The sequence below is a fragment of the Aquarana catesbeiana genome, linkage group LG09, assembly GCF_042186555.1.
Source record: "Aquarana catesbeiana isolate 2022-GZ linkage group LG09, ASM4218655v1, whole genome shotgun sequence".
Lineage (NCBI taxonomy): Eukaryota > Metazoa > Chordata > Amphibia > Anura > Ranidae > Aquarana > Aquarana catesbeiana.
In genome coordinates, this window is record NC_133332.1 from 70,569,907 (window position 1) to 70,637,983 (window position 68,077).

Sequence of the window (68,077 nt, forward strand, 5' to 3'; positions counted from 1 at the left end):
CTACTCTATCCAAAACAAAATAAAGGACTTGACATACTCTGTGAAGTCTACTTCAGCCTTTTTTTTTTTTAAAGTGTTACCATCTCTGTCAAGTTTTTATTTCTGTCTGTGACCCCATTGGAGAATTTTTCCCCACTCCCTACTCCTGCAATGCCCTTACAAGAAATTAGGACAGCAGTTGTCCTTTGGACAGAAGGGTACAGACATCTATGCAAACATCATGAGAAGTTCTAACTCATTGTCAGTCTACTAAAAATTCGTTTTTGTGTTTGTGTGTGTACCCATTGGTGAGATTTCCCATCAATTTCTGTCCCAATAGGAAGTAAGGGGACATCTCTTTAATAATAATAATAAATAATAATTGTTGGAATTTAACAAACAAAAAACTCACACTCACCCTCACCCATTTTCCTGGGTCTTATTTGCCCAATTACCCCAATCAACTCCTATTTTGAACTTTTACCTTACTCATAGACAGAGACAATTCTGAATTTTCAGAGGATTTATTCGAAGATTCAAAGGATGGTTATCATTATACAAAAGGCAGCTGAATGGTGGACCTTCATGCCATCTTAGGGGCTCCTCTTGTCCCAGAAGGTTCTGTAGACTTCCTCTGTTCTCTCAGTTACATTTGCAATAATAGGAAGAGATGGAGTCATTCCAGTTCCCAAGGAGCCCTTTCTTGACCTCTTCTAGCCGTGGATAAGACCCATTGTTGAACTTCTTAGTAACACCATCTTTTGGCTTTTTGGACCAGACAGTCAGCTCACATCGGGTAGCCACGACCAATGAGGAGATGCGATTGTTGAACCACGGGGCAATATAAGGCACATCCTCGCCAGGCTTGACATCCAGGTAATCCCCGGCACAGCAGTCTTCATAGTAGGCACTGCTGTCTGTGTACAGGCGGGCACACAGCTTGTTACCTTCATCATCTTTGACTTCAGCAGGCAGGGGGCAAGCTGCCAACGACAGGGCCACCAGCACGGGCAGGATGTAGACACTCAGGCACTTCATGGCTGATTACTAACAGGAGGAATGTGGGGCAGAATTTATGTGCAGTGGCATTGTTGGTACACGTCAATCTTGGCACCTTAAGAGCCCTCCGGCTGCACATTTCCCACAGGCAAATGCAGGTGTAGTGAAGGTTAACTGAGAAACAATGCCACCTGGTGCAGATCACTTGGCAGAAAATGAAGCTGTAAATGATGACAGAAGATAAATTGCCAATATCTTGCAGAACTTTGCAAAAGACTAGACACAGGAGTAATGCTCTGCACTTATTGTCAGAACTGCTGTGGCCCTCATAATTGCACTTAGCTATTTATTTTCACATGCTCAAACTCAGGGGCCACCTTATTAGCCACATCTACACTTTATAGCCAAACATATGCAACGACCCCTTAAACTATTGAGTTCAACTGTTTCCAGTGAAGAATAATAATTTATGCAGCATACATTTTGGACAATTGTGCATATTTCAAACTTGTGGCATCACTTTAGGGTTTTTTTTCTGTTCCAGCATGACTGTGCCCGTGTACACAAAGGCTGGGTTTGATGGGTTTGGTGTGAAGGAACCCGAATGGCCTACACAGAGCTCTGACCTCAACCCTACTGAACATAATTTAGATGATTTGAAATTACAACTGTGCCTAATAGTCAATTGGGCAGAACCACTGGGGGTGGGGAGTAGACCAAGCATTACTGGTTAACTGCAGCAGACGAAAGTCAGGTCACCAGCCTGACTGTATCTTAGGACTGGATGGACAGAAATTCAAATAATTTTGCATGTGAACTAGCTGTTGTGTACTAATTACAGCTATGTATTGAGCTGTTTGCCTGGACTTAGCTTTAAAGTGCACCTTTGCCTAGACCAATGTTTCTTCGGTCAAGGCACCCTTTAAAAATTATGGACAGTCTCAAGGCATCCCATTCTAAAATGTAAAAGCTATTCCAGCAGTTTTACAAAATGCAGCAACATCCACAAGTCCAAGTAGGACACTCAACGCTGAAGGTGATTTATTCTTCCAAAACAAATACACTTTTGCAAATTGGTTCTGACTAGTATTCCAATGTTTCTCTTCTCCCTCAGTTATTCTCCATCCCTAAGCTAATGTTATCCCAACACTGATGGAGAGGGGCAGGGGTGGGTCAAACAAGGATGCCATGCAGGCGACTGACATCCTTCTTATCAACTGATGATGCCATTGGTTGTTAGAACACCGGCAGCTAGAAGATTGTAATGGTGCACAATGAAAACCTGTGACTTGGTGTAACTAAAAGACAGCCTTCATCCACACACCGGCTTGAATACAATTTTTGGGCAATTTTTAAGCATTTTGCTGAGGCACCCCTGAAGAAAAGAAGAAACCTCAAGGCACCCTGGTTGAAAAAGTCTGGCCTAGACTATGGACATCAAACTATTTACATATTCTTAAGGGTCAAAGGCTAAGTTTAGCTTAAAAAAATTAATAAATGCACGTATATTTGTAGGTAAAAATCGTGAATTTATAAAAAAAAATTCTGGAGCCTGCATAGTATTTGCACCCACAGTCAGCAGATCGTGGGTGCAATGTCAGGCTCCTGTTGAATCTCAGTATAGCTCTCTGTCCTTACCTCCCATACAAACAGAGATTTACTGGAAAGCAGGAAGATCAATGAACTGTGAGAGTGTTCACCAGTGCCCTCATAGTTCATTGAGAACTAAAAGCCATCTGTCATAGTGGAAGATGGTAGTTATATCACAGATCAATATGAATGAATCATAAAAAAGGAGCTGCGCTAATAGATTAATACGTATAAGTGAATATTATAAAAATATTGAAGTGCATATAAACTCAAAATAAATTGTGCGTAACCAGTCTATTAACACAGATGCATATAAATGATGGTTGAATTGATGGACAACAATCCCAAAAACACCACAACAGACGTGTGCACCTCCACCACACAGAGTGCGTGCTTATCAGAAGGCAAGCTATTCGTGCTTGTGGCTATCAACCCAGCCAGGCCCTTTATAATGAGGATATTAGGATACCATCTCACAGGAGGGTTCTATGGGTGATGGGACAGGATATACACCAGGAACCAAGGCAACGCGATGTTCCAATGTTTATCATTTACCAGATGAGTATACCCAGAAATGAGAGAAGCTCACCATAGTGTAAATCAGATAAACATTCAATTTATTCACTATAAAAGTTGCACTTACATAAGAAGCATAAGTGAAAGCATTATGTAACAAAGCTGGCCGGCTAACAAACACCCGTTCTCTCGGGACCGCTACGCGATGACGTCAGCACGCCACTCCTTTTTGGGATTGTCCATCAATTCAACCATCAAGTTAAATGCATTCGTGTTAATGGACTGGTTATGCACAATTTATTTTGAGATTATATGCACTTCAGTATTTTTAATATTATTCACTTATACGTATTAATCTATTAGCGCAGCTCCTTTTTTATGATTTTGCTATTTTTGTAGAAAAAAAGCTGAGATTTCTGTGATTCCTTTGTGAACTTTAAAGATTGATTCTCCACAATGCCAATAGCTGCAGAGGTAAATCAAGACGTGTTTTAAAGTACTTTTGCTGTTTGTTCAGAATATGTAAATACTTTAGTATGCATAATTTTGGACCTGGTTTAAGTATTTGTAGTCAATACCTATCTTTGACACCATAAAAGTGTATGCTTTTTGTAAAAAAAAAAAAAAAAAAAAAAAAAAAAGGAGGATGTATTTGTGTGGTTATGCTGTATTTCTACGTGGAAATAGAAAACAGGTATTTCTGGATTTTCCATTTATGTGTATTGAATGCATATACACACAGAAATACAAAGTATATATGTATATGTATAGCAGAGTGTAATTCAGTGGGCTTTTGCTGTTAACAAACTAAAATGATCAATAGAAGAAAAATATATATTTAAATATTTTAATCAATATAACAAAACAACTGAACATTTAGTAAAAAAAACATTTTTCGTATCACATTTTATACTATAAAATATATTATTTTAAATATATAATAATAATAATTTATAATAATATATAATACAACTACATAATAAACTTGCACAAGTTTTTTTGGCACTGCCATAAAATTACAATTATAATAATTATCAAATATACACCATAAATATATTACAATATAAAAACATATTGCATGTAAATATAACACAATGAGTGAAATATACTAAGACTGGAAAAGACAGAATCTGGAGCAGCTGTGAATGGCAACCATTTAGCTTCTATTTTCAGATAACTTTCAGCTTTGAAAATGAAAGCTGGAAGCTGATTGGTTGCCATGCACAACTGTTCCAGTCTTAGTAAATTCCCCTCTATATCACAGTAGATAATGTAAAATTTCAAGTCATGTAAGTCTTTAAGAAGGAACCAGGTTCATTGCCATGCTCGCTTCAGTGGCAGCTTATTGGGTCTCCTTAGAAGGCACCGCTAGGTGTTATTTATTTTTATTGTTTGTGGTTATATGTTTTGTTTTGCAGCTGGTTTTGCTGACTTTGCTTTGTTCTTTTTGCCTTTGTGTTTTCCTTTTCCTTTTCCTTTATGTTTTTTTGACGATTGGACATTGGGGCCGATTGGAAGACTTCCTTTCTGCACACCTCTGTGATGATCCTCAGGAAGGACAAAGCCCACATCTTCATGCAGAGTCCAGATAAGGTTGAACAGAACATTGCTCTGTAGACACTCTGCAGAAACCTAGCGGGATACATAGTAACAGACTGGTATTAGAAAAGTACTTTGTCTAGCAATAAATCAAAGCCAGAGCATTGTCCATTCATGCTGCCATATGCACCGCTTATGGTGCAGCCCCTCCAGTCCTGTTGCCCCCATTACCCCAGTGCTAATCTCTGCTCATTACTAGTGCTGCACTCAGTAGGAGAAATATTGCAATCATACTCCACTTCCCCAATAATTTTAGAAATGTGCAGACTGGAAAGGTAGCTGCAGACCTGTGGTTGAAATTCACTTTAATACTGGCACCATCAGTAGCACATTTTATCTTTGCTTGGCTCCTTGGTCACTCCATTTGGCTGCTGGGAGTGAAGAAAAATACTGGTATTTCTGGATTTGGGGTAGCATGTGACTCTCTTAAGAGACAGTGTTGGTACTTGATGGGCCACCAGGCAACCAGCACCGTCACAGTTAGGCATGGAAGTAGCCCTGAGATCTGTATACATAAGGACTCGTTCTCTTTACTTCCAATGTTGCAAATGTAAAGAAGCTACAGTGCCTAGTGTGTTTAACTTTAAAGGTCAATATTACAGTGAACCTGTGCAGAGACTATGCACATTAAGTAATTTACATATTATGACAATCAATTAAATCACTTTAAAACAAGCCCTCGATTATTTCTGTAGCTATAGACATTGGGGGGAAATTCATCTTCAAAGTTCACAATGGAGGCACTGAGATCTTATCTCTTTTCCTATTACAATACAGCGGAAACTTGGCAGCCTGCCAGCCTTCTAATGTACACCAATCAGCCATTACTTTATTATCACTCACAGGTAAAGTGAATACCATTGATTTTCTCGTCACAATGGTACCTCACACTAGGTGGGATATATTAAGCAGCAAGTGAGCATAATGTTCCTTAAGTTGTGTTGAAAGCAGAAAAAAATAGGCAAATGTAAAGAGTTTAGGACTTGACAAGGCCAAATTGTAATTGCTAGACGACTGGATCAGAGCAATTCCAAAACTACAGCTCTTATGGGATGTTCCTGTTCTGCAGTGGTCAGGACCTACCAAAAGTGGTCCAAGGAAGGGAAACCAGGGAACCAGCGGCAGGGTCATTGATGCACGTGGGGAGCGAAGGCTGGCCGCCTATAATCCAATCCAATAGAACAGCTTCTGTAGCTCAAATTGCTACAAAAAGGTAATGCTGGTTCCAATAGATAGGAGTCAGAATACACAGTGCATCACAGTTTGTTGTCTATGGGGCTGTGGAGCTGCAGACCGGTCAGAGTGCCCATGCTGCTCCGTGTCCACAGCCAAAAGTGCCTGCAATGGGCATGTGAACATTAAAACTGGACCATATAGCAATAGAAGAAAGTAACCTGTTTGTTTAACCGCCAGCCGCCGCAGTTACACTGTCGCAACATGGCTCGCCTGCGCGAATCGCTGTCATGTTACGTCATGTTGCTGGCCCCAGGAGCCGATGCGAGACCACCGGGCTCCAGCGATCGCTCGTAACACTGCGAGAACCGAGATCGAGATCTCTGTGTGAAAACACAGAGATCCCAGTTCTCTGAGGGGAAAAGTGACAGATCGTCTGTTCATACAAAGTATGAACAGCGATCTGTCATCTCCCCTACACAGTCTCCTCCCCCCCTTCAGTTAGATCACACACTAGGGAACACAGTAACCCCTTGAGTGCCCCCCTAGTGTTAACCCCTTCCCTGCCAGTGACATTTTTACAGTACTTAATGCATTTTTAATCGCACTGATCGCTGTATTAATGCCAATGGTCCCAAAAATGTGTCAAAATTGTCCGATGTGTCCACCATAATGTCACAGTCATGATAAAAATCGCAGATCACCGCCATTACTAGTAAAAAAATAATAATAATAAAAATGCTATAAATCTATCCCCTATTTTGTAGACGCTATAACTTTTGCACAAACCAATCAATATACACTTATTGCAATTTTTTTTACCAAAAATATGTAGAAGAATACATATCGGCCTAAACTGAGAATTTTTTTTTTTTTAATGGGGATATTTATTATAGCAAAAGTACAAAATATTGTGTTTTTTTCAAAATTGTCGCTCTTTTTTTGTTTATAGCGCAAACAATAAAAACCGCAGAGATGCTCAAATACCACCAAAAGAAACCTCTATTTGTGGGAAAAAAAGGACGTCAATTTTGTTTGGGTACAATGTCGCACGAATGCGCAATTGTCAGTTAAAGCGATGCAGTGCCGAATTGCAAAAAGTGCTCTGGTCAGGAAGGGGGTAAAATCTTCTGGGGCTGAAGCAGTTAATCATGTTTTCTTTTACCTCTTGTGGATGCCAAGTACGCGTGGGTCACTTACCTGGGAAAGAGATGGCACCAGGATGCACTATGGGAAGAAGGCACGCCAGCGGCAAAAGATGGACCTTTTGAATACTACGTGAGTTTGATTATGTTATGGTGGGAGGACATAATGATATGGCTGATTGGTGTAAACACACGGTAGGTCTGAAACCAATTTAGGTCTCATTCACATGAGCGCCACTCTCCACCACCTCTTTCAGAAGGGGGGTATTTTGTATTGAAATAGCGTGTCACAGTGGCGGAAGTATAGGGGTCGCTGAGGTCGCCACAGCGACCGGGCCCCATGCTGCAGGGGCACTTGAGGGCCCCCTGTATACCTCGATAAGGAGCGGCAAGGGCGGCTGAGACCGAGCTCCCCGATCCTCAGCTGAACTTTAATCAGCACTGCAGGGAGCTCGTCACATTGATTTGACCTAAAGTGAAAGCACAGTGTGTGCTGTGCTCTTTGTCCCCCCCTATGGTGCAGTACCCGTCAGGAAGAGGTAAAGTAAAATACTGCTGATTTTTAAAAGGCTTTATGTGTGTGTGTGCATGTATGTATGCATGCATGTGTTTATTTGTGTGTGCATATGTGCATTTTTATATATATATATATATATATATATATATATATGTGTGTGTGTGTGTGTACATACAGTATATGTGTGTGTGCGTTTATATATGTATATGTGTGTGTGTTTACATGTATGTATGCACATTTTATGTATGCACGTTTAATCCTGACCCCCTATATGTGTACAATCAGAACTGATTTTTATTTCTTGCTTGTTCATAGTACCAGCAAAAAAAAAAAAAATGCTGTTCCCATTTTTGCCACAATAATAAAATGGCTGTGAATGAAAGGAAATCCCAAACTGTTATTGACCCTTGATGTTGCAATCTACAACCTCAGAGCAAAAAATGTATTAATGGTTACTTGCGATTTGTTCCTGACATACCTTCTCAGTGTCCTTCATCAGACGTCGCTGACAGACTTCTCCTTTTCTGGATTTTGTTGCCTCCTGCAAAAATTCCGAATGTTAGCCAAGCCACTTTTAAATGCAGCAGTTTTCACAATTATCAACACAAATTTGAATAAAATGTTTTATTCATAATCCATAAGTTCAGCTATTCTGTTTTGGAAAGGGTGTGCAAAGTTACCCAGCAGATGATAGCTTACATGTGCCGAACGGAAGGAAATACAGTGGAAGCTTGGATTACGAGCATAATCCGTTCCAGGAGAATGCTTGTAATCCAAAGCACTCGCATGTCAAAACAAGTTTCCTCATAGAAGTCAATGGAATTTGTTCCGCATTGACTTCTATTGCATGCAATACCGCATGTGGCCAGAGGTGTGTGTGTGTGTGTGTTGGGGGGGGGGGCGCCGGAGAGCCTCGGAAATACTCAGGGAAATCTCGGCTGAACTCGGAAACCCTCGGAAAGGCTCGGCAACACTTGGGTATTTCCGAGTGTTTCCGAGTATTTCCGAACGGCTCCAAACCATTCTGAGTGTCACCGGCGCCCCCGCACCTCTGGCCAAATGCGGTACTGCACACCCCATTAGCTTGAATTCTGCTGGTTTTGCGAGACAACACTCGCAAACCGAGTAAGAATTTTTTTTTAAAAAGTTGCTCGTCTTTCAAAACGCTTGTTAACCGCATTACTCGTTAACCTCCCTGGCGGTATGATTCTTTCGGATTTTAGGTGCTGAAAGCGGTACAATTATTTTGCATGGAAATTTGGCGTTTTATATTGTAGGTCTGTAAATCTTAACAATAACACACTTAAATCTGTCCAAACCAGAGTCTAGTAGATATCCCGGGTATGATAAAGTTTGAAACACAAAAACATAAATTATAATATAATAAATAAAAATAAATAATTTAAAAAAATTTAAAAAAATAGTAATAAAATAAATTTCCCCACAATTCACTATCACTCAATTCTGCAAGTGTTCTAATTTACTATCGCTGTTTTCTAGCTGGTCTAAAGCCACTTTTGACGTAAAGGGACACTTTTTGGTTGCTATGGACAATCTCCAGTTTCCAGGCAGAAAGAACAGTGTATATCATGTAAAACTGCATGCAGGGCATGGGCCAAAGCACTGGGGACAAAAGGGATGTGAAATCATTTCATACAGTACTGTAATCTGTAAGATTACAGTACTGTATGTGTTATGATTTTGACATTTTTTTGAATTTGCCGCCAGGCTCCGCCCCCGTGCGTCGCGCCGCTCGCAGGGAACGGAGCCTGGCACGGAGAGGCTTCGGAGGAGGACGGAGCCCGCAGACACAGCAGGGGGACATCGCAGGATCCCGGGGACAAGGTAAGTAAAGCCGCCCCAGGATCCTGCAATGCGATCCCGAGTGTGGCTCGGGGTTACCGCTAATGGTACTGAATTTTAACCCCCGAGCCACACTCGGGAATACCGCCAGGGAGGCTACCCAAGGTTCCACTGTAGTTGAAAGATTTTTGATACAACTTACACATTTGGACAGCTCAGTCTGGATTATATCGAATGTTTCCAAATTGTTTTTCACCAGTGAGTCCGGCGCCATATTTTCCAGGACTTTCACAACCAGTGACAACCTGTATAATGTCAGAGGAAGTCTCTCCACCCCCTGAAAAAAAATTAAGTAGTAGAGCAATGATGAGTACAGTACACAGAGGTGACAAGACTCTTCTTCATGCCTTTCAGTGATCACACATTTAAAGCTAAAATCTGAGCAGATATAAAAAAAACTACAAAAAAAAAACGATACTACTGAATGCAGCTCTGCAATCATTAATACATCACTAAATATTTTTTTATTTAATGCAAGCAGTGTAAGTACCTGAATTCGACCTGGTATCAGCCCCTTGCAGTCTCTGTACAGCAGAGCTCAGACTGGGAGAGGGAGCAGCAGCACAGAGCCAATCAGTCGGATTGCAGTGCTTATGTGCTAAAAAGAAACATTCTAATAGGAGCAGAGAGCATAGTGGCAGAGAGATGGGCTGATCACTGTGCTGCTTCTCCTTCACTGTCCAGTCACAGACAGCAAAAAAAAAATCAGATCTCCTATGCTGTGTGGCAGAGATTTGTTAAAGGAGAAGTATGGACTTCGAAAACAAACATAGTTACATAGTAGGTGAGGTTGAAAAAAGACACAAGTCCATCAAGTCCAACCTATGTGTGTGATTATGTGTCAGTATTACCTTGTATATCCCTGTTTGTTGTGGTCGTTCAGGTAATTATCTAATGTTTTTTTGAAGCTATTGATGCCCCCCGCTGAGACCACCGCCTGCGGAAGGGAATTCCACATCCTTGCCGCTCTTACAGTAAAGAACCCTCTATCCATTTTAGCCCCTTCCCGACCAGCCGCCACAGTTGTACTGCGGCAGGTTGGCTACCCTGGGCGAAACAACGTTACCTTGCGTCAGTCCACCTTTTGACCACAAGGGGGCGCACGCACGCGAAGCCAGAGCAGATGCGCATGCCCAGTGGTCGCGATGACCGCCGGGCACCCGCGATCGCTCCACACAGACACAGAACAGAGATCTGTCAATGTAAACGGACAGATCTCCGTTCTGTCAGGGGTGAGGAGAGCGATCAGTGTTCATACTAAGTATGAACACCGATCGCTCTCCTCACTCAGGCAGGTTCACACCCCCCCCCCCCCACAGTTAGAATCACTCCCTAGGACACACAACCCCTTGATCGCCCCCTAGTGTTAACCCCTTCCCTGCCAGTGACATTTACACAGTAATCAGTGCATCTTTATAGCACTGATCGTTGTATAAATGCCAATGGTCCCAAAAATGTGATAAAACTGTCTGATCTGTCCGCCATTATGTCGCAGTCCCGATAAAAATCGCTGATCACCGCCATTACTAGTAAAAAAAAAAATAATAAAAATGCCATAAATCTTTCCCCTATTTTGTAGACGCTATAACTTTTGCGAAAACCAATCAATATACGCTTATTGCGATTTTTATTACCAAAAATATGTAGAGGAATACATATCGGCCTAAACTGAGGAAGAAATTTGCTTTTTTTAAAAAAAAAAAATAGGAATATTTATTATAGCAAAAAGTACAAAATATTGTGTTTTTTAAAAAATTGTTGCTCTTTTTTTGTTTATAGCACAAAAAATAAAAACCGCAGAGATGATCAAATACCACCAAAAGAAAGCTCTATTTGTGGAAAAAAAAAGGAAATCAATTTTGTTTGGTTACAACGTCGCACAACCGCACAATTGTCAGTTAAAGCGGCGCAGTGCTGTATCGCAAAAAATGGCCTGGTCATTGAGCAGCCAAATCTTCCGGGGCTGAAGTGGTTAAGGTTAAACCTCTTTTCTTCTAATTTTAATGAGTGGCCACGAGTCTTATTAAACTCCCTTCCACAGAAAAGTTTTATCCCTATTGTGGGGTCACCAGTACAGTATTTGTAAATTGAAATCATATCCCCTCTCAAGCGTCTCTTCTCCAGAGAGAATAAGTTCAGTGCTCGCAACCTTTCCTCATAACTAATATCCTCCAGACCCTTTATTAGCTTTGTTGCCCTTCTTTGTACTCGCTCCATTTCCAGTACATCCTTCCTGAGGACTGGTGCCCAGAACTGGACAGCATACTCTAGGTGCGGCCGGACCAGAGTCTTGTAGAGCGGGAGAATTATCGTTTTATCTCTGGAGTTGATCCCCTTTTTAATGCATGCCAATATTCTGTTAGCTTTGTTAGCAGCAGCTTGGCATTACATGCCATTGCTGAGCCTATCTTCTACTAGGACCCCCAGGTCCTTTTCCATCCTAGATTCCCCTAGTGGTTAGCCCCCCCAGTGAGTAGATTGTATTCATATTTTTGGCACCCAAATGCATTATTTTACATTTTTCCACATTACACCTCATTTGCCATGTACATACCATGCCAACATACATACTTGCCTCCGACTGGACCGAGAGCTAAGCGACCAGCAGTCATGCGATCGCTCAGTTCTCAGGCTTAGAGCTGGCAGAGAACAACTGCAACATCAGACCAATACTGCAGCTGTTCCCTGCCAGCTATAAACCTGAGAACTGAGCAATCACATGACTGCTAATCGCTTAGCTTTTGGGTCCTCTTGGAGCTGAGAACACTGACTGGCGGGTTAAAGTGCTCTCCACTCTGGCCCTCCAGTTCTCACTGGTGTGTCGGGCTGGGGAAGGGGACGGGAGCAGCCGGCTCCAGCTAAGCAGCATGCCAAGAGACTGAGCTGGGTGCCAATCCGGGTGGATCCTTCCAGAGCCTGGAGCAGCTCTGTGATGTCAGATGATAGCGGCTTCAGCTGATCGTAGGTCACAGGAGAGCAAAAGTAAAGTAAGTGAACTACTGTGATCCAGGGGTGTAAAGGATAAAGCAAATCTGCTCCTTTGTACAGATTTAGTTTATACCCAAAACTGATACAAAACAACAAAAAGTAACATGCCCACAAATAAAAGATAAACCAGAAACTAATGCAGCACTCTAGAAGTGCATAGAAAAAACTGATTGAAGACAGGAACAGAATCACAGAACAGAAAAAATAATAATTCATACCGTTAAGTTACAGTCGGGAACATTATTCATTTGAAACACATGGCGACATTTGGAATCGTGGCTTCCCTGTTCCTGCAGAGAGAGACAAACGTGAACAAGAGATGGTCAGACCACAAATCAAGGCCCTCTACCAAATATCCAATATTCTACAAATATGATCTTCGTATGTGTGATTGAAAGTAAACCACCATTTTACACTTTATCTGGAAAAAAATGTAAATGATTGTAGCCTCACTTTAATTTCTTCTTTACTTAAACAGCCCATGGAGGATTCTTTTTTTTGTTCAAACATTGGGCTGAATGAAAAAAAAAAAAAGAGAATTCTCCCGCTGTGCTTTAGTATTCTGATTAGTGCTGCCAACTATAGCCAGCAGCGCTGATCGATTGGCAATAATCTGACAGGGAGGCTGTACAGAAGTCAATCGGTAAATTGTACTGAAATTTAGCTAGTCCCTGCTGAACCAGCCGAATTCCAATCCATGCATTGCCTACCTTAGAGACAAGCACTGCAAAAATAGCGGGGAACCAACACTTCCGGGAATCTCAGATCCTCCAATATCTGTTGCCAGCTTCCCCAACCTCCCCTCCTCCCCTCCTCCTTCCCCCGCCATTATTCTCCATCATGTCCGAGTTTTGAGCAAAGCTACCAGGTAGCAGCTTAACCCAGATTTAAGGACAATGCCTACTTTTCCGATGTATGAAGCATTTTTAGCAACAAATTTTACATTTTACTTTCTAGAAGAAATATATTCTTCCCTCTCCCCTGCAGCTTCAGTGCTCATAATAGAGGTGCAAGACTCTGCTTTCCACAAATGCATGCCAGGGATGGCTGACAGCTTCAGAGCCTGATTGTTGCTCCTGTGGTTTCAGAAGTTGCAGCAACTACAGCATATAAGTCATTGGTGTGTGGCCTTAACCTGACCATACACTAGTAGAATTTCGTTTGAATTTTTTTTTTCCTGTTCAATTGGTTTATTGGAACAAAAGCAAGGTATACTATAATGTAAACAGTAAATCACAATAAATCATTCTTCAGAAAAGTACAAAGATAGCTATCAAGCTACAATTAAATGGTGGTCGTAGAACATAGGTTCTCAGTGCAAGGCATAGACAGTTGGCAAAGATGATATTGTGTGAATGAACCATAAGAGACCAGTATACATTTAACAAATAAGTGTAACAGACTAGAACTGATGTTGCAGTGCAGGAGTTCAGATGATAGGGTAGCATGTCTAAGCATGAGAAGGGTCATTGACCCTGGTGGCCACTTGAACAAAAGAAGAACGAATAATATAAGAAAAGTTTGAAAATGAGAGCAAAGTAGAGGAAGTAGAGGATGGAAGAGTTGTGGGGAGAGGGAACGAGAGGAAGGGGGTCCTTGGTAATGGGATAAAATAGGAGAGTGGGAGTGAGGAACCACGGGAGGCTGCTGGAAGGAGGAGGCTTCAACGCCTCAACACCTGAATGAAGTGTGTTGCAAATTTATGGGAGCAATAAGGACTCTGGCTGTGAGAAATGCCTCAATTTTGGCGTAAATCATAGCTTGCGTTATCTTGTGTTTTACTGCAAGAACGCAAGGGTTAGGGGTCTTCCAGGACTTCGCTAGAATCTGCTTGGCTGCCGTAGTAATCTGCAGGACAAGCTTATGCTGACGGTGTGTTAGTTCTGAGGGCTTCTTATTGAGAAGCGCTACAATGGTGTCTGGGAGGAAAGGGTAATCAAACAGTGTAGATGCAATGGTAAAGTCCTCAGTCCGAAAGATTTAAGCAACCGAGCAAGACCACCAAATGTGCAGATGTGTGCCCTCGGCTGTGAAGCCACAGAAGCAGGTTGACTGGTATTGTGGGAGACATTTTGCAATCCTGACGGTGACCTAGTACCACCTAGTGAGCACTTTGTAATTGTTTTTCTGAGCTATAATATTTTGTGAGGAGGACTTCGTCGACTTGGCAGGGTCTAAGGTAAGCCTGATGTCTCTTTCCCACTTGTTGATGTAGGAAGAGGCAGCAGTGTTCTCGGATACTAGTAGGTGGGAGTATAGGGAGCAAACAAGGTCCTTCTTGTGAGGATTGCTCCTTCATGCCCGCTCAAAGAAGGATGTATAAAAGTGTTTTATCTGAAGGTAACTAAATAATTCCTTGGGAGGAATTTCCTTTGAATTTTAAAAACATTTGTTTGGTTTTCCAATTGTTAGTTGGGTCATATTGGCATTTGTTTTTGACCGCAGTGACAAGAAAATTCAAAGGAACAGGATGGAAATTTTTTCTCGAACAAATGAATAAATGAACAAGTGGGGTGGGCGACTACATGGCAAATGAGGTTCAATGTAGAAAAATGTAAAATAATGCATTTGGGTGGCAAAAATATGAATGCCATCTGTACACTGGGGGGAGAACCTCTGGGGGAATCTAGGATGGATAAGGACTTGGGGGTCCTAGTAGATGATAGGCTCAGCAATGGCATGCAATGCCAAGCTGCTGCTAACAAAGCAAACAGAATATTGGCATGCATTAAAAGGGGGATCAACTCCAGAGATAAAATGATAATTCTCCCGCTCTACAAGACTCTGGTCCGGCCGCACCTAGAGCATGCTGTCCAGTTCTGGGCACCAGTCCTCAAGAAGGATGTACTGGAAATAGAGCGAGTACAAAGAAGGGCAACAAAGCTAATAAAGGGTCTGGAGGATCTTAGATTAGGAAAGGTTGCGAGCACTGAACTTATTCTCTCTGGCGAAGAGACGCTTGAGAGGGGATATGATTTCAATTTACAAATACTGTACTGGTGACCCCATAATAGGGATAAAACTTTTTCGCAGAAGAGAGTATAACAAGACTCACGGCCACTCATTACAATTAGAAAAAAAGAGGTTTAACCTTAAACTACGTAGAGGGTTCTTTATTGTAAGAGCGGCAAGGATGTGGAATTCCCTTCCACAGGCGGTGGTCTCAGCGGGGAGCATTGATAGCTTCAAGAAACTATTAGATAAGCACCTGAATGACCACAACATACAGGGATATACAATGTAATACTGACACATAATCACACACATAGGTTGGACTTGATGGACTTGTGTCTTTTTTTAACCTCACCTACTATGTAACTATATAAATGAATGTGGTTTTTGTTCAGGAATGTTCGGTCACTCCAAAATCAAATGTTAATAGCAAATATTTTTGACGGGCTTTCAAATGACATTTGTCATGCTATCTAATGTTCTGGTCAGAATGTTCGAATGAAAGTTTATACGAACAATTATTTGAAAATCTATTAAAGGATGGACAGCAATACAAGTAGTAGTGTCGTGTTTTTCATGTGCAATAGGGAGCTGTAGCATCACCACTAATGGCTTCATATAAAAAGACTCTTTATGGTAAGTACAGAAACTCTATTTCCTGGAGCATCATGGCAGCATATGATGGGTTGTGACTCTGTGCCCTCAACCCAACAGGACCAGAAGTATATACGTTCCTAATTTTTTGTTTTTCTCACTGAAGTGCACTCCCTGTGTATGGCAATTTATTCCCCATTGTATACTCCAGGAAAAAAACTGAACATTTAAAATTGTATACTCACCTTTCAGTACTTTTCCATTCCTTGTACATCTTCATGGCAGAATACGCATTCCCACCCTTATGATGGTTAATAAGAATGGGGGAAAACTCCAAAATGTATACACTTCCAGTCCCAGGGGGCAGAGCCACAACCCATCATATGCTGCCATGAAGATACATTGGAAAAAGAAAATTACGAAAAAGGTGAGAATATAATTTCCGTCTTCTCCTCCATCAGTAAAAACTGCGCTTTCACCAATGGCTAGCATGCATGCAACTTGGGCCAGTCTTTTGTAATTAAAAGGTATCAAGATTATTGCTTTGCCGCATCCACTTACGTATCGGTTCTGTAGCTCTTTAACATGTGGCATGGCACCAAGGATTATTCCTTTAAGTATAGACGGGTGGCAATGTATTGGTTTTCCCACCACTGTATTTTTAAGGAATAAGCAGTATAAGAAAGTGGCCACCACCAATTTGATAACAGCGTACATTTCTGCAAAAAGAATAAAAAAAAAAAAATTAGAACCATAAGTAGAGGTATAAATAGCTTATTAGCAATATACTTATACTGATTGTCAAGAAATCAGTACTATTGATCAGCCCCATCATACAGAATACACACTTACCTGCAATAGGTATTTTGTCTGTAGTCTGTACAGTACTTGCAGCCTCTTCAGTGCTGGTTTGAGAACTCTACCAAGACTCTCCATGTTGATCTTTTTATATCCAAGTCCCAAGCAGAAAACCACATTCATATTCATATTCATGATGTCCAGGTTTTTTTAACGAAGTATAGAAAGTTAATTACTGCGGGAAGTTCTGTTTGGCTTTCACTTTCCTCCTGTACAGGTGAACAGGTGTAACCAGGAAAGTACTTCCCCCGCCTCTCCCATTGAAGGCTCCACCCTTCTATAGATCACATGTGTTTACAGCACAAAGGTCATCTGTCACACAGCAATAGGCCTCTTGCACACACTTACTGATGTTTATATGCAAAATCTTGTTGGAGAAAGATCCAAAAAACCCAAGTTATGTTTCATAAAGGCCTTGTATGTATATATATATATATATATATATATATATATATATATATATATATATATTCACAATAAGTTTCAAAAAATCTTTGATTGTGGAAAAAAAAAAAAAAAAATATATATGCGTACAGGTGCATAAACTTGAATACGCATCTACACATGTAAAATTATTTTTCATCTTTATCTAGCTGCCAGTGTTTCAATGCAGCTAGATATATGCTTGCATGTACTTGTGTGTGTATACATGTAATTTACTGCACAAAATAAATACACAGCTACAAACTGGACCGATGTGAATGTAAAATTCGTTACCCTCTTTTTGTTTAATATAAAGTGCTTCGTAAATTGGTAATTACCTATGATAGTTATGTTTTGGGAATGAAATGCCATAGCTAATACAGGCTTTCGTTTTTTTTTCTTTTTTTTATTTAAACAACAAAAATATCAATGGGGCTTATGCTCAGAATCAATCACTTTTTTTTTTTTTTTTTTTATTTAAACATTTTTTATTGAAAAAAAAAATCAAGACTCTTTTCTAGGTCACAAAATTGTGGGATGCCCAAAAAAAGCATGCATCTGATACTAACAATTATATATTGCAATCAATTTATAATTGATTGCAATTTTTAAATACAATACCGTATTTATTGGCGTATAACACGCACATTCATTTTAAGAGGGAAGTTTCAGGAAAAAAACGTAAGTTTTAAATAAGGAACTTTGAAGCAAAATAAGGGTCAGTGCCAATCTGCAGCCTCACCATTGCCATCAATGCAGCCTCATCAGTCCACATCAATGCAGCCTCACAAGTGCCATCAAAGCAGCAGCCTCACCATTGCCATCAATGTAGCAGCCTCACCATTGCCATCAGTGCAGCCTGACCGATGCCCATCTGCAGCCTAGAGGGAACAGGGAGGGGGGCTCCCAGGCGTGCAAATACAGACGTATTTTATGCTGTATGGCCAAACGTCACTTAGTACTTTCATGTTAATGAGCCCTAAAATAACAGCTGGTGATCCTGCCAAAAAGGTCCATATTCAGGCACTTCCTACTGGGGAAGGAGCAACATTCTGTCCATGTCTCCCAGTTGTGCTCCTGCGATGTCACCATGGCACACAGGAGATGGAGACTACAAGTGGCCGTATCAACACCTTATGCAAGTTTAGTTCACTGTTGTCACCATTAGGGAACCTGTCCTAAGAAATGGCATGCAGCCATCACTGAAGTACATGTAAACAGGAAGAAGCAGCAAAGAGCCTGCAGCAGATCAGCAACACGGAGATGGAAGAAAGGATAAAAACAATTTTTTTTTGGTGTAAAATATGGCAGTTATTTATGATACACAATGGTTTAAGGAAACTTCATTTAGGTGGGGTTAATATATACTTTAATATGTCTTCTACTGTCGCTGTCACACTACAGCACTACAAGTGCATACTCCTGTCAAAGAGCTGATGAGGTTCAAAGTGTCACCATGTAAATGCCAAAATATGTATGCTGTAATGCTATAATAAAAGCACAATGTATTCAATATCTATTTTGAAGCCATTAGTAGAGGACAGCTTGCTAAAAGTAGATTATGAGTTTTATTACATATAGTATATATGATTGTGTTCATGTCTTTATTAAAAGGAAGCCAGTCTTTCTATGTGTAGCAGACTTAAGCAAGTGTGACAGATTTAAACGGGGTGTAATTCAATGCGCTTTTGCTGATAAGAAACGAAAATGATCAATACAAGAATAATACATTTTTAAACATTTTAATCAATATAAAAAAAAATAACTGAACGTTTGGTATAAAATACATTTTTATCACATTTTATAATAAAAAATATTAAGGTTAAATACATTAAAAAATCCGTCCATACATAATATTAAATAATTGTAAATATTATTAAATATACATTATAAATATTTTACAATATAAAAACATATTGTATGCCGATATAACGCTTTATCACAGTAGGTAAAAGATATTTAAAGATTTTTGTCAATATAACAAAAAAATGAACATTTAGAAGAAAATAAACTTTTCTTATCACATTTTATAATATAAAATAATAATACATGTTAAATAAATACATAATAAAACTACATAATAAGCTTTCACAAAATTTTATGGCATTGCCACAAAAATCCATATATACTTATTATTAAATATATACAATAAAAACATATTGTATGCAACAATAACACTATATCACAGTAGATAAGGTAAAATGTCAAGTCATGTAAGTCTCTAAGAAGGAACCAGGTAGAGTTTCATTGTCAATCTCAATTCAACAGCAGCTTATTGGGTCTTCTTTAAAAAGGCATGGCTAAGTGTTGTTTTGTTGGGGTTTTTTTTGTGGTTATATGTTTTGTTTTGCAGCAGTTTTTTCCGACTTTGCTTTGTTCTTTTTGCCTTTGTGTTTTCCTTTTCCTTTTCCTTTACGTTTCTTTGAAGATTTTTGAACTGTGGGGCTGACTGGCAGACTTCCTTTCTGCACATCCCTGTGATGATCCCCAGGAAGGACAAAGCCCACATCTTCCATAAGAGTCCAGACAAGGTTGAACAGAACATTGCTCTGTAGACATTCTGCTGAAACCTAGAAGGATACATAGTAATAGATTGATATTAGAAGAAGTACTCTGTCTAGAAATAAATCAAATTCAAGGCATTTGTCCTTTTATATCACCACATGCACCGCTTACGGTTCAGCCCCTTCAGCCCTGTTGCCTCCATGCCTCCAGTGCTAAGCTCTGCTCAATACTAGTGCTTCACTCAGTAGGATAAATATTGCAATAATTTTCATTACACCATTTCCCCAGTATTTTTAGAAATGTGCAGACTGGAAAGGTAGCTGCAGACCTGTGGATGAGTTAAAGTGAGCTTGCAGGAAAGAGCAAGAGATTCACTTTAATATTGGCTCAATCAGTAGCACATTTCACCTTTGATTAGTTCCCCGGCCACTCCATTTTGCCGATGGGAGTGAAGAAAAATAGCCAGTACTTCTGGTTTTTGGGTAGCATGTGGCTCTCTTCTCTTTTTCAAGAGACAGTACTGGTGCTTGATGATGGGCCCCCAGCACTGTCACCTTTAAGCATGGAAGTAGTCACATACATAAAGGCTTGTTCTCTTTGTTTCCAATGTTCTGAATTTAACCCGAAAGACGGCTACAGCGTGGGCCTAAATTGCCGGGAGGGCATCCTCATACGTCCTCCCGTTCTGCCTGCATGCCCCATGCGGTGCACGTGCGGCTCGCTCTGCGATCAGCGAGTCAATGAGACAATGAGCCAATCCCTGACCCCTTTCCATGTGATCAGCTGTCAGCCATTGACAGCTAATCATGTGTTGTAAACAGAGCCAGTAAACGGCTATTTTTGAGAAAAAAAAAAACTATCACCGGCTTCTGTCAGAGGGACATCAGTCCAAAACACGGACAGCCGCCGCCTCATCTGTGCCCACCAGTGCAAATCAGTGCTGCCCATCAGTGCCACCTATCAATGCCCACCAGTGCCACCTTTCAGTGCTGATCAGTGCTGCAAATCAGTGCCCATCAGCGCCTCATCATCAGTCCTGCCTATCAGTGTCTCCTATCAGTGCCTATCAGTGCCCTTTAGTGGTGCTACCTATCAGTGCCCTCAGTGCCACCCATCAGTGCAGCCTTATCAGTGTAAACACACAGAAGGTCTGAAACCGACTTAGGCCTCATTTACACAGGCAGCACTCTCCACCACCCCTCTGAACAGCGATCCATGAAGGATCGCTTTTCAAATGGTGGTAGAGCAGCGGACAAAGCGGGATTTTATATTGAAATACAATGCACCAACTGCGAGCCAAGCATTTGGCTCAAGGTTGCAGCGTGCCCCCCCCCCCCCCAACATCAGAGCACAACATGTATCAAAAATTGCTTGTCATTTGTTCCTGACATACCTTGTCCATCTCTTTCATCAGACGTCGCTGACAGACTTCTCCCTTTTGGGATTTTGTTACCTCCTGCAAAAATATTTCAGTGTTAGCCAAGCAACTTCTGTATGCAACAATTTACACAATTATCATGCTAAATGTATAACGCATAAACTACAATCCTCTGTATTGTGTATTTACTATAATATGGGGTCCAGAAATACTAAAATAAATAGTTATTGATAGAGGAAAGACAGTGTTACCCTGCACTTAAAGCAGGAAAGGATTCTTTACTCCAAGTGTTGTGAAAGTGTGTAATAGCCTTTCATGAGAGCTGGTTCTAGTTGACATTTTTCAGTTTTGAATAGCAGAGAAGGGTTAGAACCCCTGCCATTTTTTATTCCTGTCTGTGTCCCCACTTAGTAGATTCAGGCTCTCTATTCTATCTCTATCACTGAGATAGAAAGTGGTAAAAAAAATCCAGAATTTCACTGTCGCCACCAAAACAAGAAGCAAGCATAAATCTGATTGGGACATCTGTTCAATCAACACCTGTCTAGAAGGGCAGATCCTCTCGCTTTGTAGAGATTCCTTTCACTTCCTGCTGAGTCCCTAGGACAGGAAGTGAAGGGAAATCTACCAAATGGGATGCAGACAGCAAGAAAACAAAGGTTCTACCCCTTTCTGTCTATGCAAACCCTTTGGAAAGGGTTGGGTGTGTTCGGTAGTGCACACAATTTAAATGGCTGTTAATATTTATAATAATGTGGAATGTTGATTAACATTGTCCAATTGCCTTTAGGAATCAGGAAGGTTGTTCCTCATTATGGCTTGGATCACACTTATGCATTTTTTTTAGCGCATTTTCAGTTTTTCAGAAACACACTACAGTCCATTTAACATGGTTCCCTATGGATGTAGTTCACAGCTGTGCATTTTATGGAAAGGGCCTTTTTTCCTGGTTTTTGGTTCCATAGACTTCAATGGATGAAAAGCGTGTATTGGAAAACGCAAACTGCAACCTGCATAGGTGTGAATCAGGCCTTAAAGGGTAAATCAGACCCTGCTTTATATGTGTTTTTGCTTTCCTCTGGGTTTAGTATTCGTTTTTAGTTGAATTCTATGGACTATGTACCCCATAGAATTTGAATAAAGTGTTTATCTAAAAATCCATAAAAATCAGCTATTCTGTCTCGGAAGTGTGCACAAGTCACCCAGCAGACAATAGCTTACATGTGCTAAACGGAAGAAAAAATGATTTTTCATACTTACACAATTGGACAACTCGGTCTGCATTATAGCAAATGTTTCCAGATTGTTTTTCACCAGCGAGTCCGGCGCCATATTTTCCAGGACTTTCACAACCAGTGACAACCTGTATAATGACAAAGGAAGTCTCTCCATCCCCTGGAAAAATAAAGCAGTAGAGCAATGATGAGTACAGTACACAGAGGTGACACAAATCCTTTTTATGCCTTTTAATCAGGACACATTTAAAGCTAAAATCTAGACAGACAGAAAAGACAAAATGAATGCAGCTCTGTAGTCATTAATACATCATTAAAAAATGTTTTTTCAATAAATGCAAGCACTGTAAGTACCTTGTCCCTCAGACTGGGAGAGGGAGAAGCAGCACACAGAGCCAATCAGTTGTTCTGCAGTGCTCATGTGCTAACAAGGGCCATGTTGATAGAAGAGAGCACAGAGACAAAAAGATGAGCCCATCAGTGTGATACTTCTCCTTCCACTGTCCAGTCACAGACAGAGAAAGATCTGGTCTCCTGCCCTGCCAGATAGGGCTGTGGGGCAGAGCCTAGTTAATCTCAGAAGCGGATGGACAGAAATGTAAGATCTTTGATAGGTAAAATGACTTCCATGAGTGCACCGTACTTCATTTATTTAGATGTTTGCCTGGAGATCACCATTAAATGGAAACGTGGCTCTATTCCCATAAAAGACCTTTTGTTTTAGTTTTGAAAAGAGTGGAGAGGGGTTAGAACAACCATCAGATTTGTATTGCTGTCTGTGCCCTCGTTAGGGAGATTCACCCTCTCTAATTGTCCTGTTTACCATTATCACTGAAGGCGAAAATGAAAGTCTTTCCCAGTGTTTGGGTTGTCACCAGGACAGGAATAGAGGGGGAATCTTCCAGTGGAGACACTAGTTCTGGTGACCACCAGGGATTTTCTCACTTCCTGTTGTGGCTATGGGAAAGGAAGTTAAGGTAAATCTCCCTAATGGGGACAAAGATGGCAAAAATGAAACAAAAAGTTTTGCCTTTTTTCTGCAAATGCACCAATATGCCTACAATCACTGTAAGCAAGTATTACCTGCAAATAGTATATATAGAGTATACTTAGAGTATAATTTTTGTGGCAGTAGCACATTGCAGGCTATACTGTAAAAATCTGAATAAAAATTTTAAAAAACTGACTTTATGCCTCACGATGAATCGTTTAATTAACTGACAGATGTGCACATTTTCAATGACAGTTAACAAACAGTGCTATAGTGCAGCGGTCGCCAACCATTGGTTTGTGGACCATTGATTGACCATGAGAAAATTTTGGTGATCTCGGGGGTTCTGCCGCAAATCAACATAGTGGCGGATTTATAGCACCCATGTTGTTTCCAATGCTTCCTCTGTAGTTCTGGCCCCTGTGAACTCAGAGGGAGGAGTCGGGAGTAGTGCAGAGAGCGGGAGGTGAAGAAAGAGGGGACTTCCAATGGCAGTGCTGATCACAGACTGTGGGAGGGAGCACAGAGCTCGAGCACATGGCTGGATAAGGAGGTGAGGTTCCATGATGAGTCTGTGTAAGGCAGCAGTGTCATGGTGCAGGGGGCAGAGAGCTGAAGCATTGTATGTATAAGGCAGCAGTGTGATCCAGGGGGAGGGGTACAGAGAGCCACAGCATTGTGTGTATAGGGTATGTAAAATTCATGTTAGTGGTCCGCGGGATTCAAAATTGTATGTTTAGTGGTCCGTGAGGTCCGAAAAGGTTGGCGACTACTGCTATGGAAAATAGGGCAGCTTAATGGCAACCTCTACATCCATGTAAATTCCAACTGATGACAACATTTTGGTAACCCCAATGGTAAATAGTATTGCCCAGGGCTGCTAAATAAAGTAAAGCAGATTCTGAATACTATGTACAAATTTGCTGCATTTTGCTGCATGAAAACACATTTGAAATTGAAATCCTATTACAGTGGAACCTTGGATTACGAGCATAATCTGTTCCAGGAGAATGCTTGTAATCCAAAGCACTCGCATATCAAAGCGAGTTTCCCCATAGAAGTCAATGGAAACTAAGATAATTCGTTCCACATTGACTTCTTCTATTGTATGCAGTACAGCATGTGACCAGAGGTAGGGGGCGCCGGAGAGGCTTGGAAATACTCGGAGACTGTTCGGATGCACTCAGAAACCCTCGGTAACGGAGTATTTCCGAGTGCATCCGAGCCGCTCCGAACGCCCCCCCCCCCCCGCACCTCTGGCCAAATGCGGTACTGTACACCGCAGAGGCTTGAATCCTGCTCGTTTTGTGAAACAAAACTCGCAAACTGAGTCAGGATTTAAAAAAAAATAATAGCTCATATTGCGAAACGCTCATTAACCGTGTTACTCACAATCCGAGGTATTACTGTATTTCCTAAGGGGCTGGATCACATCTATGGGGTATGGATTAGTGCAAAGGGGAAGGGGAAACTATATGGGCCCATTTACACCTACATATGTGCCCTACCATGTGCAGTGTAATGCACACAGGACAGTTTGAACCCAGCCTTAAAATATATTCTGCCAGGGGTGTAGGGAATAAAGCGAACCTGCTTGTTTGTACTGATTCAGTTTATACACAAAAAGTGATATAAAAACTACAGAAAGTAACAAGCCCACAAATAAAAGATAAACCAAAAATGAGTGCGGCACTCTAGAAGTGATTTGAAAAAAACGTAAAAACAGCGACAGAATCATGAAAAATAATGATAATTCATACCATTAGGTTACATTCGGGGAAATTATTCATCTGAAACACATGGCGACATTTTGGATGGCGGCTTTCCCGTTCCTGCAGGAAGAGACAAACGTGAACAAGAGATGATCAGACCACATATCAAACCCACTGACTAATATCCAATATTCCACAAAAATGTAATCAATCTCTGTATGCACGATTTAAAGTGACCCACCATTTCACACTTTTACACTAGAGGGGGCATTAGACTTTACATTAGTGGGGCTTTTACACTTTACACTTTTTCATCTGAACATTTTTTTTAATACTGAAAACATATAAATTAATATATCCATAATTGTATTTTCTTCTTATTTACTTAGATACAAGCCAGGGGCGGACTGACCATTCGGGCACTGCCCGAGGGCCCCATGCCACTAAGGGGCCCCATCAGGGTTGCCAGCCTCAATAAAACCAGGGACAGTATGTAAAAATCTGTGTTTTTTTAAAAATCCCAAAATTATAGCTGCCCCACCTCTCCAGTACCTTTTCAGTGTGTGTATGTGTATTCTGTGCGTGTATATTGTGTGTCTGTGTGTATACTGTATGTGTGTGTATACTGTGTGGCCCCATAATCTATTGCCTGGGAGCCCCATAATCTCCTAATCCATAATCCAGCAGTGGATGAGCACCCCAGACGAAGTCTAGTGAGACGAAACACGTCGGGAGACTCCACTGCCGCCTCAATTTTACACTAAGTGCCTTTTTACTGCATAAAATGTAAGTGTTTTACCTTTTAGCAATCAAATGTGTTTTACCTACGGAATTATGCTATGTGGCCCCTTTTTATTTTGTATGGGCCATTTTCCTGAGACGGGCAACTACCTATCAGAAGAGGTTCCCCTAAAGTCTTGATGCCTCTGGAGTTCCATTGCTATTCACTTCAAAGGTCCTCCTTCATTGCCGGTTGGCAATGCAAGCCTATCTGACTCATCGAACGTATGTTCTTATGAGTCCAATCCTTCTGGTAAGCCTGCATTCCTTCTGGGTGGTGGTCCTATCACATTAGCTTTCCATATTGGTTATTCACGTGGTGAACAGGATCATTTCATTCAAGTTTGGACTATGAATAATTTTTGTACATAAGTGACACTTGAAGACCACCAGAGACTTTCTTCTGTATTTTTTAAGAAAAAAGATTTTTTCTTCCCTTTTCTTTTTTTTCATCACATTCTGTGCATGTAATAATACACTTTTTTATTATTTTTTGGTGATTTGGTATAATAGCGCTACACTTTTGTATATACCTGCCCCATAATCTCCTATTGCCTGGGGACCCCATAATCTCCTATTGCCCGGGGGCCCCATAAGCTTCTCCTATTGCCCGGGGGCCCCATGAGTTGTCAGTCCACCCCTGATACCAGCCCTGCAAAAATAATAGAGATCTGACACTTCTGTCACCAGTTACCCCACCATTCTCCATTATGTCAGAGTTTTAAGCAGGGCTACCTGGAAGGAGCTTAGCCCAGATTTCAAAACAATGTATACTTTTGTGATAAAAGAAGCATTTTTTAGCAACAAATTTTACTTCCTAAAAGAGATCTGTTCTTCAGTTCTCCTGCAGCTCTAGCAATCAGCCTCTGTGCTCACAATAGCGGTGTGCAAGGCTCTTCTGGAAGCTGCAGCCACTAATGCATGCCAGGGATTGCTGACAGCTCCAGAGCATGCTTATTGCACCCGTGGCTCCAGCAGTTGTGGCAACACGTAATTGTATTTAATTTTAAAAAAATGTATTTTAGGAACATTCATTTGAATTTCTAATAATTAGTGGGCTCAAATTAGCATTTATTTCCGACCACAGTGAGGGGAAAATTCAAAGGAGAATGGAAAATTTTTCTCGAACAAATTTCTAACCGTGAATGTGGTTCGGGGAAAGTTCATTCACTCCAAAAATCGATTGTTAAAAGCATTTTATTATTATTTTTTTTTAATTTTTGTATTCATTTTCAATTGCTTGACCAACAGACCAACCGCCATTCACCCAATACACATTGTTTAGTGTCAACCACTAGACCCAGTACCACCAGTTAAATCTGTATTATTAAAAAAAGAATAGTCATTCTTCCTTCATTATATTATCCCAATGTTGTGGCCAATTTTACTGTCAACTGCATTCTCATGCCAAAAAATTAAATGAAAAAAAGCAAACATTTTTTAAGTATTTTTGAACCATATTAACCACGTCATAAAATGTACAGATTAGAATGTTTGTATGAAAGTTTGTCAGAACATTTGTTTCGAAAATCTATAGGTCTGCGGTCAGCATTAGATGTTGCAGTTGGCATGCCTTGAAGTGCAATATGGAGACCCCCTAAACTTTAGCATCACCACTAATGACTTCATATAAAAAGACACTGTGATCCTTCTACAGTTCTTCTTCCATAATTCCCATTCCTCTTCGTAGAACTAATATTCTGGTGGGTCAAAGCAATGCACTTTTCTTTAATATCGATTGGGGGACACAGGAATTCTAAGACAGTCAGGTTATACCACCTCCTACAGGATAGGGATATTTATTGAGGGACACAGGAATTCCTAGACAGTCAGGTTATACTGCCTCCTACAGGATAGGGATATTTATTGAGGGACACAGGAATTCCTAGACAGTCAGGTTATACTGCCTCCTACAGGATAGGGATATTTATTGAGGGACACAGGAATTCCTAGACAGTCAGGTTATACTGCCTCCTACAGGATAGTGATATTTATTGAGGGACACAGGAATTCTTAGACAGTCAGGTTATACTGCCTCCTACAGGATAGGGATATTTATTGAGGGACACAGGAATTCTTAGACAGTCAGGTTATACTGCCTCCTACAGGATAGTGATATTTATTGAGGGACACAGGAATTCTTAGACAGTCAGGTTATACTGCCTCCTACAGGATAGTGATATTTATTGAGGGACACAGGAATTCTTAGACAGTCAGGTTATACTGCCTCCTACAGGATAGGGATATTTATTGAGGGACACAGGAATTCTTAGAAAGTCAGGTTATACTGCCTCCTACAGGACAGGGATATTTATTGAGGGACACAGGAATTCTTAGACAGTCAGGTTATAATGCCTTCCTACAGGATAGGGATATTTATTGAGGGACACAGGAATTCTAAGACAGTCAGGTTATAACAGTCAGGTTATACTGCCTCCTACAAGATAGGGATATTTATTGTGGGACACAGGAATTTTTAGACAGTCAGGTTATATCGCCTCCTACAGGATAGGGATATTTATTGAGGGACACAGGAATTCTTAGACAGTCAGGTTATACCGCCTCCTACAGGATAGGGATATTTATTGAGGGACACAGGAATTCTTAGACAGTCAGGTTATACCGCCTCCTACAGGATAGGGATATTTATTGAGGGACACAGGGATTCTTAGACAGTCAGGTTATACTGCCTCCTACAGGATAGAGATATTATAACCCAACTGTCTAAGAATTCTAAGAATTCCTGTGTTCCTTAATGGACTCCAAGAAAGGGATTTCATGATAAGTACAAAAATCTTATTTCCTGAAGCATCATGGAGCATGTGATAGGTTATATTTCACCCCCTCAACCCGACAGAATCATATATACATTTTAGAAACACTCCTCCCCAACAAGACCTCAATTTTTGCTTTTTTTCCCTACAACCCTCCATGTATATGGTGATTAATTCCCCATCGTAAATTGCCATGATACTCCAGGAAAATGAAAGATTTTACGTTTCCTTTCCTGATGCATCTTCATATTAGCATACGCTTTTGGTGATAGAAAGAATGGGGTCCTAGGGGGTAGTCTTCAAAATATATAGACCTCCAATCCTATCGCGTTAAGTGGGCAGCTCCACAACCCCCATCATATGCTGCTATGAAGATGCACCAGGAAAGGTGAGAATACAATTTTCTGTTTTTTTCCCCTTCATTGAATTATCAAGTGTGCAAAGAGGACCAGTCTTTTACAGTTACTGGGTATCAAGAGAATTGCTTTGCTAGATCCACTTACGTATTGGTCCTTTAGTTGTTTGACATGTGGCATGGCACTGATGAGTATCCCTTTAAGTATAGACGGGTGGCAATGCATTGGCTTTCCCACCGCTGTGTTTTGAAGGAATGAGCAGCATAAGAAGGTGGCCACCACCAATTTGATAACAGCGTGCATTTCTGCAACAAGAATAAAAAAGAAAAATTAGAACCATAAGCCAAGGTATAAATAGCACTTATACTGATTGTCAAGAAGTTTGTACTATTGCTCATTGATCAGCTTCATCATATAGAATGTACACTTACTTGCAATAGGTCTTTTGTCTGAAATCTTTGCAGAACTTGCAGCCTCTCCAGTGCTGGTTTCAGAACTCTACCAAGACTCTCCATGCTGAGTCTTTTATATCCAAGTCCACAGCAAAAAAACATATTCATTTTCATGATGTCCAGGTTTCTTTAATGAAGTATAGAAAGGAAATGACTGTGGGAAGTTCTGTTTGGCTTTCACTTTCCTTCTGTACAGGTGAACAGGTGATGTAACCAGGAAAGTACTTCCCCGCTTCTCCTATCCAACGTTCCAGCCTCCTACAGATCACACGTGTTTACAGCAAAGATGACGTCTGTCACACAGCAATAGACTGTTTATACCCAAGATCTTCCCCGCAGAAAGATCTAGAGTTAAAAAAACAAAAAAAAAAAACAAGTTATGTTCTGTAAAGACCTCATATATACATGTGTACAGGTGCATAAACATTTGTACGGGCCTACACATGGAAAAAACTATTTTTCATTCTTTTCTAGCTGCAGGTATTTGAATGTACCTCTGTATATGCTCATATGTACTTGTATATACACGTAAACTACTGCACTCTAATGCAAAATTTTAATGCATCACTGTATTACAGATCTGTGTGCACTGTGCCATAGACAACAATACAACTGTGTTCAGATCTGTAAAAAACAAAAAACAAAAAACAAAAAAGAAAAAAGAAAGCACAGCTACAAACTCGAGTGGCCTGAACGTAACGTATTGTGGAATGTGCTGGTGCTTTGTAAAATACTTATAATAGTAATGCCTGTGTTGAGGGAATGAGATGCTATAGCTAATACAGGCTTCCAGTTCATTTTTTTTGTTTCATTTAATGACCAAAGAATAGCATACAACATTCCATTGTAACATTGTAACACTAGAATAAGCTTGGATTAGATAGGACTTTTATGCTCAGAATCACTTTTTTTTTAAAAACATTTTTATTGAAATAAAAAAGTCACAATTTCAAAGTTCAATCCTCAAAATGCATGCATCCTATATTACCTACTATAAATCACAATAAATAAATATACTTCACTTATACAATTAATATAAATAACCCCTCCCCCCCCCAAAAAAAAAAAAAAAAAAACCCAAAACAAAACAATAATAACACGGCTACAAACGTTGTGTTTTTGGACATATGTAAGGGGCCTGAATTCAGATTGTTATAGGTCACATACACTATATTGTCAAAAGTATTGGGACACCGGCCTTTACACGCACATGAACTTTAATGGCATCCCAGTCTAATGCCACATACACACGATCAAGATTTTGGTCGGAAAAAGATATGATGGTTTTTCCAATGGGATTCCGCTCAAGTTTGTCTTGCATACACATGGTCACACAAAAGTTCGCTGAACTTTCGACCGTCAAGAACGCGGTGACGTACAACACTCAGACAAGCCAAGAAAATGAAGTTCAATGCTTCTGAGCATGCGTTGAATTGTTTCCGAGCATGCGTAGGAATTTTGTGCGTCGGAATTGCTACAGATGATCGCATTTTCGGATAGGAACTTTTTCCGACCGAAAAATTGAGAACATGCTCCCAATCTTTTACTGGCTGGAATTCGGCCAGCAAAAGTCCGATGGAGCATACATATGGTCGCATTTTCCGACCAAAAGCTCACATCGGTCTTTTGCTGGCCGAATTTCCGATTGTGTGTACGCGGCATTAGTCTGTAGGGTTCAATATTGACTTGGCCCACCCTTTGCAGCTTTAACGGCTTCAACTCTTCTGGGAAGGCTGTCCACAAGGTTTAGGAGTGTGTCCATGGGAATGTTTCACCATTCTTCCAGAAGAGCATTTGTGAGGTCAAGCACTGATGTGGATGATAAGGCCTGGCTCGCAGTCTCTGCTCTAATTCATCCAAAGGTGTTCTATCAGGTTAAGGTCAGGACGTACGATGAGCCGAGAAAAAGGAAGTTCAATAGCCAGTGCGGCTCTTCTGCTTGATTCCAAGCATGTGTGGAACTTTGTGCGTCGGAATTGTGTACACACGATCGCAATTTACGATAATGGATTTTGTTGTCTGAAAATTTGAGATCCAGATCTCAAATTTTGTGTGACGGAAATTCCGATGGAAAATGTCCGATGGAGCCTACACACGGTCGGAATTTACGACAACACGCTCCCATCGAACATTTTCCGTCAGAAAATCCGATCGTGTGTACAGGGCATTAAGCAAAGGTGTTTTATCGGGTTAGGTCAGGACTCTGTGCAGGCCAGTCAAGGTCCTCCACCCCAAACTCGCTCACGTCTTTATGGACCTTGCTTTGTACACTGGTGTGCAGTCATGTTGGAACAGGAAGGGGCCGTCCCCAAACTGTTCCCATAAAGTTGGGAGCATGAAATTGTCCAAAATGTCTTGGTATGCTGACACCTTAAGAGTTCCCTTCACTGGAACTAAGGGGCCAAGCCCAACCCCTGAAAAACAACCCCACACCATAATCCCCCCTCCACCAAATGATTTGGACCAGTGCACAAAGCAAGGTCCACCTCCATTTGGGGTGGAGGAACTTGACTGGCCTGCACACAGTCCTGACCTCAACCCAATAGAACACCTTTGGGATGAATTAGAGTGGAGGCTGTGAGCCAGGCCTTCTCGTCCACATCAGTGCCTGACCTCACAAATGCACTTCTGGAAGAATGGTCAAACGTTCCCATAGACACACTCCTAAACCTTGCGGACAGCCTTTCCAGAAGAGTTGAAGCTGTTATAGCTGCAAAGGTTGGGCCAACTCAATATTGAACCCTACGGGCTATGACTGGGATGCCATTAAAGTTCATGTGTGTGTAAAGGCAGGCATCCTAATACTCTTATTAATATAGTGTATCTGTATATGGCCTCAAGTGCTCCTATCACACAGCAACATCACCTTACTCGAGGCCGGAGAAGGAATCCAGCGGCACCTGAAGTTGACCATAGAGATTTCCGAGGAACAGATGGTACCTGGTCATCTCTATGACTCTCGGAGGCCTGGGCGTGACGTTGTGACTCGCCTGGAAAGCTGAGATCGTCCTGTTTTTTTTTTAGTTTTTTATCTGCTTTCCAGCCTGGAGGAGAGTTCTGGGGTCCTATTGACCCCAGATCTCTCCAAAAAGAGGACCTGTCATGCCCTATTCCTATTAAAAGGGATGTGTACATTTCTTGTAATAGAAATAAAAGTGATAAAAAAAAATTTAAATAAAAAAAAAGTGTAAAATTTAAAATTTAAAGCGCCCCCCCCCCCGTCCCCGCAAGCTCACATGCAGAAGCGAACGCATACGTACGCTGTGCCCACATATGTAAACGACGTTCAAGCCACACATGTGAGGTATCGCCGCGAACGTTAGAGCAAGAGCAATAATTCTATCCCAAGATCTCCTCTGTAAACTCTAAAAAGGTAACCTATAAAAAATTTTAAAGCATTGCCTATGGAGATTTTTAAGTACCGAAAGGTTTGGCGCCATTCCACGAGTGCGTGCAATTTTCAAGCATGACATGTTGGGTATCTATTTACCCAGCGTAACATCTTTCACATTATACAAAAAAGAAAAAAAAATTGTCTAACTTTAGTGTTTTGTTTGTTTTAAATAACAAAAAGAATTATACATTGTATATGTTTTAATGTACCTGTTTTTTTATGGTTTAAACTGTGAACTTATTATGTCACTATTTTACTTTGTGAATACCATTATTACCGTAAACTCTGTACAATAAATCAGTGATTGCCCAATACCGATTCTACAATATTATGTGTGTTCATAGTCTAATGCTGGCCATACACTATACGAAAAATCGGCCGAAAAATCGTTCGTATAGACACTTCGTTCGTTTTTCGGCAAGTTAATGGGCACAAATCGATAATCGTTTGTGACGTTTTTGTGGGAAAAAAACGAACGGGAAGTTTGGAAAATTTCTGCCGAACGTACGATAAATTGCAAGGTTAATGTGTTTCCCGTCCGAACTGTCTGCACTAGGTATATGTAAAAAAACGAACAAAAAATTATTTATTCATGTCCACTGAACAATTTATCGGTCATTATATAATGGCACGATCGTTTGCAGTCACGGTCGAACGTTCGTTTTTCGAAAATGGGTTCGGCCGATTTTCTGTATAGTGTATGGCCAGCATTAGTATTCTTAGTATTGCCCACTTTCATTTGCATCGTGTCACCTCCAGGGATGCAAACTTCATTTAAATTCCCACCCCCTTTCTTTTTCTTATTTATCAAATTGCCGGGGATGGAGGCGCCTGGCGTTAATTGCCTTGCGTCCTCATTTAGCTGTTCTAGTTTTTTTTGTTTTTTTTAAAATCCAGGATACTGCTTTATTTCCAAAAAAAAAAAAAGAGTTTGAAAAATTGCTGCGCAAATACAATGTGACAGTTGCAACAACCGCCATTTTACTCCCTAGGGTCTCTGCTAAAAAAACATAGAATGTTTGGAGGTTCTGAGTAATTTTCTAACAAAAAATTGAGGATTTTTACATGTAGGAGCAAAGTGCTAGAATTGGCCCGGATGGGAAGTGGTTAAAGTTCCAAGTTTGAGTTCCACACAAAAGTGTAATCCCCGCTTAACTGACTCCTCCCCCCCTCCGGTGCCACATTTGCCACCTTTCAGGTGTGGGGACCTTTCAGGTATCTGTCCCCACTTCCGGGAGAGGGCGCCGTCCCTCAGACGTTCGGCCCCCCCTCTGCCGCCGAGCCAATTAGAAAACGCAACGCGCTTCGTGCATGCGCAGTAGGTTCCCTTACTATGAATTCTGGCGGCAGCACCTGAGAGCCGAGGGGTGCCAACATTGCGGGAACCCTGGACAGGTAAATGTCCTAATAATAAAAGTCAGCAGCTACAGTATTTGTAGCTGCTGACTTTTAGTTTTTCCGTGGAGGGCCCAGAACTCCTCTTTAAGTGGCCCTCGCTCTGCAAAAGGTTGAGCACCCCTCCTCTATAGTGTGTGTGTATTTGTCTCAATCCAGAACACACAGTGTCATTTCTATCTGCTGCCCCATTCCTCTTTGATCTGCATGAGTCACTTCTGACAAGTTTTCCTGACACCAAGAGATAAAAAGATGAGGGAGCTCCAGCACACGACATGCGATTGACAGGCTCATCTCTATTCCTGTCTGCTGTGTAAAGGGGGTGTGTCCCTTCCCTCCAATCAGCTCTCACGGAGCTCTGCAGAGGGTAACTTCAGCTCCCCTACCCCTGCTTTGTGAAAGCTCAGACAAGCTGTATAAATTCTACACTGTGAAAAGATGTAGAGAAGAGAAGAGCACAGATAAACAAGTAAAACTTATGTAGGAGGGTTTGTTAAATCTCTGTGTATCACCTGAGGTTATTTCACTGGGTATATGTAAGAGTTTACAACCACATTTGGGAAAACTTGCCCATACATGTCTATCAATGCAAATACCGGTATTTATATGCATATACATGTGTACGGCATATTTTGTAATTCAGTCCTATGGGGAGAATTACACAGCAGCTGGGGCACCCAGGTAGACAAATACAAACGTATTTTATGCTGTACCCCCAAATGACTGCAAATACTAGCATGTTCATGAGTCCTAAAATAACACCTGGTGATCCAGCCAGTGTGCATTAGAAGCTGTAGCAAGTCAGAAAAAGCCAGTCTTGCTTCATGGAGGATGTCCAACATCATCTAGCCCATTCCTGACGGACTTTCCCTGGCAATCATGCAACAGTATCACATATGGGCAATACCTAGAGTGGTCTGCATGCAAATGTAGTCTTCCTGAGAACGTTCACTCCTCCAGACTGATAACTGCTCATGAAGCCATTTTGATTGTTGCATAACGCCTCCAGAGAGTCAGCCCACTTATTGCAACAAGGCCAAGGGTTCTTGAGAGGAGTACTAAGGTAGAGTACGGTGGTATTTTCAGGAAGTTTCTGTACAGCACCCTGCTGGCAACTTCCACCAGCCAAGATCTGTCCGCGCTGCATAGAGAAGCACAGAGTCCCAGCGATTACATCCTTGGGTCTAAAATAATGTAAATAATGAAAATAGAAAGCTTTTATTATAAAATGTTATTAGCGTGTTAAAGTGGAAGTACATTTCCATCACTATATTTTACTTATAGGTAAGCCTATAATAAGTGTGGTGGAGTGGTACCCCACCAGTGTTTAGACGCAGGATTCTCGACCAGGCAGGTTGAGGGGCTCCAATTTATTTTCTTATTTGGGAGGAAACTGGCTTTTCAGTTTCCTCATTGTTTACTAAAATCCGTTTTGGGATCTGGAGCCCGGGGATTTTCATAGTGATCCGGGTGGCCTGAAATCCCTAGTTCTGGGTCCGGGTTTTGCAATCCACCAGCATACTGATTGGTCAGGTGTGTGTGCTGTGCTATTTGTAGGCACCTGACCATGGTTCTGGGCTCCACCCTCCGTCTGTCTGTCTGTCCAGGAACTCTGTTAGAGCCCTTTCACACCGGGCTGCCCACAGCATCAGCGGTAAAATGTCGATATTTTTAGCGGCGTATTTTGGCCGCTAGCGGGGCGCTTTTACCCCCCGCTAGCAGCTGAGAAAGGGTTAAAACCGCCCGCAATAGCTGCGTTTTGCCGGTGGTATCCTAGCGCTGCCCCATTTCAATGGGGAGCAGCGGTGGAGGAGTGGTAAACACACCGCTCCTTCACTGCTGGAAAGAAGCTGCTGGCAGGACTTTTTTTCCCGTCCTGCCAGCGCATCGCTCCGGTGTGAAAGCCCTCGGGCCTTTACCTTGCTGGGTAAGAAAAAAAAAAAACATCCAGCTTAAAACTGCTTTAATGCCCTCGGGCTTTCACACTGCAGACAATGGAGCAGCTGTTTGAGGACGGATTGCAGGCGCTATTTTTAACGCTATAGCGCCTGTAATACGCCCTCAGTGTGAAAGGGGTCTTATAGAGAAGAGAGGGTTGAAGCATAAGTCTGAGTAGCAGTGCTGCTAAAGAGAGCCAGGTGGCTTGGTATTTTTGATTTAACTTGCATTGTTGCTGTGGAAAGCTGGAACCCCTGTGTGGGCAACTCTTCTGTTATCAGACATTTTCTTTCTTTAATAAAAGTGGGCCTACAAAGCCCTTAAAACTGCATATCTGGCGTGGACTCACTGATAAGCTCTACCCTTAAGCTAAAACAACCCCCAATGTTACATAAGGCTTACCTATATGCATAGTTTAGGACATATTTACTATACATGCAGCCAGTGATGTCATGGCGCATGCGCTCTGAAGGAACGGTGACCCGTGCCATTCCTTCAGAGTCCTGTGCTGTAAACGGCGGCTCCGCATGCGCAGGAGTGACGTCATCACGGCTCCAGCCAGTCACACAGCCGGAGTCCGTGAACCTGGAAGCAAGACGGGTGAAGATGGGAGCACCTGCAGCTCTGACATCTCGGCACTGGAAGAGCTTCGTTTTAAGGTAAGTTTAACATAATGTGCTAGTATGCGATGCATACAAGCACATTACGCCTTTACCTTGCTGGGTAAGAAAAAAAAAAAAAAAACGTCCAGTTTAAAACTGTTTTAATGGAAGGGGATGGACCAGGGAAGGAAAATATCAGAAAACAATAGTAAAATCCCTTTAGTGGAAAAGGAATATTATTGGTGGGATCTACTTCCTAGGAATCCTGTGATAAGCTTATGGTGGTGTTCGGAGTTCTGTATTTTCTGGCAAAATGCAGCTTTAGCTTTGAAAACATCGAGTTCCAAGCCCAGAGACTCAGTGTAGTGCACAGGAACAAGAATGACCGCCGTAAATGAAGGTTATAGGATTGGAAAAACTCTTACCTGGATGTCACACTTTGGAATCCTCTTGAATCAATGTCCATGATGGCATTCAGCGTTATTTCCCTTAAAGCAAATCTTCACTCTCTCAATCAACATTGACTATCTTTCATGCTGCTAGCATTAGTAAATAGATAGGAAAATATATCAACTTTTTCTACATTTCTTCAGTTACTTCCTGGTTTCCAGGCCCAGGCAGATGATGTCATACATCCCAGGAGTCTTCAGGAGGGGAGGAGGGTTTTTCACAGCTAAGTATACTCTCCTGCCTGCATGCCTAAGCTATGGGTAGATGGATTCCAGGAAGTAAATGCTACATGAATCATCTGACCTTACTCAAGATGGCCACAGCCGGCAAAGCTAGGGGGTGTTTTTCAGCATGATTTCTCTGCAAAATAAAGCATAGAGACATAGATGGATGGGGGTGTTTACTTTGAATAATACAAAGACACGTGGCCACTCATTAAAATTTAGAAGAAAAGAGGTTTAACCTTAAACTACGTAGAGGGTTCTTTACTGTAAGAGCGGCAAAGATGTGGAATTCCCTTCTACAGGCGGTGGTCCCAGCGGGGAGCATTGATAGCTTCAAAAGACTATTAGATAAGCACCTGAACGACCACAACATACAGGGATACCCCACTTTTAAGTACACAATGGGGTTTATTTACTAAAGCTGGAAAGTGCAAAATCAGGCTCACTTCTGTATAGAAACCAATGAGCTTCTAACCCCAGCTTGTTCATTTAAGCTTTGGTAATAAAACCTGGAAGCTCATTGGTTTCTATACAGAAATAAGCCTGATTTTGCACTTTCCAGCTTTAGTAAATAAACCATTGTGTACTTAAAAGTGGGGTAGTGTACAGGGATATATAATGTAATACACATAATCACACACATAGGTTGGACTTGATGGACTTGTGTCTTTTTTCAACCTCACCTACTATGTAACTATGTAACAAATGAGTTAAATAACATTTTTGGTTTGTGGTGCTAAGATGCAGTGTAGTTCTATTTAAACTCCTTCAAGAAAGTGGAGATGGAATTACTAGAAATGACCATATCTCTCTTATAATGCAGTTTTTGCCTTTCATGTTTACCCACATCCTCCCCTATTCCCTTTAGGGCCCATCTACATGATAGTGGTGCATTAACGCGTGTCATGTCACATGTTTAAATATGTTGCGTTAAGGCAGCCCTCTCCTCCTGTGTCTGGGTTTGAAGCCCTGCAGCCGGATGATGAAAGGTTCCGACTATTGATGCCTCACTCTCCATCCCCTGTCTGTGATTGAAGTCCCCCCCCCCCTACCTTCTCTCTCCTGCCTCCCAGTGAGTAAGCTCATGTAAGGAGGGGCTCTATGGACTCTGATGTTTAGGGAGGGTTTGGTAAGCAGAGACCCCCTTACATCAGCATTCACCCTTACATCAGGGTTACCCTTTACATTCCAGAGTTCACAGAGATCCCCCTTAAAGTGTAAGTAAAAATTTTGCGGATTCTGATATAAGGGTGGGCTCTGCGGACTCTGATGTAAGGGGGACTCTGTGGACTCTGATGTATGGGGGACTTTGGCGCGCAGAGTCCCCCTTACATCAGCGTTCCCCTTTACATCAGAACCCCCTATAAATCAGGGTTTCTAGAGCACCCCTTACATCAGAGTTCCCCTTTACATTCCAGAGTTCACAGAGATCCCCCCTTACAGTGTAAGTGGAAATTTTGCAGATTCTGATGTAAGGGTGGGCTCTGCGGACTCAGATGTAAGGGGGGCTTTGTGGACTTCTAGAGCACCCCTTACATCAGCGTTCCCCTTTACATCAGAACCCCCTATAAATCAGGGTTTCTAGAGCACCCCTTACATTAGCGTTCCCCTTTACATCAGAACCCCCTATAAATCAGGGTTTCTAGAGCACCCCTTACATCAGAGTTCCCCTTTACATTCCAGAGTTAAGATAGATTTCCCCCTTACAGTGTAAGTGGAAATTCTGCAGACTCTGATGTAAGGGGGGCTTTGCGAACTCAGATGTAAGGGGGGCTCTTCAAACTGATGTAAGGGAGAACTCTGGGAACTCTGATGTAAGGGGAATGCAGAGAACACTGATGTAAGTGGGAGCTCTGGTTACCAGAGACCCCCATATATCACCCTAACATCAGAGTTCCCCTTCGTACATCAGAGTTCTCAGTACTCCCCCTTAGCCCACAGAGCCTGCCCTTACAGTGTAAGAGAACTTGTGAATTCAGATGTAGGGGGAACTCTGCAGGTTCAAATGTAAAGGGGAACTGTGCAGGTTCAGATGTAATGGGGAACTATGTGGATTCAGATGTAAAGGGGAACTATGCTGATTCAGATGTAAAGGGGGAACTATGTGGATTCAGATGTAAAGGGGAACTCTGTGGACTCTGATGTAAAGGGGGAACTCTGTGGACTCTGATGTAAAGGGGGAGCTCTGTGGACTCTGATGTAAAGGGGGAGCTCTGTGGACTCTGATGTAAAGGGGGAACTCTGTGGACTCTGATGTAAAGGGGGAACTCTGTGGACTCTGATGTAAAGGGGGAACTCTGTGGACTCTGATGTAAGCTGGGCATCTTGTGATTAAATCCATAAGATCAGAAATGGTATTTAATTACAAAATATATGTATAGTGTATACTAAAAAAAAAAACGAAATTGTCGCTTAAGTGTTCAGCTTTGGCTTGAAGAAAAGGTGGCAACCCTATGCAAGAACATGTAAAGGGTCCCGCTTTGGTACCATAATAAAGCGCCCTGGGGTTGTAGGGAAGGCCGTGAGGCAGGGGTGCCCTGAAGGTTCTACTAACACCTCTGGCTTAGCGCTATGGTGGTCATACAGCCATTCACATTTAAATCGTTTTCTGACATGTTCTAACTTGTACTCGGCTAGAGTGGGTTAGTTAGAAGACTTTGATGCAGATTTGGTTGCCCTTTAGGGGATGAGGCTTCTGGAGGAGACTGGGGATCACCCTAGGAGTCTAGGAGGCACTATGGAACACTATTGGATGTTGGGGGTACTACGGGGGGGCTGGAGACTCTGCAGCAGGATGAGGGAGTGGCAATCAGGGGGCTGGAAACACTGTGGGCTATTATGGGAGGTTGATAGGCACTGTGGGAGGTTAAGAGATCTGCAGCTGGCCAGAGGCTCGGCAGAGTTGAGGCCGCAGCCCGGCAGTAGGCCATGACCTGGTGGTTGACAATCACTGCTGTACATAATTTTAATATTTATAATACTGTATCAGGAGAATGCATTTAACCATAAAATATATAATGGTTTTGGACAAAGAAACAAAAAAGTTTAGGAAAACTGTAAACATGGATCTCAACTCAAAAATGAAGATTTGCTGTGGTATAGGGAACCTGAAAAATCTACCATTACCCAAACTCCTCCAGTTAAAACAGCAGTGCATTTCCTGACATGTGACTGTGCCTAGGCACTCCTGTGCCAACAGCTTTTTAGAGATTTGGAGCAGCATTTTTGGTGATGTCATTACTGTGCTGCTCACCTTTCTAATGCCGCGTACACACGGTGGGACTTTTCATCTACAAAAGTCCAACGGACGCCGACGGACTAAAGCTGGCTGACAATCCGATCGTGTGTGGGCTTCCCCGGACTTTCAGCGGACTTTTCCAGCCTCAAATCTGACGTACTTTAGATTCAATTTATAGCATATCTATGTGTATGTTTGTTTTTTTTCTATTCTAGTTAAAACTAAACTTTAAAACCTCTTTGTTACTATCTGTGTACCATTGGGTAGATTTTTCTTCACTTTCTGTCCAGGAGAAAAAAAAGTGAGAGAAGATCTCTCTCCAATATGTGGGGAATCCTCTATTAGACAGGTGACCCCAGGGACATTTTAAATAATCTTGCATAACATCATAGTCAACTGTACTGGATTTGCGGGGACAGACATGCTTTTTAGACATGCTTTTTACTAAAACTGTCCTGGGATGGCTGTGTCCAGGGAAGCATCCCAGAACCTGTACTATGCCCTTTGTGTTGATTAGTCTTCGATTTATGGCATGTTTTCTTATTGTTTAAATTTTTTTTTTTTAAGTACTAATGAATATAATTTGTATTCTATCAACTATTTATACTGTAATTCTTGAGAGTAGGTGTGTAAATTGGGGCAGGCTTGTAGGGACCCCAGTGCTTTGTCTAGGGGCCCATGATGCTATTAACATGGCCCTGGGTGACCCCATTGAAAGGTTTCCCCTCCCCTCCTGTTCCAGTGACAATAAAAATACAGATTTCCCTTCACTTTCCATTCCAGTATAAACGGTTACTAGATCGGGTGAACATTCTCAGTGGGGACACAGAAAGTGAAGACTATCCGATTGGAGGTTCTACTCTCTATTTCTACTCTATTCAAAACAACAACAAAACAAAGTTTGGCCAATAAATACATTTTAAGTTATACATAATTTGTTCTCCACTTACCTTCTGCTTTTGTAGCTTGATGGCCTGTGTCATGACTCTGGTGATGTACAGGGGTTGGACAAAATGGTGGAAACAAGTGTGGTAAAAGAAGGAAACTGTTACCTAATTTGGTGTTGGACCACCTTTGGCTTCTAAGACGGCCTGAATTCTCCTGGGAATTGACAAATATATAACTTGGATGGTGGATAATAGAATCTGATACCACTCCGGATTACTATCTTGCACAATGTCCTTTTGTCTCTTTTGGTCAGCTGACCATGTCGACCGCGCATATACTTATCAGACAACGTTTTTCCAGAAACTGTATATGCCGTTATAACCTTTGATACTTTACCTTGTGACATCACAAATAAATTGGCAACTTCAGTCACAAACTATTTGTCCTCTTTGACACTCAGTAATCTCTGACATGACTTTGTATTAGTACCAGCGCACACAATGAATGACAAAAGTTAGGTTTCCCGCCTGTTAGCTAGGTGTCTCATCACACAGCAAAAACAAAAGAATGTTACATCACTTCCGCTTTCAACACAAAACAAGTGGTCACTTTCACAACTGCAAATCATGTAGGGTTTCCATATTTTTGTTCAACCTCTGTATGTTTGGCCATGGAACAGGTTGTCCTGAGCGGGTGTCCTCTTTCTGCACACTGCAGGAAGGTGCTGCTCAGCAAAGTGACTTTGACCGTTCTTAGGCCTCATTCACACCGAGTGTAAAAAAAAACACTCCTATTCTTTTTGGTGTTTTGCGTCTAAATGCCCTTTATGTTAGCCTATGTGTCCAGGCACATACAGGCACTTACCTGTATATTAGAAGAGGAGCATTTGGAGGCTGAACAAAAAAAAAACTCAACACCAGTGCGTTCAGTAGAGGAGTGGTTGGGCAGAAAAAACACAACGAGCATAAAGGTGTGTAATTGTACCTAAATGTTAGGTGCGTTTAGCGCTTGAGCGTTCATTTGTTCCAATGGTCAGAATAATTTAATATTCTGGCCAATAAAATGAACATAAAAAATAAGAGAATCGCGCTAATTAAATGAGCAATTTTGCATACATGACATAAGTGCAAAATATATACAATATGTGTAAAAGGAGGATAAATGCATGTGACAACTGCATATAATCCACAATAGTGTCACATCAAATAAAAAATATATAGAGGTGAAAAAGTGACTACAAATCACCCATAAATATTCAAAAAAAGTCCAAGTGATAAGCAATGATTGATCCGTGAAAACCAAAGAAGATCCACCACCGGGAATAGAAGGGGTTACTTCTTACCGAATGGCCATGATCCCCCACTACAGAGGATCACAGCTAGCAGGTAAACTTTAAAACTGGCTGTGGGAACTTCTATCTGCAACCACTAGGGGTCATCACACCGTCAATAGCAACAGCAGAGCTCGTGGCAGAGATGCACCATAAAACACAAAAGGGAACTCACATAGCGTAAAACCATAAGGATTTATTAAATTTCGTATACATAAAATGGACACTTACAAAGATCCAGAGAATAGATAGCCTTAAGTCCGGTTCTTGGCCAAATGAACACGGACAAACCCGTCCTGCTGGAGTACAGCACAGCTTGGAGGTGACATCAGCGCGTCGTCTAGCTCCGCCCTACGCGTTTCATGACATCATCACGTCTTCCAGGGGCACCGGACCGGACTTAAGGCTATCTATTCTCTGGATCTTTGTAAGTATCCATTTTATGTATATGAAATTTAATAAATCCTTATGGTTTTACGCTATGTGAGTTCCCTTTTGTGTTTTATGGTGCATCTCTGCCACGAGCTCTGCTGTTGCTATTGACGGTGTGATGACCCCTAGTGGATGCAGACAAAAGTTTCCACAGCCAGTTTTAAAGTTTACCTGCTAGCTGTGATCCTCTGTAGTGGGGGATCATGGCCATTCGGTAAGAAGTAACCCCTTCTATTCCGGTGGTGGATCTTCTTTGGTTTTCACAGATCAATCATTGTTTATCACTTGGACTTTTTTTGAATATTTATGGGTGATTTGTAGTCACTTTTTCACCTCTATATATTTTTTATTTTTTATTTGATGTGACACTATTGTGGATTATATGCAGTTGTCACATGCATTTGCAAAACATGTATGCAAAATTGCTCATTTAATTAGCGCGATTCTCTTATTTTTAATGCTTTATTTTTACAATTGATGTTTATTGTTGGAATTGCTGCTTTTTTCACTATTAATTCTCCACATATTCTATAGCGCAGTTTTTTCCCTATTTTTTCTGTACCAATAAAATGAACACTCAAAGCGTGATGACACGTCTAAATGCATTTGCAAAACGTGGTTTGAGGCTGCATTCACACTAGCGCGTTTTTTGAGGCATTTTGCATTTTGCAGAAATGCATGGGAATTTTTTAACATGGGTTCCTATGGAACATGTTCACATCAATGCCTTTTTGTATCTCTGCATTTTTGGAAAGGGTCAGGGACTTTTTTTCATGCAAAATGCAGCGTTTTGCATGTAATAGAATTCAATGGACAAGCATCAAAAACGCAAGTGCAGTGTTTTTGCAGCGTTTTTGATGCATTTTTGGCGTTTTTTTTTGTTTTTTTTATACAGTCAAAAAAACTGTAAAAAAAAAAAAAAAACGCAAAACGCCGCAAAAACGCTGTAAAAACGCTACAAAAACGCTGCTCAAAAACGTGGCAAGCATGACAAAAAAAACTCCAAAAACGCTCAAAAGCAACATGCATAGGTGTGAATCGAGCCTAAGACACATTTTTTAGGATACCTTTTTCCTGCCAGGAGCAAAGGCATTCAGAATAGCTGGGCAAATGCCATGTGTGCATGAGGCCTATGCATGGCGTCCATATCTGCACAGGATGTATCTGAAGGAAAAGCAAATGTTCTTACCAGGAATATAAAAAGCATCAGTCAGCAAATGAGATTGTTTCATAGTAATTAGACTAGCAATATGCAGACTATACACACTGGGGGAAATTTACCAAAACTGGTGCACACTGAATCTGGTGCAGCTATGCATAGAAACCAATCAGCTTCTAACTTCTTAGCTTGTTTAAGTAGCTTTAACAATAAGCCCACGTTCACATTGGGCCAATTTGGCATGCGATTTGACATGTCAAATCGCATGCCAAATTGGCGGCTATTGCCGGCAATAGCAACGCCGGAATCGGTGCGACGCCAACTTTGAGCGCTGCACCGATTCCCATAAGTTCCTGCTCCTGTACTACTTTTGGCGACTTCGGGGGTAATTTGAATAGACATCTGTACAGTACAGGAACCCTCACAGATGCCTGTCAAATCGCCCCCGAAGTCGGACTGCATTGCCGGTTTGAAATTGAGCGAGTTCAGCTGAACTTGCATGATTTCTATCCCGCATTCACTGTGAACCTAGACTAAAATCTGGAAGCTGATTGGTTACTATGCACAGCTGCACCAGATTCTGTGTCTTAATCTACCCCAATCTATATTTAACATCAAACAAGTCTCTCTCCAGCTTTCCTTGGCGTGCCTCTAGTGTTTGTCGCAGGTTGCTGTACATCTTTCTACTTTTTATTCATAAACAAAAAATAGACAAAACCTGCGATTGAACTCAATTTACCGCATTAAACAACTGCTAACACAATTTGCTGGCTGCAAACATACAAAATAAAACAGAGAAGTGTAGTGCTGCTTCATAAAGTCACACCAAAGTGAATATAAAGTCCATTCTTTGTCCACATGTGAAAATGTAATTCAGTGAAATCAAGATGTGACCCAGAGAGAGATCCACCACCTCCTACAGAAGCACACACAGCCTCTTACCAGATGGAGTTGACCAGCTAATTACAGGTGGTCAAAACACGAAATTATGTCCCAGGTATGGCTTGCAGAGGATCCAACCCGTCAGCTTAAAGCCCGTCCAAAATGGGATGGTCAGATGGTGTAGAGGAGTGATTTCCCACAGGATATATCTCAATTTTACTTGGTATTACCCTCCTGTAATCCCCTGCACAGCAGCACTCAGACCAGGAGACTAGGATCCAGCGTTCTGCATGCACATATGCGAACAAGTCTCATCCAAGCAACGAGCAAAGCAAGCAACTGTCTTTGCATATAATCACTTTATATACTTTTTATACATATCACTCCAGGAGAGGCTAATATTCACTTTCCTTACGTTGAGATTTCTTTTTTCTCTATTGTGCAGAATGCAAGAGGGAAGTGACAGCAGTGGTTGAGAACTTCTACTTTCCTTTCTAGACAAGTGACTGGGGAGATTCTTCACCTGTCACACAGCCAACTCCTCCCTTACAAAGCTTGTAAATGCTTCTCTCATGGAGCCTAGGTTCACACTGAGGCTCCATTCACACTAGCGCGTTTTTTGATGCATTTTGCATTTTGCAGAAATGCATGGGAATTTTTTAACATGGGTTCCTATGGAACATGTTCACATCAATGCTTTTTTGTATCTCTGCGTTTTTGGAAAGGGTCGGGGACTTTTTTTCATGCAAAAAGCAGCGTTTTGCATGTAATGGATTTCAATGGACAAGCATCAAAAACGCGAGTGCACCGTTTTTGCAGCGTTTTTGGTGCGTTTTTGCCGGTTTTTTTTTTTTGTAATTTTTTTTTAAGACTGTAAAAAAAAATGAAAAAAAAAAAAAAAACGCAAAACGCGGCAAAAACGCGGCAAAAACGCTACAAAAACGCTGCTCAAAAACGTGCCAAGCATGAAAAAAAAACCTCCAAAAACGCTCAAAAGCAACATGCATAGGTGTGAATCGAGCCTAAGGGCGGGTTTGGAAAACGTGCAAGTTCAGCTGAACTCGCACGATTTCAAACTGGCATTTCAGTCCAACTTTGGGGGCGATTTGACAGACATCTGTGCGGGTTCATGCACAGATGTCTATTGAAATCGCCTCTAAAGTTTGCCAAAAGTAGTGCAAAAACTACTTTTGGAAATCGGTGCGGCGCCGTAAAGTCGGTGTTGCACCGATTCGGACTGTGCCATTGCTGGCAATAGGCTCCAAATCGCATGCCAAATCGGCCCAATGTGAATGTGGGCAGAGGTAGAGTTCTTCTCTACTCCTTAACTGTCTGCTAGCTCTGGTTGAAAGATCCTTGTAATTATAGTGTTTAAAGTAAACATATGCTTACACTTATATGCATACTTTGGGACTTTCCTGTTATAATGGATCTTTCTTAAGAAACTTGAATTAGTGCAAAAACTGTAGCTGTTGACTTTTAATAAACACACTCACCTGTCCCACGGTCCAGCAATGCGGGCGCACAAAGTCTTGCTCCTCTCCCCTTCCTATCCGTGGCGCTGGCATTGTAACTGTGGGCGCCCGGCTGTGGCCTCACAGCCGGGCGAGCTGCGCTGCGTGTTGTGAATGGCCGTTCAACCTTCTGGGACCTGTGACGTGTCCCAGAAGATTGCAGGAAGGGGGGGGGGGGGGGGGAGATGTGAACTTCCTTCCGGCGCCGCGGTGCCAGGAGAGGAAGTGGGAGCTGGGTGCCTGTCAAAACTGGGTACCTGCTCCCCCCCACCCGAAAAAAAAATGATATGGCAAATGTGGCATGTTAGGGGGTCACTAGTACTTACAGCGGAAGTTCCATTTTGGGGTGGAACTCTGCTTTAAGGTCTGGAGACTGGCTAGGCCACTCCAGGACCTTAATGTTCTTCTTCTTGAGCCACTCCTTTGTTCCCTTGGCCTTGTGTTTTTGGTCATTGTCATGCTGGAATACCCGTCTACGCTCCATTTTTCCATGCTCTGGCTGAGGGCAAGATTTGATGGTACATGGCCCCGTTCATCGTCCCTTTGATGCAATGAAGTTGTCCTGTCCCCTTAGCAGAAACCCCCCCCCTCCCCAAAGCATAATGTTTCCACCTCCATGTTTGACGGTGGGGATGGTGTTCTTGGGGTCATAGACAGCATTCCTCCTCCTCCAAACACCGCGAGTTGAGTTGATGCCAAAGAGCTCAATTTTGGTCTCATCTGACCACAATACTTTCACCCAGTTCTCCTCTGAATCATTCAGATGTTCATTAGCAAACTTCAGACGGGCCTGTACATGTGCTTTCTTGAGCAGGGGGACCTTGGGTGCGCTGCAGGATTTCAGTCCTTCACGGCGCAGTGTGTTACCAAATGTTTTCTTGATGACTATGGTCCCTGCTGTCTTGAGATTATTGACAAGATTCTCCCGTGTAGTTCTGGGCTGATTCCTCACCTTTCTCATGATCATTGAAACTCCACAAGGTGAGATAATGCATGGAGCACCAGACCGAGGGAGATTGAACGTTATTTTGTGTTTCTTCCATTTGCAAATAATTGCACCAACTGTTGTCACCCTCTCACCAAGCTGCTTGGCGATGGTCTTGTAGCCCATTCCAGCCTTGTGTAGGTCTACAATCTTGTTCCTGACATCCTTGGACAGTTCTTTGGTCTTGGCCATGGTGGAGAGATTGGAATCTGATTGATCGATTGCTTCTGTGGACAGGTGTCTTTTATACGGGTAACAAGCTGAGATTAGGAGCACTCCCTTTAAGAGAGTGCTTCTAAACTCCGCTTGTTATCTGTATAGAAGATACCTGGGAGCCAGAAATCTTGCTGATTGATAGGGAATCAAATACTTATTTCACTCATGAAAATGCAAATCAATTTATAAGTTTATTGAAATTCATTTTTCTGGATATTTTTGTTGTTGTTTTGTCTCTCACTGTTAAAATAAACTTACCATTAAAATTGTAGACTGAAGTTTCTTTGTCAGTGGGCAAACTTACAAAATCAGCAGGGGATCAAATACTTTTTTCCCTAACTCTATATGCAAAAGTTCATTCAGATCATCTCTGGGCGAATTCTGACCCCCAACCTCCTTAAAAAAATAACATTTCACTTATTCATAACAAAAACCCTAACAAAAATATGGTCACAGTATACACTTATTTTATAACACAATACAAACAATATTTATATTTGACAATCCCATAAAAGCCTGAAAAATCTTCTTTTATGTTGGGAGCTCTGCCTGTCTGCTGGCCATCTCTTTCCACAATTTCCTGGATTCTCTACATGCTTTGCAGCTTCTCCTCTGCTGTTTAATCTACATTTCAAAGGACTATATATCCCATAGTAAAATTGTACAAAAATTACTGCGCTATAATATTATGACAGTAGCAGCCAGCACTACAATCCAACAGTGTAAATAAAAAAGTGCAGCGCTAAATGTAACCAAAACAGTCACTCAATATTGACATATCAACATAATAAAGTGCACTGCGCAAGAAATAACATTTTCATATATAAAAATAGAAAGACCTAAGTGGCATGACCATCATCAACTTAAATAGTCCAAAAGGTGATTAACCACTTCAGCCCCAGAAGAATTTACCCCCTTCCTGACCAGAGCACTTTTTGCGATTTGGCACTGCGTTGCTTTAACTGACAATTGCGCGGTCCTGCGAGGTGGCTCCCAAACAAAATTGACGTCCTTTTTTTTACCACAAATAGAGCTTTCTTTTTGTGGTATTTGATCACCTCTGGCATTTTTATTTTTTGCGCTATAAACAAAATAAGAGCGACAATTTTGAAAAAAACGCATTATTTTTTACATTTTGCTATAATAAATATCCCCCAAAAATATATAAAAAACATTTTTTCCTGTTTAGGCCGATATGTATTCTTCTACATATTTTTGGTAAAAAAAAAATATCACAATAAGCGTTTATTGATTGGTTTGCGCAAAAGTTATAGCGTTTACAAAATAGGGGATAGTTTTATGGCATTTGTATTAATATTTTTTTTTAACTAGTAATGACGGCGATCGGCGATTTTTATTGTGACTGCGACATTATGGCGGACATGTCGGACATTTTTGGGACCATTGTCATTTATACAGCAATCAATGCTATAAAAATGCACTGATTCCTGTGTAAATGACACTGGCAGTGAAGGGGTTAACCACTAGGGGGCGGGGAGGGGTTAAGTCAGTACTAGGGATGTGTTCTAACTGTAGGGGGGATGGGCTGCGTGTGACACGTCACTCATCTCTGCTCCCGATGACAGGGAGCAGAGATCAGTGACACGGTCACTAGGCAGAACGGGGAGATGCTGCTTACATCAGCATCTCCCCGTTCGTCCTCTCCATGTGGCGATCGTGGGTATTCCCCGCGGCGATCGAGTCGGCGGGACCCGCGACCCGACTCACGGTGCTCGCGGCAGGCGCGCGCGAGTACAGGTACGTTACTTTGCGCGGCCGTGCCATTCTGCCGACATATATCTACAGGAGGCGGTCGGCAAGCGGTTAAAAAAAAAAACGTTCATTTCAATGGCGATTGTAAAGAGAACCAAAATTTGACTTAAGGAGTCACCACGGTAAGTCCATCCACCACCCAAGAGAGGAGATTGAATATGCTTACTATAAGGCAGCATCAACCAAGCGTGTAGTAATAATGATCAGGATGGTAGTCACAGAGATGGTATCCAAAAAGTATGGCAGTAAGGTTCTCCACCGCAGCGGGACCTCTTGTTAGGTTATAGACTCCAACATCCATAAAAAACAAGAGACCTCCACATAGCGTAAAACCGTTTGACTACGAATTTTATTTAAAAGGTAGAAACTTACATAAATCTCAGGACGTCAGGCATCAATAAACAACTCATTATTGTGATCACATAGGCATAAGGACATAAGTGCAATGACATTGTAAGGACTCATCAAATCCGACACGTTTCATCCACAAAGACCCACATACCCCAGCTGAAGTCTTTGTGGATGAAACTCTTTAGATTTGATGAATCTGTTCGCTGCTGTGTCTCAGCCATTTGGGAGGAAGAATCCCAGATGGCCGAGGCAATCGTGGACATCGCTGGATCGAGATAGGCCTCGGGTAAGTATTAGGGGGGCTACTGCACACAGAAGGCTTTTTATCTTAATGCATAGAATGCATTAAAGCAGAGTTCCACCCATTTAAAAGTCAGCAGCTACAAAAAGTGTAGCTGCTGACTTTTAATAATCAGACACTCACCTGTCCCACGGTCCAGCGATGCGGGTGCAGGAAGCCTCGCTCCTCTCTTCCCCCCTCTCCTAGGCGCCGACATTCTAACTGTGGGCTGTGGGTTCACTGCGAATGGCTGGGCAATCTTCTGGGACCTGTGATGTGTCCCAGAAGATTGCAGGTAGGGAGGGGGGAGAGGTGATCTTCCTTCCGGTGGCTCGGAGCCAGGGGAGGAAGTGGGAGCAGGGTGCCTGTAAAAACAAGGTACCCGCTCCTCCCCCAAAGAAATGACATGCCAAATTTGGCATGTCAGGTGGTCACATGCAATTAAAGCGGAAGTTTCATTTTTATGTGGAACTCCGCTTTAAGGTAAAAAAAAATTCTGCCTTTACAACCACTGTAACCGAGTCACATATTGTTTATGTCTGTTCATCTCTTGGAGATGTGATTAAAGTGATTATAAATGTCGAGAACTTCTTTTTTTTTTGGGCGACAGGCGTACCACTATTCTGTTTGTACGATTTTACAACGATTTGTCAGGCGACATTATCACGGCCCGATCAGGGTGCCATTGGAAGAGATTTGGCCAATAATCCGAGATGCCTAGATGTGAATGGAGCCTAAGTGACTAGTTGTTTAATAGCTTACTGTTTAATTAGCTCAATGTTTATGTTGCCTGTTCCTTAGCTATGTTAATTATATTCCTGTTTACAGTTTGCATTGTTAGAGTAATGAGATCAGGTTCTACCTGATCTTGTGTGCTATATATTCTGTGTGAATTTTCAATAAAGTGAGTTCCAGTTTGCACTTAAGCTAGTGTTCAGCTATAATACCAGGTTTCTGTTTATAGAGTGGAGGAAGCTGTATCTCGACGGAAGCACCAAGATGGGTGCCAGGCATTTCATCACGCTCCTCCTCTCAGCACCTCTGTAATTCAGAAGCCAGGCTCTGAAATGCGTGACCTAGCATTACCTACTCACAGGGCATAGTTTATACATGTCGCTGAATTCAAGGAAGTAAATGTGTGCAGATCTTCCCAAAGTTTACAAACTTTAGTTGTCAGATTACTAGGAGTAGGCAAGAAATTATTCAAATACAATGTGGATACAAGTAAATGATTTTACATTTTGAGCTTCGATAAAACTAAAGACAATTTTTTTTTTGGATTGCGTAATGGAGGGGTATAACCCCTGTCAAGATTTTGCCATGTGTCCCACTGGGGAGATTTCCCTTGAATTCCTGTCCCCAAAGCCAAAACAGGAAGTTAGAGAAAAACCCTCCAAAGTGAAGGAACCCCTACTTGTACCCAGAACTAGTTGTACGCCTGGGAAAATTTCCCCATCCATTACTGTTCTGTAGAAAACCCACAATCTAGGATTTTCTTTCACTTGTAATGCAAATAGATAGGGTAAATCTCTCTACCAAAGGCACAGGGAGCAATAAAAGCTTTACAGATGTTCTAATCTCCCTATGTCTGAAACAAAAAAAAAAAAAAGTTTTGCCTTGAGTTATACTTTAACTCTCTGTTTTGTTACGCGGGTGTGAAGAATGATGATCCACCTTCACCTTAAAGTGATACTAAACACATACTGTTTAATTTACATTCTCCCTTCTATTTTTGTATGTGGATGATGGCACTGTAATTATAACCCCCCCCCCATTACCTTCTTCATAATCTATTTACAGCTGTCACATGACCCAGATCTTTCCCAGCCTGTCTGCAGGGAAACATAAGCAGGAGGAGCTTCTAGTCCTCTGCTGCTGGTCACATGTTTAAAAAAAAACAAAAAATCAGCCTTTGGAATAGAGAGTAAAAATAAATAATACTAATAAACTGTTTTTAAATTGGCATACAAATATACATTTGAAATTAAATCTTTGTTATTTTTTGGCAATAACATGGTGTGGGCAGATTTCTGCCAGTCACATGCTGTGTCACACCACTCCAGTCTTTGAATAAGAGGGAGGTGAAGCCTCCATCAATCTACATGTAATATCCCACCCCTCATTTTATTTAGCTAGTTAGTGGGCATGGAGGAGGAGGAGGGAGGGAGTGGGCTGTCATTTACAGATGTGTATACTCCCACATGTGTGACTCTATAAACCCAGGAGCCATACCCTTACCGTCACCGGGACAGGAGTCATCAGTACCTCTGATATACAGGATGTGACCTCAGACCAAAACTGTTTGATCTGAGGGCAGCTCCAAAATATATGTTCAGCTGCTGCCGGAGCAAAAGAGCATCTCCAGAATTCCGCCTGTACTGTTGGGTAAATAGACGCCAGCCTAGCTGGTGTGTAGTAGATCTTATGCAAGAACTTAAAATGAATCAGTCTGTCCCTAGCTGCTACCAGATGTTGAAACGGCTGTGCCCACATGTCATCCCAGTCCTCTCCCTGAATGTCTGGGACCTCAGCCTCCCATCTTTCTCTACACTTGTGCACTGCCTTCGGCCTATTTTTGAACAACTGTTTGTATGTAACAGAGTGTCTTGGGAAGGTCTTCTGTTGTTAGCAAATTTTCGAGGTCCAAGGGAAAAGATTCTATAGTTTTGTTTTTAAATTGCAATTGAAAGGCATGGCACAGCTGAAGAAACCTAAGTATTGTGAGTTAGTTAGACCATGTTTAGCTTTAAGCTGATTAGCAATTCCCCGTCCATAGTAACGTCCTTGAGAGTTTTGATTCCCCTGGTCACCCAGCGCATGGGATCTTCGAATGAGTAGAAAAGTGACAATTTAGGGTTCATCCACAAAGGAGTGGAAGGAGACTCCGGTAACTAGGACATGCCATTCCAACTGCCTCCTCCCACGCCTTAATCGTGGCCTTCATAGAAGCAGTTAGAGGAAGGTCCATCTTGATTCCTCTATAGATAGTCAACCGCAGGGACTCATAAGAGCCTAGGTGTGCCGCTTCCAGGACTGTGGCCGAGTGCCCATCATCTGAGGTTAGCCACCTATGCAGAACCACCATTTGTCCCGCTATATAATATTTCCACCAATCTGGTAGGGCCAGACCACCCTCCCCCCATGGTTCCTGTAAGACTTTCAGTCCTATTCTAGGCTGTTTAGGAGCCCACAGAAATGAGCTAGTGAGACCGTCTAGTTTTTTTAAAAAGGACTTGGGAATCCAAATGGGAGCATTTCGCAAAAAATATAATATGACTGGGAGAATTTTCATTTTCAATAGGTTAACCCGTCCTATAAGCAACAAAGGGAGTTTTTGCCAGGCCTGGACCTTTTGCTTTAAAAATATTAGGAGCGGAGCCAGATTAAGGGGCATGTAGTCTGCCACATTCGCCGTAATCTTGACCCCTAAATACGTGATCTGCGAAACCCACTTCAATGGCAGGGCCGGGTCAGCAACGTCCCTGGCCCCAGCATCTAGAGGTAAAATAGACGATTTAGACCAATTCACTTTCAAACCGGAATACTGAGAAAACTCATTCATAATGTGTAAAGCCGCCTCCAGTGACTCCCTTGGGTCTCACAGAAACAGTACCATGTCGTCAGCATAGAATGCCAGGTTTTCGTCTATAGTCCCCACCCTGATTGCCCTCCTGATGGAACCGCTTGCGGTTGCATTAAGAACTGCTGGGGAGGTTAAGGCAAACAAAAAAGGTGACAGGGGGCATCCCTGTTGAGTGCCCCTACCAATGTGGAAAAATGGGGAAGTGTGAATTCCTATGCAGATTGCCGTCCTTGGGTTGTTATATAGTAGCAATATCCACCCCCTAAAGGTCGGGCCAAATCCCATTTTTTCCAGTACCGTCAGCATGTATTGCCAATAAATAGAGTCGAAAGCTTTTTCGATGTCGATAGATACTACAACCCTGGTAGGGGTGTCGAAATTGGGGAGCTGCAAGTAAAAAGCCTTCTTAGGTTGGTGTCTGTTGACTTACCGGGCATAAACCCCGTCTGATCTATATCCACCAGGGAGGAAATAATGCCCGCCAGTCTTTTTGCTAGAACCTTCGTTAGGATTTTCAAATCCATGTTTAGTAAGGCGATTGGTCTATAAGATGAGCATTCTAGAGGGTCTTTGCCTGGTTTGGGAAGTAGAATCATATAAGCATCTAGCATTGACGCAGGTAATTGCTGATGTTGTATACAGTAAGCTAATAGTGTTGTAAGTCTGGGTGCTATCTGATCTGCGAAGGTCTTATAAAAGTCAGCTGGAAACCCGTCTGGGCCCGGGGCCTTATACGGGGGGGGGGGGGCGCAGAAATCGTCAATTCGATTTCCTTATTAGTGATCTCCGCCTCCAAGACCTCCCGATCAGTGTCAGGAAACCTCGGAAGCGGGAGACCCCCCCAACAAATCCTCCAAGGCCGATTGGTCATATTGAGGAATGGGTGCATACAGGGTAGAAAAAAAGTCCTGAAACTCAGTCATTATGTCTATTGGGTCAGTAGCCAGTCCTCCGTCTTTACGTCTGATAACTGAGATGTTTGCAAGTTGGTGAGAGTCTGCCACGAGCCTGGCAAGGAGCTTCCCATTTTTGTCACCCTCCGCAAACTGTGTTTCTGTCCTATGCCTCGCCTCCGTATGCGCCAAATTATTAAAATGCAGTGTGAGCAACCTCCTGGCTTCCAACAGTTCAACGTAGGAAGATCCTGAAGGACTGTTGGCGTTATTTTCCGCACATTCCCTTTCTCTATTTTTCAACAATTGAACCTCAGCATTCTGTTCCACTCGTTCTTTCTTTATGGCTGAAATGCATTCCCCCCTGATCACCGCTTTAAATGCATCCCATACTATCAGGGGGTCAGCAGTCTCCAGATTTGTCACCCAATAGTTTGTAACCGAGTCCTTAAAGAGGAGTTCCACCCAGGGGGTCCATTAAAAAAAAAAAAAAAAAAAGTCAGCAGCTACAAATACTGCAGCTGCTGACTTTTAATTGGACACTTACCTGTCCCAGGGTCCAGCGATGCGGGGGATCGAAGCCCCGCTCGCCCCCCCCCCTCCGCTCGTCGGCGCCGGCATTTCAACTGTGGGCGCCGGGCTGTGGCTTCACAGTCTGGCACCCACTGCGCATGCGCAAGCGATGCCGCGCGCCGTGATTGGCCGCTCAATCACCTGGGACCTGTAATGGGTCCCAGATGATTGACAGGAGGGAGGGAGCAGAGCCGAGCTCTTCCTGTGCCGAGGGGGAAGTGATGTCACCAGCCCAGGCAAAGGAAGAGGCAGACTACGAGGGACCACCTAGCAACAGGCATTTAGAGGTAAGTAAAAAAAAAAAAAAAAAATCCAAATTTTTTTTTGTTTTTTTTTTAGAATTTTTCAGGTATTTTTGTTTTTTTGGGTGGAACCCCACTTTAAGCGAGTAGTTATCCGATCATTTTGTAGCCAACCTGGAAAAACACCCAAACCCCCCCCCCCCCCCGCGGGAAGGGCCAGGGAGAGAGAAAGTGGGTTATGATCTGACAAGCCCCCCACCAGGTACGCAACATCATTCACATGTGACATCATCACCGGACTACCAAATGCAAAGTCGATCCTGGCCGAAGAGCGATGCGTCTGCGACAGGTGTGAATAGCACCTGGCAGTAGGGTTTTTTGCCCGCCATATCTCAGTAAGCCCTGCCACCGATGCCCAGGATAAAAGATCTACCGAGCCCGACCTCCCAGAGTTGGAGGAGTCCAGTGCATCCAAAGTGGCATTGAAATCCCCCATGATTAAAAGCGGGAGATGAGCATGAGGGGTCAGTTTGACTAACAAATCATACAAACATTGCACATTAACTGGAAGTGGTAGATAGACACTCACCAACATTTTACAGTAACATATCTAAGACCAAGGCCACATATTGTCCCCCCGGATCCGAGATCACCTGATGGATGGTGCGTGGAACAGATTTACTAATAAGGATGGACACTCCCCTCGCATAAGTTGAGTAAGTGGCATGAAAAGCCTGTTCAATTCAGGGTCTACACAGGTGAGTCTCCTGTAGAACAACATGCGGCCTGGCTTGTTTGAGATACTGGAACACTGATGCCCTCTTAAATTTACTATTCAGGCCTCGTACATTCCATGAAACCAATTTAATTGGATTAGCCATAGTCACAGGGCAAAATCATTGCAATATGGAAGCCCGCCATCCCCAGCCGGTAATCCTTATAAAAGTGTACTGTGAGGCAAGGGGCCCCACCCCCAAGAGGAGGGCTGCCCATACCAAGGGAGAGCTGAGAACTGAGCAAATAGTAACCCCCTTACAAAAATCTAAACTATAACATACCCCCCCTAGCCATTACACCAGAACTAAACCAAACAATGTCCGGTATGTAGCTTTTGGTCCCTAAAAAAACCCACCCAAAAATTGGAAAGGTGTTGGAAGAACAACTGTCTGCGCGAGTGTCCAACAGAACAAGTAGTAGTTTCCTGTGATTCCTGTAAACTCCGCATCACTAAACAATAAAAGGAGCAAGGAGCATTGAAAATGGACATAAAAAAATTAAAAAAAAGGGAAGCAAATATGACTAGGGACATCCAGTCTTGTATGGCTAGTGCCATCTAGTGGCGACCAGACAAATAACTCCTTAAGTTCAGTACAATCAGAGTTAATATCAGGGTCTCTGGAATATATCTTAAGTTATGCAGGGTAAAAAAAAAAAAAAAGGGAACAAAAGGAGACAAAAGCAGAAAAAATGAAAAAAGGACCAATCGGAAAAATAGAAGTAATCCTGAGAGGACAGACCCTACCATCCGTTATTGCGGCACAGTGGTACAGTGGATAGCACTTTCGCCTAGCAGTAAGAAGGGTCGCTGGTTCGAAATCCCACCCACGACACTACCTGCCTGGAGTTTGCATGTTCTCCCTGTGCCTGCGTGGGTTTCCTCCGGGTACTCCGGTTTCCTCCCACACTCCAAAGACATGCTGGTAGGTTAATTGGATCCTGTCTAAATTGTCCCTAGTATGTATGAATGTGAGTTAGGGACCTTAAATTGTAAGCTCCTTGAGGGTAGGGACTGATGTGAATGTACAATGTATATGTAAAGCGCTGCGTAAATTGACGGCGCTATATAAGTACCTGAAATAAATAAATAAAAAATAAAATAAAATAAAATTTGCTTGTGACTATTGAGAAGTGACCTAATCAGTGTGGATACAGTTCAAGGCACAACAGGTGCAAAAGAGTAAGCTATGTACTTAGCCAGCCTCTAGCTGATCTCAAGGGTTCCGGTCCAGCCATTCGCTTGCATCAATCGGATTGTCAAAAAACTTTACTGCGCCATTATGTTCAACCCGCAGCTTGCTGGGATAGAGCATACTGTACTGGATGTTTTTCTCCCTTAGTGTCTTCCTTACATCATTAAATGAGCGCCTTTTCCTCTGAGTCTCCACTGAAAAGTCACTGAAGAGCATCACTTTGGCGTTTTCAAACTATAGCTCAGGGTCTTTTCTTGAGGCAGCTAGGATCATGTCCCGATCTCTATAATTCAGGAACCTCACCAGGAATGGACGGGGGTATTCCCCCGGAGAACGCCTGCCAGTGGGCACCTGATGGGCTTGTTCCACCACATAGGTAGGAGGGAGATCCCCCAAATCCAGCAACTGCTTAAAAAACTTCCGCAAAGGAAGCAGTTTGGGAACACTCAGCCCCCTCCGGCAGGCCTACCACCCTCACATTATTACTCCGCCTGTCTTCTGCGTCGTCAGCTCTGCTTTGCAGTGACTTCACCATGGCTTGCAATTCAGTTAGTTGATTGCCCCGAGATTGAGATGCATCCTCCACCTCTGATATTCTGTCCTCAGCCACTGTAATCCTGCCCCTCATCTTGTCTAGGTCATGTCTAATCAGAGTACATTCCGTAGTGAGATGCTCTATGCTCACCATTACAGCTGCCTTGCTTGCATCTATGGCTGCCAGGATAGGTCTGGTAATGGCATCTTGTGTTGTCTCTGGGACTGGAGAGACCGAGGGGGAGTCATCAGAGCCCGATATCTGAGCTGCAGCGGCTGCCATTCTCCAGGCTTGTTTCCTCTCCTGCTTTGTAGAGTGAGGGAAGGGCAAGATGGCGACGGCGGGACTCGTGTCTGAGACTCGGGCAGAGCGGGTCCGGCATTGGCTCTTCTGAGACTGTTTGCCAGCCCTGGATATCCCCTTTTTCATGACTGGGTTGTAGTCCACACTGTCCAATACACAAAGTACCGAAATTCGGCAAAATTTCTCCTAATTGAGGATAAATTATCAGGAGAGATGCAGATCTCACTGGGAACACGTCCTGCTTCTTTCACATCTGGTCACGCCCCTACCAGTGGTGTTCCTTTAGCGCGCATGCGCCGGTGAGGTCACTGGTTGCATGTAAATTAAATATCTCCTAAACGGAGCACGATTACGAGATATTTACAGTACCTATAGGTGAGCCTTATTATAGGCTTAGATATAGGTAAAAGTCAGATGGGAGTAGACTCCCACTTTAATCAATGGCTCAGAGCCGATTTAGTTTAATTTGTGGGCACCGGATGCATGGATTTCAATGGGTTTTTTTTTTTTTTTTCTTTCTTTTGAAGCACATGATTAGAGCCTGAGGCCCAAATTGGCTTCCAAAAAGCGCGGGCTTGGGGGGGGGGCACAGAGCACTGCTCCCTGCTTCTCCTCCCAGCCAATCAGGAAGCGTGTCTTAAGACCTGATTGGCCAAGAGGAGAAGCAACCATATTGGGCACTGAGGAGGAGACGCAGGCTGAAGCTGTCCGCGACCTATACAGGGTAAGTGCGGGGCAAGTGGGCGGACGGGTGAGAGTTGGTGGATGGTTTGCCGATTGACCGAGGGGGGATTTTGACTTGCCAACACTGCAATCGGCTGCTGTTTTTCCACCATGCCCATTCAACAGAAGCTGGATGTTAGGCTGGCTTCTGTCAGACAGGCAACTGTACAAACAGGTAGAATGTCAGCCAGTTTCTGTTGAAATTACTGATATTCAAACCCGTGTGTATCAGCCTTAAAATATCACTGGCACGCCTGGCTGTGGAAGACCAGGAGTGTGGAAAGTAGAGGGGAAGAAGATGGACAAAAGGGGCAGTAGTTGAAAGTGTACACACACTACAGCGAAGGAAAAAAAGTATTTGATCCCCTGCTGATTTTGTAGGTTTGCCTACTGACAAAGAAATTATCAGTCTATAATTTTAATGGTAGGTTTATTTTAACAGTGAGAGACAGAATAACAAAAATATCCAGAAAAACGCATTTCAAAAAAGTTATAAATTGATTTGCAATTTAAATGAGTGAAATAACTATTTGATCCCCTATCAATCAGCAAGATTTCTTGCTCCCAACTGTCTTCTATACAGGTGAGATTAGGAGCATTCTCTTAAAGGGAGTGCTCCTAATCTCAGCTTGTTACCTGTATAAAAGACACCTGTCTACAGAAGCAATTAATCAGATTCCAATTTCTCCACCATGGCCAAGAAGACCATAAAGCTGTCCAAGGATGTCAATGACAAGATTGTAGACCTACACAAGGCTAGAATGGGCCACAAGACCATCGACAAGCAGCTTGGGGAGAGGGTAACAACAATTGGTACAATTAATTGCAAATGGAAAAAAAACACAAAATAACTGTCAATCTCCCTTGGTCTGGGGCTCCATGCAAGATCTCACCTCGTGGAGTTTCAGAGATCATGAGAATGGTGAGGAATCATCCCAGAATTTCATGGGAGAATCTTGTCAATGCTCTCAAGGTAGCTGGGACCATAGTCACCAAGAAAACAATTGGTAATACACTTTGCCCTGAAGGACTGAAATCCTGCAGCAACCGCAAGGTCTCCCTGCTCAAGAAAGCACATGTAGAGGCCCGTATGAAGTTTGCTAATGAACATCTGAATGATTCAGAGGAACTGGGTGAAAGTGTTGTGGTCAGAGGAATGGGCTTCTAGACTTTGGCACACTCCTACAGCCGCAATCACCGGTGTATATCTGCCCTCACAAGAGCTAAGCAGGGTTTAAAAAAAGGCCTCCAGGCATTGTTCTATAGCATCTTAAAATACTGGAACCTTGTTTACTGGGGGACCTATGAGAGAGATAGGAAACTGCCAAATGTACCGAAGACACCATTTCTTTCTGAACTCACTTTTCATGGGGTATTATTGGTCAAACTGTTTTAATGGAACAAACATCATGCACTCAGCAACCTAAATGCAAGTAAATGCAGGTAGCTACCAGTGCTCAGCTTGACTGGAATACCCACCCAAAGTATTCAGAGACAGGACTGAGGCAATGCCAGTAGCTCTGGACATTAAAAGCTCTCCAGCAGCAATATAAAGAAGCCTTGATTGAAGAATAAAAAAGTTACACTTCATCACTGCACAGCAGACTAAAATACATCCACATCCTCCAAGAACACGAGCCAAAAACAAAAATGCTGTTGGATGGGGTTATCCTGTGCTGGCCTATAGTTTTTTTTCTATCAGTGTCCAATCTTCCTGTAGGTGGCAGTATAACCCAAAAGTTAAAGTCTTTGTCCCAAAGACAAGAAAGAAAAAAAAACAAAAAAACTGAGTTTCTTATCCTATACCATGCTGTCCAAAACAAGAAAGCATTTTGACTAAAAATGGGATTTTTTACTTACTGTAAAATCCATTTCTCTGAGTTCATTGACAGACACAGCGCTCCATTATTCAGAACCATAGGGTTATATCGCCCCCTCCCCTACAGGAGTAGGACACTAGGCAGAAAAAAAAGACTTGGCTACGCCTATGGGCAGTCCTAGGTGATATACACCCCCCTCTCAGCTATAGGCCTTCAGTTTAGTAACAAGCAGTGTCAGAAGCATCAAAACTCCTTAGAGGGGTGGGTGCTATGTCTGTCAATGAACTCAGAGAAATGGATTTTACGGTAAGTCAAAAATCCCATTTTCTCTTTCGTTCATTGACAGACACAGCGCTCCATTATTCAGAACTATAGGGACGTCCCAAAGCAGTGCCAAACATGAGGGGTGGGACTACGAAAATCCCAAGGCTAACACAAGAGCCAACCAGGTAACAGGAAACAAACTGGAGCCCGACCTGAATAATTCAAGAGGGAAATAGACCCTCTAAACAGCAGCCTGCAACACCTTGCGGCCAAAAGAAGCATCCTCAGATGCCAGCACATCCACGTTGTAGAATTTTGTGAAAGTGTACACTGACAGCCAAGTGACGCCTTGCAAACCAGCGCAGCTGACGCCTGACCCAAGAAGCAATAAGCAGCCAAGTAGAATGCGCTGTAACAGGGTAAGGGGGAACCCAACCCCTGATAGAATAGACCAGAGTCATCGTCTGTCTGATCCATCTAGAAAGGTCAAAGAAGCAGAAAGCCCCTTTTTTGGCCCGTCCGATCACAAACAGTGAGTCTGATCTCCGAAAAGGCCCTGTGACTGCCAAATACAAAACACATCCAGGGCATGTAAGGTAAATCCCTTAGGACATTTTGACCTGGGACACAGCAAAGGCAATACAACGTCCTTAGTCAAAAGGAATGAGAGGAGGGAACCACGGACAAGGGCGAAGAACCACTTTGCCTTTGTGGATCCCCAGGTAAGAAGTATGACATGGTAACGCCTACAGTTCAGAGACTCTGGGAGCAGAGGTGATAGCAACCAAAAATGCCACCTTCTGGGACAAAGCAAGCAGAGGAACCTCCCGAATTTTATTAAAGGGAGGCTCCTGTAGAACCGAACGCACCAAGAGTAGATCCCACGGCGGTATAAGCGACCGCATCTGGGGAGGCAGATGTTGAACCCCTTGATTAAGAGTACGCACCAGGGAGTGCAAGATCAGGGGACGCCAAAGTAAACCGCCAAGGCCGACACCTGGCACCAGGTCGGCGTACCAAGAATGAAAAGACCATCCGGGCCCACTAGAATGACCGGAATCCTTTCAGCCTCGATCCTGCGCAAAAGCCACGGCAGAATCTTGTGAGGAGGAGGAGAGGCGCAAATTCTACTATACTGGCCCCACTGGCCACCATAGCGTCTGAAGTGTCCACCAGAGGAGCCCGTGACCTTGCCAGAAACCTCAGTACCATTCCGTTAAGCCAGGACGCCAACAGGTCTACCTCGGGAGTGCCCCATCAGAGACATATCCGATGAAACATGTCCTGGTGAAGGGACCACCACGTGGACCAACACTAGCTGACTGAGGCAACCGCTTGCCATTTTTCCACTCCTAGAATGCATACGACGGAGGGGGCCGGAACAAGGTGTTCTGCCCACCGGAGGATGCTGGCTACTGTCAGGGCTGCCAACACACTCTTTGTACCGCCCTGGTGATTGACACAGACCACCGCTGTGACATCGTCTGACTGGATCCGTACCAGGAGCCCCCCGAAGTCGACCTCCATGATCCATACATAATCTGATCGCTCGAAGTCCCAGGATATCGTTCAGCAGTCTGGATTCCTCCAGCGTCCAAGGACCCTGAGCAGAACCCAGTCCCAGGACACCACCCACCCGGACAGACTAGCATTGGTGGTGACCACTGTCCAATACAAGGGGAGAAAGGATGTGCCCTGCCGAAATCCCGGAGAGCAAAGGCACCAGACCAGGGACCCCTGGTATTCTGGCTCAGCCGAATCCGATAGCCCAGACCTTGGGCACTTTACGCCAGGATCTCACTTGAAAGGAGCTTGTATGGAACTGCGCAAATGGAACCACCTCAAAAAGGTAGATACCATCAGGCCCAACACCCACATGCAGGACCGCAGGGAGGCCCACCTGCGAGACAACAGTAGTTGAAACGCAGCATGCAACTTCTGGAGTTTGTCCAGAGAAAGAAACATTCTGCCCAGAGATGAAACCAGTCAGGCCCACATAATCCAATTTTCTGGAAGGAGCCGGAGCAGACTTCAGGTAGTATAGAAGCCAAATGAAAACTGAGGTCTGTATAGCAAGCTACATCGCCCCTCAAGGTAGCTGAGGACTCTGCTTGCAGAAGATCGTCCAAGCAGCCCAGGATCACAATCCCCCGCTGACATAACCAGACCAGAACTGGGACCAACACCTTTGTGAGCACGTGAGGGGTGGAGGCGAGACCAAAAGTCAACACCGCGAGCTGAAAACGCTCTTTTCCCACTGTAAAATGGAAGTGTTGGTGTCTGGCACATATTGGAGTGTGTAAATAAGCATCCGTGATGTCGACAGAAGTCTGAAAGTCCCCATGATGAAGGGACGCCACCACCGTGTGGATGGACTCAATTCTGACCTTCTGTACCCACTGGAAACAGGACAAGCACACCCTGAAGCAACAGGTCTTGCACAGCCCCAAGGAGAACTGCCAACAGTCCGATGACAGATGCCAATTGTAAGGAAAGAACCCTTTACGGGGTTCAAGGCCGGAACTCTAGGACATAGGTGAGGGCACGCCTTCATGCTGAAGGGGCCTTGTCCGTGGGTCTAGGGAGCCCCGCTCTCGGCTCACCAGACCAGGTCCATTGCGTGCCAAGAAAGACCGCATCCGCTACGAGGCCCTTTTCCCCATTTCAGACTGTGGAAGACATTTACACTTCACTCCTGTGAGACTTGTAACTATGTCATTCAGGGTAGCCCCAAACAGACAATTGCCTTGAAATGGTAACCCAGTCAGAGCTTTTTTGAAGCCCAGTCCGCAGACCAACACTTAAGCCCCAATACATGTCTAAGCACCAGTGCAGAAACAGAGAGCTTAGCAACCAAGGTAACTGCGTCCAAGAGGTATCGCATACAAACTGAAGTTCCGAGACCAACTGGTCCATCAACTCAGCGAAAGCAGAGGGAATCTGCTCCCCCCCTCCACGTATGTCAGTCGGATCCTTAAAAGCCGGAGACTCCTCTACCAGAATCATGGTCGTCTTGCGCAACCTAGAGACAGGGGGATCCACTACTGGTGGAACAGTCAACTCTTTAAGGAGGGACCCCACAAAGGGGTACCTCACAGCTAAGCATATTTGGAACCACAAAGGGACACTTTGGACACTCCCAGTCTTTACGAACAAATATTCCAAATTAGGAGGGAAAAGGGAACGCTTTTGCCGTGCAAGACAGTTTATGGGTGCCAAGGGGACCGGCACCTCTGTCGCAGCCACAGCTGCATCCTCCATCTTTAAAGTTTCCTGCACAGATGTAATAAGGGAGACAACCAGCACCTTCTTGTGCGCCACTGCAGTTGTGGAATAACAACCTCACTGACAGGGAGCGTGGCCACCAACCCCCACAAGGTGGGCCACATCCACGACGGCAGAGCCAGACATAGAATAAGTAGAGACCGATGAGGCAGGGGAGGGGGAGCCATTTACTAGCCTATATGCCTAAGCACCACCAGAGAAAACACAAAGAACACAGGGGGGCACCGACTAAACCTCCACCACCTTCGAGGTAGGGGGAACCGGACCAGGCTAGAGCCTAGGAAGGAGGGTGGATGCCCGCAACGGAAAGCGGCGGCCTCCGCCGCTCGCTCTAGGGCCCCCCACACGTCCCCCGGCCCGGCCACCCACTGCGAGTGCTTGGTAGGCCGCAAAGCCGCGGCCTAAATTAGTGGAGGGCTGCCGCAGGGGGCGCGGATCTGCGAATGCCTGGTCACCCAACCAACCATTCAGCAGGTACTAAGGTGTACCCCCCATAGCGTCAACCCTGGAGGGGAGGAGGGGGTGGACAGAGTGTCCAAAGCACCTAAGCCAGAGGCCTCGGTCTCACCCGGGGAAGGGGGGGATATGGAGGAGAACCCCAGAGGTACCAACCACCCCAGGGAGTACCCGTGCCCCACACCACTCCAGGGAAGGAGAGAAGGGGGCCCCTTACTTACCGCTCAAGCGAGTGTGCGGGTAACGATCCCAGACGGAACCTCCTCGCCACGGAAGTGGGGGGCTGTCGGCCATGAGGAACGCTGCTACTCAGGCCAAGACCCGGTCATATGCGACCTTGCGAGACATTTAACTCTCAGGGCCAGCCCCCGTCCAGTGGGGCTATGTCGCGGCCGACCTAGTGTGTAGCTGCGGTCTGCACACGCTCGCTGGGGAGACCACTGGATCTTAGTGTCCAGCCTGTCGCCCAGTCCAGCAGCTGATTGTAGATCTCACAGGAAAAAATCCAAGAGAAAAAAAAGTAGTTTAAAAAGCAAAAACAAAAAATTGCCAGGACCAGACATTCCAGCAGGGAACTAGGTCCTTACTCCTGACTAGGCAGAAAAAAAACTGAAGGCCTGTAGCAGAAAGGGGGGTATATATCACCTAGGACTGCCCATAGGCGTAGCCAAGTCTTTTTTCTGCCTAGTGTCCGTCCTACTGCTGTAGTGGGCGATATAACCCTATGGTTCTGAATAATGGAGCACTGTTTCTGTCAATGAACAAAAATAGGATTTTTTAAAACAGCTTACCTGTAAAATCCTTTTCTTTCGAAGGACATCACGGGACACAGAGCCACAGTAATTACTGATGGTTATATAGGTATCACTGGTGATTGGACACTGGCACACCCTATCAGGAAGTTCAACCCCCTATATAATCCCTCCCCCTTGCAGGGATACCTCAGTTTTGTAGCCAAGCAATATAGTGTATTAGAAGAGGGGTGGGACCTCTGTGTCCCGTGATGTCCTTCGAAAGAAAAGGATTTTACAGGTAAGCTGTTTTAAAAAATCCTATTTTCTTTCTCGAACATCACGGGACACAGAGCCACAGTAATTACTGATGGGATGTCCCAGAGCAATGCTACCTGAGGGGGGGGAACCACGACCAAGTAGGGTGCAATCAGACCTGAGGACCCTGTACTGCTGCCTGCAGCACACTACGCCCAAAGGCGATATCCTCATGCCTTCTCACATCCACCTGATAGAATCTGGTGAATGTATGAACTGAAGACCTGGTTGCGGCCTTGCAGATTTGAGCCATAGAGGCCCGGTGATGCACTGCCCAAGAAGCACCAATAGCCCTTGTGGAATGTGCCCTGATCTGAAACGGAGGAATCTTCTGTTTCAAACCGTAAGCTTGAATGATCAACTGTCGAATCCATTTAGAAATGGTAGCTTTTGACGCTGCCTGTCCTCTATTGGGACCCTCTGGCAGCACAAACAAAACATCCGTCTTGCGGATCTGAGTAGTTGCCCCTAGATAGGCCTTAACTGCTCTTACTACATCCAACGAATGTAGAGATCTCTCTTCCGGAGAACAGGGATCTGGAAAAAAGGAAGGTAGAACAATGTCTTGGTTTAAATGAAAATCAGAAACCACCTTCGGTAAAAAACTAGGATGAGGGCGTAGTACCACTCTATCCTTGTGTATAATCAAATAAGGCTCCTTACAGGAAAGGGCTGCTAATTCTGATACTCTTCTAGCAGAAGAGATGGCCACCAGAAAAATTAATTTCCTTGTCAACAAGACCAAAGGAATCTGACTTATTGGTTCAAAAGGCCGTTTCTGTAACACAGCCAGGACCAAATTCAAGTCCCAGGGGTTTAGGGGCGCTTTAACCGGAGGATTAAGACGCATCACCCCCTGCATAAAGTTTCGGACCAAAGAATGCGAAGCAAGTGGCCGCTGAAATAATACTGATAAAGCAGAGACCTGGCCCTTGATGGTACTCAAGGCCAGCTTCATCTCTAATCCCATCTGTAGAAAATCAAGGATTCTACCTATGACATATTTCCTGGGATGCCAACCTCTGGATTCACACCAGGTTATATAAGCCTTCCAGACTCTATGATAAATCATCCTGGAAGCTGGCTTCCTTGCATTAATCAAGGTAGATATGACAGGACCTGAGAGCCCACGACTCTTCAGAACGTGGGTCTCAATAGCCAAACCGTCAAATTTATCGTTTGTAAGGCAGGATGGAACACTGGACCTTGAGATAACAGGTCTGGGCGTACCGGTAGGGTCCACGGGGAACCCACCGTCATCCTTACTATTTCTGCATACCAAGTCCTTCTGGGCCAAGCGGGGGCCACCAGAAGTACCGACTTCCTTTCCTGCCTGATCCTGCGAAGGAGTCGTGGTAGTAGCAGAATAGGCGGGAATGCGTAAATCAGTGAGAACCGATGCCACGGAATCACCAACGCATCCGTCCCGCATGCAAGAGGATCTTTTGTCCTTGCCACAAATCTGTCTATCTTTTTGTTGAATCGGGATGCAAAGAGATCTACATCTGGAACCCCCCATCTTTGGCATATGGCCCAAAAGACGTCGGGATGCAGAGACCATTCCCCTGGAAGTAACTGCTGGCGACTTAGATAGTCCGCCTGCCAATTCTCTATTCCCGGGATGAAAACTGCCGATATGCATGGCACATGCATCTCTGCCCAGACTAAGATCTGGTTCACCTCTTTTTGAGCAGCTCGGCTCCGGGTGCCTCCCTGATGATTGACATAAGCCAATGCTGTGGCATTGTCGGACTGGATCCTGACCGGACAACCCTGTAGCCTGATAGTCCAGGCTTTTAGAGCTAGATGTATCGCCCGGATCTCCAGAATGTTGATGGGTAAGGTCCTCTCTGTCTTGGACCATACCCCTTGGACCGCAGCCTGTTCCAGAACTGCTCCCCAACCTGACAGACTGGCATCTGTTGTTACCACCGTCCAGGTAACCGGTAGA

The 68,077-nt window shown here is 43.2% G+C and overlaps 2 protein-coding genes across 2 annotated transcripts; both read right to left on the minus strand.

Annotated features, from left to right (window-relative positions):
- Positions 1-621: 621 nt before the first annotated feature.
- On the minus strand, positions 622-1,017 carry SYCN (syncollin). Its single transcript, XM_073597915.1, has one exon. The coding sequence runs from the start codon at positions 1,015-1,017 to the stop codon at positions 622-624; it is 396 nt and encodes a 131-aa protein (XP_073454016.1).
- Positions 1,018-4,076: 3,059 nt separating this feature from the next.
- On the minus strand, positions 4,077-16,634 carry LOC141107175 (uncharacterized). The gene is made up of 5 exons (XM_073597916.1): positions 16,477-16,634; positions 12,588-12,659; positions 9,524-9,658; positions 7,997-8,059; positions 4,077-4,716 (listed from the first exon to the last, which is right to left on the minus strand). Exons 1-5 carry the CDS (start codon positions 16,630-16,632, stop codon positions 4,483-4,485), a joined length of 660 nt encoding a protein of 219 aa, XP_073454017.1. The 5' UTR covers positions 16,633-16,634; the 3' UTR covers positions 4,077-4,482.
- Between the last annotated feature and the right edge of the window lie 51,443 nt (positions 16,635-68,077).

Bases quoted from the DNA above. Each gene is read 5' to 3' on its own strand.
- SYCN (XM_073597915.1), bottom strand. From the start codon at position 1,017: ATGAAGTGCCTGAGTGTCTACATCCTGCCCGTGCTGGTGGCCCTGTCG.
- LOC141107175 (XM_073597916.1), bottom strand. From the start codon at position 16,632: ATGTACGCTGTTATCAAATTGGTGGTGGCCACTTTCTTATACTGCTTA. The intron at 12,660-16,476 runs GTAAGTGGATGC...CTCTCTCTGCAG, and splicing joins AAGAGCTACAGAACCGATAC to GAACAGGGAAGCCACGATTC. The intron at 4,717-7,996 runs GTATGTCAGGAA...GTATCCCGCTAG, and splicing joins TGATGAAGGACACTGAGAAG to GTTTCTGCAGAGTGTCTACA.